We start from the raw sequence: 65,999 nt of genomic DNA on the forward strand, positions 1-65,999 counted from the left end.
ACAGCTTCAGAATACAAGGATGGTTCTTTACAACAGAGATGAGGAGGAACTTCTTTAGCCAGAGAGTGGTGAACTGTGCAATCCATTACTTTGGAAGCCAACTCATTGGGTATATTTAAAGTGGAGGTCAACCGGTACTTAATCTGTAAGGGTGTCAAAGGTTATGAGGAGCAGGCAGGAGAATGAGGTTGAGAAGGATAATAAATCAGTCATAATTAAATGGTGAAGCAGAGTCAAATCCTAACACTAACCTTAACACTTGTTCTGCTCCTCCTGTTTGTCTTAATGACTTAGATGACGTTATATTTATTAATTTTAGAGATGACGCCAAAATAGGTTGTATAATGAACAGTGAATGAGGTTGTGTAAGATTGCAATAGAATCTAGATCAATTGAGAAAATGGGCAAAGTATTGGTAGATAGAATTTTACTCAGAGAAGTGTGAAGTTGGGATATTTGGGGTAATTAAACAAGAACAGTACCTACATTGTCAATAGTAGGGCCCTGAAGAGCGTTGTAGAACATAAAGACCTAGGGATACAATTGTGTATTTACATGGAAATGGGGGCACAGATAGACATGGTGGTGAAGAAGGCACCTGACACAATTGTCTTCATAGTTGAGGGTGCTATGTACATGAGTTGGGATATCATGTACAAGATGTTGGTGAGACTACACTTGGGCTATTCCATGCAGTTCTGATTACCTTGCTATCAGTAGTATGTCATTAATCTTGAAAGGTGAAGAACATATTCACAGGGACGTTACTGGCACTGAAGGGCTTGAGTCTGAAGTTGACATAAACCCGAACGCCGATCGGAGATCCAGAAGCCGAGGCCTGAGTTTGTGAATCTCTGCAGGTCTGCTGGGGAAGTTGGGGCCCAGTGTCTGCAAATCCATCAGTCAGCTGTCCTGGGGTCAGAGGACTCTGCATCTGTGTGGGAGGGAGGGAGGAACAGGGCTTGTTCCTCTGTTGTTGCTTGATATGTTCTGTTTTGTGTCCCGTGTTGTTTTGCCAAACATGGTGAGCATGATACGTCATCGCCAGAATGCGTGGTGACGCTTGTGGGCTGCCGCCAGCACATTCTTGAGTTAGTAGGTTGTTTACGCAACGATGCATTTCACTGTATGTTTTGATGTACACGTGATGAATAAATCTGTGTCTGAATGTGAGTTATGCAGAGCAGCTAGGTAGGCTGGAATTGTTTTTCCCGGAGTGAAGGAGACAAAGGGGTGACCGTATAATCATATCACCCTTTCTGGGCTATTGGCTGCTGACAGCAGCTCACCAGAGACCTCTGTCCTGGGCCAGTCTTTCAAATTATCCCCAGGTGTAGCCCATCATTGAAGGCCCTTCCTCTCCCAGGGATGAGGTCTTTGGAGCTTAGTTGGTGTTTCTGTAGCACTGGGTTTTTAAAGGATGAGGTTGCAAGCCCCATGTCCAACCCGCCTCATTTCACAGCCGAGTTTGATGCCCGTCAATGATGGAGTTGGTGACCATATGGACGTATATAAATTCATGAGGGGCACCGATAAGATGAAGGATCACTGTCTTTTTCCAAGGGTAGGAATATCAGAAATTTAAAGTGAAAATGGAAAGACAACAGGAACCTGAGGAGAAAGATGTTCACACAGTATGGTGTATACATGGAACAAACTAGCAGAGAAAGTGGGAGAGGCAGATACAATCGGAATCTATAAAAGACATTTGGACCAATACGTGGATAGGAAAGTTTAGATGAATAAGGGTAAAATACAGGCAAGTGTAACCAGTTCATGCAGGCAACTTGGTCGCCACAGATGAGTTGGGCTGAAGGGCCTATTTCTGTTCATTATAACTACAAGACCATAAGACATAGGAGCTGAATTAGGCTATTTGGTCCATCAAGCCTGTTCTGCCATTTCACCATTGCTGATGCATTTTCCCTCTCAGCCCCAATCTCCTGCTTTCTCCCCATATCCCTTCATGCCTTGACCAATCAAGAATCAATTAACCTCTGCCTTAAATATACATAAAGACTTGGCCTCCACAGCTGCCTGTGGCATAGAATTCCACAGATTCACCACTCTGTGGCTAAAGAAATTCCTCCTTCATCTCCATTTTAAAAGGATGTTAGTCTATTCTAAGGCGGTGTCCTCTGGTCTTAGACTCTCTCACTATAGGAAACATCCTCTCCACATCCACTCTATCAAGGCCTTTCACCATTTGATAGGTTTCAATGAGGTCACCCCTCATTATTCTGAATTCCAGCGAATACAGGCACAGAGCCATTAAATTCTTCATATGACAAGCCGTTCAAACCTGCAATCATTTTCATGAACCTCCTTTGGACTCCTTCTAGTTTCAGCACATCCTTTCTAAGATAAGGGGCCCAAAACTGGTCGCCATACTCCAAGTGAGGCCTCACCAGTGTTTTATAAAGTTTCAATGCTACATCCAGGCTTTTATATTCTACTCCTCTTGAGATGAATGCTAACATCGCACTTGGTTTCCTCACCTGCAAATTAAACATCAGGGAATCCTGCACAAGGACTCCCTGGTCCGTTTGCACCTCAGTTTTTTGTATTTTCTCTCCATTTAGTAAATAGTCAACTCTTTTTCATTTCTTCTACAAAAGTGCATGAACATACACTTCCTGACACTATGTTCTATCTGCCATTTCTTTGCCCATCCTCCTAATCTGTCTAGGTCCTTCTGTAGCCTCTCTACTTCCTCAAAACTACCTGCCTCCCCAATCTATCTGTATATCATCTGCAAGCTTTGCAAGAAAGCCATCAATTCCATTGTCCAAATCATTGACACATAATGTGAAAAGAATCAGTCCCAACAAAGACCCCTGTGGAACATCATTAGTCACTTGCAGTCAACCAGAAAAGGCTCTCTTTATTGCCACCCTTTGCCTCCTCCCAATCTGCCACTGCTTTATCCCTGCTAGACTCTTTCCTGTAATACCATGGGCTTGTAGCCTGTTAAGCAGCCTCATGTGTGGCACCTTGTCAGAGGCCTTCTGAAAATCCAAGTACACAACATCAACTGATTCTCCTTTATCGATCCTGCTTGTTATTTCTTCAAAGAATTCCAACAGATTTGTCAGGGAAGATTTTCCCTTGAGGAAACCATGCTGTTTACAGCCTATTATATCATGTGCCTCCAAGTATCCCAAAATTACATCCTTAACAATTTCCTTTCTTCTGCTTCGCACCCTTTTTGAAGAGTGGAGTGACACTTACAATTTTCCAGTCTTCCAGGACCATTCCAGAATCTACTGATTCCTGAAAGATCATTACTAATGCCTCCACAATCTCTTCAGCCATCTCTTTCAGAACCCTGGGGTGTACACCATCTGGTGCAGGTGACTTATCTATTTCATACCTTTCAGTTTCCCAAGAACCTTCCTTCTAGTTATGGTAACTTCCGAACTGCTTCTAGGACTTTATTTTTAGAATTTCAATAGTGTTTCCATCTGTTCTAAGGCCTTTGTTGTATACTAGCTGTGCGATAGTCTTTTTAACTATTTGCCAGACTGGAACAGTACTGAGATTGTACTAGATGTGGTACGAGACTTACCCACTGCAATATGATTCCAATTATATTGTTTAATAACCATCAGCAGCTTGGCTGCAGCTGAGTATAAACTTAAGCCATGAAAGGCGTGTGAAAGGCGTAACTTGTTTTTTTTTGTCTTCCTTGTTCTGTATCTGTAATATCTGTATTCATTTTGGCTCTCTTCTCACACCACCTATGCGCCATAGCGTAAAGAAGCTGCTTTATAAAGCTGCAACATGACAGAGCACTACTGCACAGAAGCAGACACTTCGGCCCATCTAATCAATGCCAACCTGATCTCTGTCTAGTCCCATCTATCTGTAACTAGACCATAGACCACCATACCTCACTTATCCATGTACAGTACCTACCCAATCTTCTCTTAACTGTTATAGTTGAACATGCATCTACCACGGTAGCATAGTGGTTAGCACAACGCTTTACAGGACAGGCGACCCGGTTTCAATTCCTGCACTGCCTGTAAGGAGTTGTATGTTGTCCCTTCTGCTTTCTTGGCGGGAGGAGAAGATGGCAGCGCGCGCAGCTCTCTGGTGAAATAATATCGTATCTGTTAAATAGGGGCTGTGGACAATTCTGATTTGATGGAGACAGACGTCAGAAGCAGAGGAACATCTGGAGAAATTTCTGAAATGCCGGTTCGCTGCCTTTGTTACTGTGCGATCGAGAATCTCCAGAGGGAAGGCCCCAAAATCCCCGGCTTTGCCTGCTGCTGGCGACCGGGGCTGAGGTTGAAGCGTTCGGATAGAGATGGTGCTCGGTACTCGGTGTCGGAGAGCTGATCAGAGCTCGAAGTTTTCGGATGACTCAGAGTCGGACTGTGGTCGGGCATGGCAGGGAGAGTTTTCTTCCTTCTCCCGTCTGCATGAGATGTGGGACTTTCGAGAGACTTTGAACTTTTTTACTGTGCCATGGCCTGTTCTTCATCAAGTTATGGTATTGTTGCACTGTTGTAACTATACGTTACAATTATGTAGTTTTTGTTAGTTTTTCAGTCTTGGTCTGTCCTGTGTTTCTGTGATATCACACCGGAGGAATATTGTATCATTTCTTAATGCATGAATTACTAAATGACAATAAAAGAGGACTGCGTGTCTTCATAATCTAATCTAATCTAATCCAATCCAGTTTCCAAAGACATATGGGTTGGTAGGTGAATTGCTCATTGGAAATTGTCCCATGAAATTGTCCTGTGATTAGGCTGGGATTAAATTGGGGGTTTACAGGGTAGCATGGCTCAAAGGGTCGGAAGGGCCTATTCCATATTGTATCTCAAATAAATAAATTTCCCTGGTAGCTCATTCATGCAGCAGTACTCTCTGAGAGAAACAAATACCCATTAAATATTTCACCTTCCACCCTAAACCTATGACTTCTGGTTCCTGACTCACCCAACCTCAGGAGAAAAAGCCTACATATACATTCACCCTATTTATATTCCAATTTGTCTTTTCCAGATCTGAGATGAATGATTCTACAATGAGATTCACTTACCACAGTTTAATTAACTCACTTGCTTGGAAATTTATTGTCAATGTCAAGGTCAAGTTTATTGTCATTTGCACAAGTATACGTGTGCACATGTTCAATAAAAAACTTACTTGCAGCTTCAACACAGGAACATAACTTCAGATAAGTAGCATTCACAAAAGAACTGAAATTAAACATAAATTATATATAATTTTTACAGGAAAGAACACAATCCATTTTAATGCAAAGTGTTCAAAGTGGTTATTGTGTTGCTGAACTGTAGTGACCAGGGGTTAGGCTGGTTGGTTCAGGAACTGAATAGTTGAAAAGCAGTCCAATCACAAACAAGAGAAAATCTGCAGATGCTGGAAGTCCAAGCAACACACACAAAATGCTGGAGGAACTCTGCAGGCCAGGCAGCACCTTTGGAAAAGAGTAAGCAGTCGACCTTTCATATGATGAAGTTGAAAGGAAGTTGCTGCTCTTGAACCAGGTGTTGTGAGTCTCCTGACTTCTGTACCTCCTACCCGATAGTACCCGCAAGAAGATGGAATGGCCCTGATGGTGGAGAGCTTTGATAATGGATGTCACCTTCCTGAGGCAGCACCTCCTGTAGGTAGTACTGATGAAGGGAGAGGGATGGACGTGGTAAACCATGTATATACGTTGTAACTGGGTTACCTGTCTGGACGTGCCTGGACACGCCCCTCTGCTGACTGCTCCTGTGGCTCCTCCCACAGATCCCTGAATAAAGGCGATTGTGACACTTCTCCTCCCTCGGTCCAGAACAGACAGACAGCATGGACATGGATCCGTTTTACTGTTAATAAAAGCCTTTCAGTATTTACTCTACTTCCAGTCTTTTGGAGTAATTGACAGTGCATCAGTACTCGTGATATATTGGGCTGAGCCCACGACTCTTTGCAGCTTCTTAAGTTCCTGCACATTCGCATCACTGTATCAGATCGTGACGGAACCAATCAGCGTTCAGTATACAGTATCTTAACAGAAATCTGTTAGAGTGGTTGTTGACAATCTGAAGCTCCTTAACCTCCTAATAAAGTAAAGACTCTGGTGTGTCTTCCCTGTGGTTGCACCTTTTTGCTGGGCCCAGGATAGGTTATTAGGGCTAATCTGCCGCAGAGTGGTTGCAATATTTTGCATACCAATTTCAAAATTGAATTTAATGATTTCAATCAGAGGTATAATGTCACACACTGTTACAACTGTACACCATCACTGTGGGTTTTAGATTTACCTGAATCAAAAAGAAAATTGCTGGAGGAGCTCGGCATGTCAGGCATCAGAGGGACAGTCTGTTACTCCAGGTACCAGTATCTGCAGTCTCTAGATAGATCTACCTGACAATTTGTGACTTCAAATATGGAAAGTTTAACTAGATGTAAAGACATGTCCTTGCATTCCCACCAGCTCTCCTCGGATCTTACCACCCATCTACAGAGTCGGGGTGATTACCAGCTTTGAAATCTAGGAAGAAGCAGGTGCACATGTAGAAAACTCGTACAGTAACAGGGGGAACTTGCAGACACCACAAATACAGGATTGAACCTGGATCTCTGGCACCGTGGGGCAACAAATCCACTTGCTGTGTCACTGTAAGGCCCAGTTATTAAGAAAATTCTAGAGATCAGCATATTTTAGCGGGAAAATCTACATTAAGATATCCTACCAAATATCACATCAGTTAGTGAGTAAAGTATCCTGTACAGCAGGCTATGGAGGGGGGACATAATTGTTAATAACTCATCTTTAATGTTAAGTATATTCAAGATCTTTAATTCTATACAGCAGACAATGGGGGAAGTATCATCATTGGAATCTCATCTTAACCCTACTTTGCACTTACCCAGTAAATACTAATACAAGGGGGCATAATTTTAAAGAGATTGGAGGAAAGAATTGGGGGGGGGGGATGTCAGAAGCACTCATGGGGCTGTTGATAGAGAGAAATACTTAAAAGGCACTTAAGAGATTCTTTGATAGGTAGATGGATGAAAGAAAAATGGAGGGCTATGTTGGAGGGAAGGGTTAGATTGGTCTTAGAGTAGGCAAAAAGGTGAGAGATGAAGGGTCTATACTGGGCTATACTGTTCGACAATATTTTCTGCTTTCTTCACAACCTTTAATGACCTTGAAATCTTAAGCATTTATCTGAATAAAATAAAGAGTTAAAATTTCATTGCCACCTCTCCCCAACTAACTTACTTCTGTCCATTATGCCACTGGTGTTCAGGGTAGCAATGAAGGTCCTTCATCTGTGTCTGTCCTTGGCCATCTTCTCTATTGTTTCCCAGGTGTGGTTCAGGGTCCTCATTTCTGCCTCTGTAGTACGGCGCCAAGTTGTCTTTGGTTTCCTGCATTTCCGCTGCCCTTCAGGGGTCTAATGAAGTGCTGTCTTGATGATGGAGTTGGTCTCTGTTCTCATCACGTGCCCAATCCATCTCCAGTGTTTCCTCATGATGATTGTGGCCATGTCCTCTTGGTGACACTGAAGGAGTAGAATGTGGTTGGAGATCTCTCTTGGCCAGAAAATACAGAGGATCTTCCGGAGGCTCGTGGTGTGGAATGACGACAGCCTGGCAAGGTCGCTCTCTGTCATGCACCAGCATTCTGACCCGTACAAGAGAGTCAACAGAACACAGCTCTGGTATAGCTTCACCTTGGTGTGGACCCTGCACTTGGTTAATAAACTCTTCTCAGGCTTCAGGCAGGTACAGGTTTCGATTATAACCAATGTTTCATTGACAAAGTTTGCCATCTTCTTTAGGGATGATGCCTGGGCAAGTCTAGTCTGGTGGCATTTATACCCAGGTAGTCTGTTCCTTCCAATTGGTTAGTGCTCATCCAATCAAGTTTCCACTCTCCCACCTTGTTTACAATCAAATTCCAGTTCTTACTTAGAGTGAGGCCCTCGTCTTTGTTAAAATTCTTTTTCTCTGATTTTTTTTCATTGGCTTTCATCACCAGGAGGTCCCAATGGCACAGTAGCTTTGTGCCATTGAAGTCAATCCTATGGCCATTGCAAATGCAATGTTCTGTTACTTCTGATTTCTCCATGTAATCCAAATTGATACACTACCTGTGCTCCTCGATGCAGGTTTCCACTGTGCGTCCCATCTGTCCGATATACACTGCTCCTACATTCACAGGGAATCCTGTCGACACCAACCAAGCTGAGTCCCAGGTCATCTTTGACTCGCATAAGCTGTGATTTGAGCTTCCTTTATGGGTTGGTAGATGGTATTAATCCGGTATTTCTTCAGGATCCTGGCGACCCTTCCAGAAACCATGGAAATACAAGGAACTCAGGCAGCAGCGATGGGTTCATCTTCATTGTTAGGCTTCCTGATTTTTCTGTCAGCCCTTTTAAGGACCTTATTGATTTCCTTCACCTTGTAGACATTCTGTAGGAACATAGTGTGTATCATCTTAGTTCTTCGGGGAGACTCTCCGGGTCTGAAATAGTTTTTGCACGGTAATCAAAGGAGAAAGAACCGTTCTACGTTGGGAGGCGTGATGGCGGCTATTATTGTTGAGGTATAAGTCCATGTGAGTGGGTTTCTGATAGACACCATGCCCTAGGCTACCACTTGGTTTCCATCGTATTAGAATATCCAGGAACAGGAGGCAACCATTCTTCTCCACCTCCATTGTAAATTGAATGTTTGGATGTATGCTGTTCAGATGGTCGTGGAACTGTTGGAGTGCCTGGAGTCCATGAGGCCACACTACAAAGGTGTCATTGACTTATCTGAAGAAGCATTTGAGGCATAAGGCTGATGAACTCAGAGCCCTCAAAGTCCTCCACGTAGAAATTACTAATACCCAGCGATTAGGGTGATCTCATGGCCACTCCGACCATTTCTTCAAAGTCGTTAAGTCGTTCCCCTTATAGGAGAAGTATGTCGATGTAAAGGTGTGTTCAAAAAGGACAAAGGTACCCGTATCAAACCTTGACTGCAGGAGGACCAAGCTGTCCTTAATGAGAACTCTCCTGAATAGGGACACCACATCAAAACTGACCATTATGCCTTCTGGATTCAGCCAGCTGTTGTTTATCATTTTAATGAAGTTGGTCAAATTCTTGATGTGATGCTCACAGTCCCCAGCAAAGGGAGACAGCATGGTCATTAAATGCTGAGCGAGGTAGTAAGTCGGGAAATTTGTTCCACTGATGATAGACCTCGGTGGGAGGGGTGGGGAGGAAACCACCTTGTGTATCTTAAGGAGCCCGGAAAGTCTTGGTGGTGCTGGCACCTGAGACAGAAGAGTCCTGCCTGTTGGCAGTCTGGATTTCTTCAGTAAAGCAGAGGTCATCCTGAGAATTGAACCCGCTATAGAACTCGGTTGGCGGAATCATCCAGAACCTGAAGAAACAAAACTAGAAGAAATGAATTTTAACAAAGACAATGATCTCGCTCTAAGTAAGAACTGGAATTTGAATGTAAACAAGGTAGGAAGAGCCGAAACCTGATTCAATGAGGACTAACCAATCAGGAGGATCAGATTACTGGGTATAAATACCAACGGACTAGACTTGCCCAGGCATCATCCCTGAAGAAGATGGTAGAGTTTGTCATCGAACTGTCAGTTAATCCAGATACCTGTACCCAGACTGAAGACCGAGAGGAGTTTATTCATCATATACACTGGGGAAAACACTAGACCCTTTCTCACTGTACTTGGTTGATTCCCATATGTTGCTCATTGATCTGAAAGGGTGTTCCCCAACTAAATCCTACATTTAAACATGATTAGATCTTCTCAGCATTGTTGGATTAGGAGATAGAATTGTTATTTTCCTTGTACTTCCCTTGTAGATTACTATTCCTATGTTTGTCTGTATTTTTAGATAATCACCTCATATACACTCAGTGGCCAATTATTAGCTACCTCCTGTGCCTAATAAACTGGACACTGAGGGTATGTTCGTGGTCTTATGCTGCTGTAGCCCATCCACTTCAAGGTTCAACGTGTTGTGTATTCAGATCTGCTCTTCTGCACACCACTGCTGTAATGCATGGTTATGTGAGTTACTGTCACCTTCCTGTCAGTAGACAGGAATTACGGAGGCATGAGGCAGGAGCTGGCCAAAGTTGATTGGTGGGGCCACTAGCAGGGATGATAGCAGAATAGCGATGCTGGAGTTTCCAGAAGCAAATCAGAAGGCACAAAATAGATGTAATACATCCCAAAGAAGAAAAAGTATTCTGAAGGGGGAATGAGGCAACAGTGGCTAACAAGGAAAGTCGGAGACAGAAAAAAAGCAAAGATTACTGTGAAGTTAGAGGATTGAGAAGTGTTTAAAAAACAACAGAGGCTAACTAAAAAGCCATAAAGGGGAAAAAGATTAAATATGATGGTAAGCCAGCTAATAATATGAAAAAAGGATACAAAAATTATTTATTTTTCAGATATACTAAGAGTAAAAGAGAAGCAAGAGTGAATATTGAACCACTGGAAAATGATGCTGGAGAGTAAGACCATAAGACCAAAGACATAGGAACAGAATTAGGCCATTCAGCCCATTGAGTCTGCTCTGCTATTCCATCATGGCTGATCCCGGATCCCACTCAACCCCATACGCCTGCCTTCTCGCCATATCCTTTGATGCCCTGATTGATCAGGAAACAATCAACTTCCATCTTAAATATACCCACGGACTTGGCCTCCACTGCAATCTGTGGCAGAGCATTCCACAGATTCACTACTCGCTGGCTAAAAAAATTCCTCCTTACCTCTGTTCTAAAAGGTTGCCCCTCAATTCTGAGGCTGTGTCCTCTCACTCTGGATACCCCCACCATAGGAAACATCCTCTAAACATCCACCCTATCTAGACCTTTCAACATTCGGTAGGTTTCAATGAGATCCCCCCACATTCTTCTAAGTTCCAGTGAGTACCAGCCCAAAGCTGTCAAACACTCCTCATAGGTTAACCCCTTCATTCCCGGAAACATCCTCTTGAACATCCCCTGGACTCTCTCCAATGGCGACACATCCTTTCCGAGATATAGGGCCCAAAACTGTTGGCAATACTCCAAGTGCGGCCTGACTAGTGTCTTATAAAGGCTCAGCATTATCTCCTTGCTTTTATATTCTATTCCCCTTGAAATAAGTGCTAGTTAAGGAAGTAATGAAGAACAAAGAAATAGCCTTTGACAAGGTGTCACACATGAGGCTGTTTAACAAGATGAGAGCCCATGGTATTATAGGAAAGATATTAGCATGGATAGAAAATTTGCTGACTGGCAGGAGGCAAAGAGTGAGAGTAAAGGGGGCCTTTTCTGGTTGGCTGCCAGTGACTCGTCTTTTGCAGGGATCTGCATCGGGAGAATGGGCAAAGAATTGGCAGATGGATTATAGTGTGGGGAGGTGTTAGTTCATGCATTTAGGTCAAGGAATAATGGCATAGACTATTTTCTAAACAAAGAGATAATTCAAATATCAGTGGTGCAAAGGGATTTGAGAGCCCTCGTACAGGATTCCCTGGAAATTAGTTTGCAGGTTAAGTGGTGGGAAGAAAAGCAAATCAATGTTAGTGTTCAGTTCGAGAGGTCTAGAATGAAAAAGCAAGGATGTATTGCTGAGGCATTGGTCAGATCGCACTTGGAGTGTTGTGAGCAGTTTTGAGCCCCTTACCTAACAAAAGATGTGCTGGCATTGGAGGGGGTCCAGATGAGGTTCATGAGAATGATTCAGGAATGAAAGAGTTGATGTATGAGGAGCATTTCATAGCTCTGGACCTGCACTTGCTGGAGTTTAAAAGAATGAGGGAGAAACCTACCAAATATTGAAAGGCATAGATAGAGTGGATGAGGAGAATATCTTTTTGTATACTTTGGACATCCAGGACCAGAGGAAACAGCCTCAGAATAGAGGGGTGTCCATTTAAAACAGAGAAGAGGAAGAATTATCTTTAGCCAGAAAGTGGTAAATTTGTGGAATTCATTGCAACAGCTGGCTGTGGAGGTCAAGGGACTGGATATATTTAAAGTGGAAGTTGATAGTTTCTTGATTATTCAGGGTGTCAAACATTACAGGAAGAAGGCAGGAGAATGGGATAATAAATCAGCCATGTTGGAATGATGGAGCAGACTCGATAGGCTGAATTCTTCTGCTTCTATGTTCTATAATCTTATGGCCTTATGAATGGCTGATTAGATATCTGTATTAATGTACAGGTGTGTCTAATAAAGTGGCCTCTGGGTGTATGTGTAATTGTTCTGTGAATTTCCCAGTAACTGCATTTGTCACGCTACTTGAATCTGGCAGTGTCACGATTTAGTTGTTATCACGGAAATTTTATTTATCTCTAGTGTGAATAGGAGACATCCATGACAGCTTTTTTTCCTTTTTTCCCCCTTTCTTTGGCTGTTATTCATTCTTGTAACACTTACTTAAACGAGCAGAAGAAACAAGTTTTATGCCTCATTCTTGATTTATGAACAAGCTACAGAAGGCAAAAGACACCAGGATGCAACAGCACCCAAAGGACGCAGTTATGAAGTCAACCCGAGTCTGCCAGACGTGTCTCGGGCATGTTACATGCCTCTTGACACTTCATTAACAAAACACATAGGACGCCTGATAAAGGTATGAATCATTAAACTGAAGTAGACCTATGCCCATCATCTGTTAAATGAAACTAAGTTTATTTATTTATTGAGATACAGCACAGAACAGGCCCTTCCAGCCCTTCAAGCTGTGCCGCCTTGATTTACTTCTAGCTTAATCACTGGGACAATTTACAATGACCAATTAATCTACCAAATGGTAGTCTTTGGGCTGTGAGATGAAACCAGAGCACCTAGAGGAAACCCACGTGGTCACAGAGGTTACAAGCAGCGGTGGCTATTGAACCGGGTTGCTTGTACCGTGAAGCGTTGTGCTAACCACTGCACTACCGTGTCGCACCTATTCCCCTGGAGTCATGTAGTAATTTGCCCTTAAGCGTGTTCCCACTGTCACCACCCCAATGTCGACATCCTTAGATCTCCTGATTAGACATCTGGTCTCCCTTGGTAGCTGGATGGCCAGCAACATTCCTTCTCAAATGTAGGTTCAATTCCTTCCTCCCATCACCACCACAAATGTTCCAGTTCTCAATGTCCAGTCAAGTTGAGTCGGGTTGTGTCATGTTTATCGTCATAAGCACAGCTATAGTAAAGTTAAAGTCTTGCTTGCACCAGTATGTTGGTACAAACAACACAGAACATAAATTATACATTAACGTATACATAACAGTGAATACTTTTAAAAAAGACAATGTAAACACAAGACAGCACAAAATAAACACAAAGACACAATCAAAGACAAGTCCTTGGTGTGTAAGCAGAGGTCTGTAGCGTTTTAATGCTGAGGTAAAGTAAGGGTTGTACAGGTTTCTTCTGGAACAGGAGTTCCTAACCTTTTTCTGCCATAGAGCCTTACCATTTACTGAGAGGTCCATGGACCCACGGTTCTAGAACCTATTGGCTGAAGGAAGGTAACTGTTGTACTTATTGTTGCATGTCACACCAACACACCACAACAAATCCCTAATACATGTAAACGTACATGGTGACTCAAGCTGATCCCTGTGGGACTTCAGGCTTCTGTAGCTCCTGTCTGAAGGTAGCAGCAAGAAGAGGTCATGATCTGAATGGCAGGGATCCTTGATGGTAGATGTCGCCCCATTCCCTAGGGCTGTGTCTCTCAATGCTTTCCACCCCAGCGTTCAAGTCGATCAGAAGCAGATCACTTTTAGTGCCACCGACCTCTGTGATGAAATTTCTTGTTTAGTTGCAGCAGTACAGAGCAATACATGAAACTTCTTGTAAGTTACAATAAGAAATAAAATAAATAGTGTAAGAGAGAAATAGTGAGGTAGTATTCATGGGCTCGCGAACTGTACCACAACTTTACCACCAGCCTTATTCCACCCACTCAACAACCACAACCAATCCACTGCCTCCCAGCATTCCACCTGACTTCCTCTAATGATGGGGATGGGGTATTGGAAAGGTCTTTGTACAAGAATTTCTAGACCAGCAGGACTAGCCTTTTCATGACCACGGGACATTTTGGAGCTCAACACGACCAACATGGGCAGCAATTTATTCGTTGGCTCAACCTCCAACTTCAGCAGATACAGTAAAGCTTCTGAGGCACAGACTCCGAGACACACACAAATAAGAGATTGTCTTCAATAAACTGGAGGGTGTGCTTCATTATGGCACCTCCCTCTCTTGCTCAATGCAGCCAGAGGATGGTGCTGGAGTTTTGGGTCTTGGGCAAAGCTTAATTGACATGGTCTGTGGATTGGACTCTGCAGTTTATGTTATGCTCTGTCTCTGGTTACTCTTTTTTATTGCTATTTTGTGCAAATTTGATCGGCCTGCAGTTTTTAGCGGCACAGCGCTAAATTGAACTGAACTAAACTGAACATTCTTAGACTGTTTCAATGACTCTGTGTGGTTTGATGTTTCATATTGTGTTCCTCGCTTGTTTTTTTTGCCATTTACATGATTTGTTCTTTTTTTTTGCACGTTGGGTGTTTGATGCTTTCTTTGAATGGTGTTTCTTTGTTTCATGGCTAAATGTGGAAGACAAATCTCAGAGTTGTATACTACATACAAACTTCGATAATAAATGTATTTTGAATCTTTGAGAAGCTGTTCCTAAACATTGAGGGTGTGTCTTCAGGCTCCTGTACCTCTTCCTTGATGGTAGCAATGAGAAGAGTTCATGTCCTGGGTTATCCACTAAACTTAATTGACTTACAATGCATCTGCATTAAACTACAGGAAATTACCTTCTTGCTTCACTGCTTTATTTTATGAGAGGCAAAATTGTTAACTATTATCTCCCCGATCCTGGAGCATTCTGCTGTATTAAGTCAAGGTGTTTTGTAAAAGTTATCACCCATCACATTTCTCAAAGCAGAAACTGATCACCTCTGGGTGCTGATTAGCATGAGATACACACAATAAACATGTAAAGCCCATAATAAGAGGAAAATAGAGCTGAAACAATACATACACAATCTGGAGGGACTCAGCAGGCCAGGCAGCATTTATGGAAAAGTGTAAAGTCAATGTTTTGCCCTGAGACCCTTCATCAGTCCCTGATATGCTCCTGATGAAGGGTCCTTGCCCAAAACGTGGACTGTTTACTCTTTTCCATAGATGCTGCCTGGCCTGCTGAGTTCCTCCAGCATTTTGTGTGTGTTGCCCATTATCGCCCTCCTTATTTATCAGATTTGAACACCAGTAACCTTTGTATGCCCAGTTATCACCCTTCATTTTTATACCTGGGTCCACATATTTCCCTCCTTATATTATAAGACCATAAGACATAGAAGCAGAATTAGGCCATCGAGTCTGCCCCGCCATTCAATCATGGCTGATACTTTATTTTCTTCTTATATTTCCCTCCTTGTCTGCTTCCATCCATCATCTATTCACTTGTGTTTCCCAACTCCACTCCTACCCCTACCTGGCTCTATGTGTCCCCCATCAGTCTACCAATCATCTACCAGCCCCTGTCTAGCCCCTTCCTTCTCTTTTTATAACACCTATCTTCCCTCTACTATTCTCGGTTCTAATGCAGGATCTGGACTTAAATCGCCAGCTGCTCCCCCAAACCCACAGATGCTGGTTGACTCAGCAATCCTTCTTCTTCTTCGTCTTGAATTGTTTTATGGCTGTTGGCAAACCAGCTTTAACGTGCGTTACCACCACCTGCTAGACTGGAGTGTGGATCGTTTGATAAACAGGAGGAGGGAGAAGACTTGCATTCCCTAAATTCTACAAATGTATATAATAAAACAGAGTCTTTCAGATACTTCATGATATAAGTCTGTATTTCTCTTGAAATCCCACTTAAAATGTCTTCTATACCCACAGCAGTTTTTTTTGTTTATTTTAAGTGCTCCTGTCATCTTCACTCTTTCTCTTTGATACATTTTATCAATACATGTTCAACTGTTTCTGGTTGATTACAGTATTCACACAACCCAGTTGGATGTTTCCCTATTTTATGTAATGTGTAATTAAGACTTGTGTGTCCAACTCTTAAACGACTGATGATCACTTCTATCTTTCAATGTTCACTTGATATTCTTTTGTATCTGACTTGCCTCTGTATTTGGTACAGTTGTCTCCCTGTTTCACTCTCATCCCAATGCTTCTGCCATGTCTCCTCAATACATGTTTTTAGAATGCTTTTGACTTCCGCTTTGCTTAGAGGGATCTGAACCTCTACTATAGATGATTTAAGCGATTGTTTAGCTATACTGTCCACTTTTTCATTACCCTCCATACCACAACGAGCAGGAACCTAAAGAAAGCTTACTTCTACCCCATTTTTGGTTAGCGTATATAACTTGCATAGAATCTCCAATAAAATATCCTGTCTACTTTCTGATTTTCTTGATTTGATAAAGGTTAATGCAGACAAACTGTCTGAACAGGTTACAGCCTTTTTGACATTATTTTCTTCTATCCAAGATAATGCACTCAATATTGCCATTAATTCTGTTGTATACACTGATAAATGGTTTGATATTCTTTTCCTGATACTAGTTTTGCACTGAGGAATGTAGACTGCAATACCTGTGTGGCCAGATCTAGCTTCTTTTGATCCATCCGTAAATATTACGAGTTTGTTTCTAAAATGCAAGTCTATATATTCTTGTACTATCAGTTTGATTCCACAGTTAGACTTCTTTCTTAAAAGTTGTTGCAGGTTTATATCTATTGTATGTATTGTAAAGAGCCATGGAGTAACATCAGATATTGGAACTGTAGCGCTATATTCCATTTCGTGTAGACCATATTTTTGTGCTGCTGCATCCCCGATCCATCCAAAGCTATTATAATTTGAACTATTATGCTCCCAGCAGTCTTTTAATATAGCTTTAGCTGGATACGAGTAGTTATGTCCCATGATGTTAACCCAGTAATGTAGCATAAGCTTTATTCTTCTAAGCCTTAATGGCATTTCCCCCATTTCAACTTGAAGAGCTGATAAGGGTGATGCTCTGAAAGCACTACTCCATATCCTGAGGGCCCGAGCTTGCTCAACATTCAGCATTTTTAAATTACTTTCTGCAGCTGACGTGTTTGCTACACATCCATAATCCAATGTAGCCCTCATTAAAGCCTGATAAACATTTAATAGCGATACTGTATCCTGCTCGCACCCCAATCCTGTCCAGCAAGACCCCTCAATCAGTTGCTTATTTTTTTTACATTTGTTTGTAATTTTCTCGATTTGCTTTTTCCATGTAAGTTTCTCATCAAATAACAAACCAAGGAACCCAATTACCTGCTCTAATTTTTGTTCATATAATTTCACGGAAACTGGTTTGTGATTTCCTGAGAAACATATCACTGGCGAATTACTTATAGACAATTTGAAACCCCATTTATTTGCCCACTCCTCCACTTTATTTATTGCATCTTCCATTTTCCTTTGTATATAAATTAAATTGCTTCCCCTCACCCACAAAGCCCCGTCATCTGCATACACCTGTATAAGGATTTCCCTACACTTGCGCAAATATGTCATTTATCATTATAGTAAATAGTAATGGACTGCAGACACTACCTTGTGGTGATCCGTTTTCAACCAAATATGTCCTGGAGTACTCTGCTTCCACCTTGACTTGAATTGTTCGACCAAAAAGAAAGTCTTGAACCCAGTTATATAATTTCCTTCCACCCCTAATTCTTTCAACTGAATTAACACTCTCTCTTTCCAGAGCATATCAATATGCCTTCTCTGTGTCGAAGAATACCCCCAGGACGACTCAGCAATCCTTTGGTGGGGGGAAAAGTTAATAGAAACTTGATAGCTAACGTTTTCCGCATGTATGGAATGAACTGCCAGAGGAAGACTTGTACATTAGCATCTTTTAAAATACATTTGGACAAATATACCAATAGGAGAGATGTATAGGGATATAGGTCAAACTTAGGCAAATAGGATTAGTTGGATAGGCAATATAAATTCAAGAGATCCTGCAGATGTTGGAAATGTAGAACAATACATACAAAATGTTGGAGGAATTCAACAGGTCAGGCAGCATCTATGAAAATGAATGAACATTTGACGCTTCGGGCTGAATCCCTTCATCAGGACATTTCGGGTCTATGGACCAATTGTAACCAAGGACCTGTTTCCACGCTTATATGATTCTGAGACTCTGTATCAGCTTATTTTTTCTTCAGATTCTAGAATTTGTAGTTTCTTGTCTCCACCACCCCCTATTTGCCTGATATGTCCTAGCCCACTCAGGTCCCACTTTTCCCCTCACAAAGATGGCTGCCGCTCGTCTCATCACTGAGCATGCGTGCCATCCGCAGGGGAAGCCTGTTATTTTCGTCGCCGGGTAACATTGCCTTCTATTTGGAAAACACTCCTGAGATCGGTATCTACAAAAAATACATAAAACCATGCCCATATTATGTATGTAACCATTTTAATGGAGTGGAGCTGGAGTTGCGAGTGGTAGTTGGCCGGATTTGGGTCCTTCCTGAGGGGAGTCGCGGCCTGGAGGGCGCCAGGCGACGGCGTTGCGGTTTTGGCGGAGGTCGGAGCCGGAGCGAAAACTCTCCGTGTCAGGACGGCGAAGTAAGTGAGGGGAATTTGCCACTGACGGGGTTCCGGGCCGTGCTCCCCGTCTCTGGTGGGGTGGGGAGGGGTGAGGTGGAGGAGGGAACTTGTACGCAGGCTATTTTGGGCCCGTGTTGAATGGGCCGCCGGAAGCCCCGGAGTCGGGCCGAGTTGTTGGCCGCAACAGGCAGGCGACGCACTCCAAATCCTCCTCACCTGGCCTTTGGGAGGCCGAAGAAATCCGTTCCAGCACCAGTTGGGCAGGAGGAGACTTACTGAAGGCGGACAACACTTGGAAGTGAATCTCTTCGTTCTCAAGTAATGCATCTGCATTGGAGATGAGCTCTTTCTAAGATGGTCAAAGACATAAATGGCATTTATTAATGAACAATATTGATGAATGCAATGTAAAGCAAATCCATGACTCTTATGCTGGAGATGATATACTCAAGGGATTGGTCTAAATTAAAGGGGAAGATGGAAACGTTTCTATACAGTGGTCGTGTTGACAATTTAGTTTGCAAGACAACCCTGTCTATTTTAAAGGAATTTGTTTGACGTGAAGGGATTCAAGTCAAGATTATACTGAATTTTGTGTTTGTTAAGATTGGGGTGTGGGGGGGGGGTGTGGAGAGGCGACTGGGGTCGAGCTTTGCTGGTGTAGACAGCTGGAAAACTATTGAGTAACTTAAATGACCTGTTTCTCTGTGATAAACACGTATCTACCACCAGTCAGAGAATAATCTTCCTCATCTGAAACATTTGCATACCGAGAGAAAAAAAACATTTTATGAGAAATAATTTAAGTGATGTTGCAGAATTTTATTCTGATTTTGCAATAGATACTGGAGTTTTTTTTTCATGTAACTGTACCTGCACAGTTTTTCCTTATCAGGTTGTTTCAGTGAGGCACATTAACAAGTATATTATTTTCTTGGAAATCTCAACAGTAAATAATTAATCTTTTCATAATTGGGTTTTACTATATAGACTGACTTGAGCTGAATTGCAACAGGTTGAAGCAGTGGTAATTGTCACAGATGGTGGGATAGAATTGACAGTGTAGAAGGAGGTGGCTGACAAAATACTCTGAAAAGGCCAGTGAAGTTTCAAAGTGTTTCTGATGACATTTCCAAGAGATATTGTGCTGTACTACAGAACAGGGAAACAGACTCTATTTCATCAGGTTAATTAGGGTTAAGCAAGGTTTAAAAAAAACCCTGCTAATCTTTGACTTCTGTTGCTAAAGAGCAGGCTCTGCTCCCAGTGCTGCCTGTATAATTCCTCAGCTGTTACTGTCTAATCGTTCATTCTGTTATTCCTTGCAGGGTGTTGTTGGCACGGAAGGATCTGTTTTCTTGTGTAAAAACAGTCTCTGTACTCCCAGGAAAAATGAATTGCCTGATGCAATTTGGATTGTTTCAATATGATGTATGTTGGGAGGTGTACCCGGTGGTGTGGCAGCTGGCGTGACACTTTATAGTTCAATTCCCGTCGTCTGCAAGGAGTTTTCCCATTCTCCCTGTGACCGTGTGAGATTACTCCAGATGCTGTTTGGTTTCCTTCCACATTCCAGAGGTGTTCGGCTTTGCAGGTTAATTGGGCACTTGGATGTATTTGGGTGGCTCAGGCTCGTTGGGCCAGAAAGATCTGTTACCACGCTGTATCTCTAAATAAATAAAGACCAAAAATCAAACTGCTTATTGATGGATAAGAATCCTAAATAGTGAACATTTTAAAAGAATAATTCTGATCTAAAGTCAGGGAATTCTATCCAGGTGTTGTCATTTGCAAGTTTCGTGAATTAGCAGACTGAAATCCACTTGCTTTGCTGTTTCATCAACTTCTGTTCTTGTTGCACAAGCCCAAATCTCTGGCTGTACTGCAGGACACAAGCCAGGGCTTGATCGATGCATTATTGTTATTATGTTTTCTGGGAAGTGGGTTAGGGGAAGAGATTTTTTTTAAATGCATTTGCAGGATGTGGGCATTTCTGGCAAGGCTGGAATTCCTAACCTAGGACTGATTCACTGAGTACTGATGCAGGAGTTCAACCCAAAATGTTGGCATTTCCGTTCCGCCACAGATGCTGCTCGACCCATTGAGTTGTTCCAAAAGTTGTTTTGTGCTCCAGGTTCCAGCATCTGTAATTTCTTGTCTCCATTAGCCAAGCTGTTTTTTTTTAATTCAATAAGAAGCCACTACCTTCAACCAAATTTTGAGGAGCTACATGTTTAATAAGATTTAAATCTACCAATTGCAGTTACATTATGCAGATATTTGTAGTCTGTAGATACTTGGATTACTAACCCGTTAGTGTTACCATAATGCTTCCCTGAACTTGTAGGGATACTTGTTGGAAGCAAATAGCATTGGAACCGCTTCTGGGGGAGGTGGGACCAGTACCGTCCAGACGGTCTACATCTGGGCAGGGCCGGGATCAATGTCCTAGGGAGATTGTTTGCTAGTGCTGTTGGGGAGGTTTTAAACTAATGTGGCAGGGGAATGGGAACCCACACAGAAAGGAAGAGGGAAGTGATGCAGAGACCAAAGCTAGAGTTAGTGAAGAAAAACAGTAAAAGTAGAGTGCATAAAAGTAAAAAGGCAAAAATCGCATAGGTCACTAGATTCTAAAAGGACAATGAGTATAAGGGCACTTTATCTAAATGCCCGTGGTATTAGAAACAAGGTTAGTGAACTTGTGACACAGATCAGTACCAAGGCACGTGATTTAGTGGCAATTACAGACACCTGGTTGCAAGGTGGAGATGTCTGGGAATTAAACATCCAAGGAAAGATGGGCAGGAAGGCAGAGGAGGTGGGGTGGTGCTCTTGATCAGGGGTGAGATCAGGGTGATTGTGAGAGACGATATAAGATCTACGGAGCAGAAAGTTGAGTCCATCTGGGTAGAGATTAAGAATAGTAAAGGGGAAAAAAATCACTGGTGGGTGTTGTCTTTAGGCCACCTAATAAAAAATATTGCAGTGACAGAGGCGATTAATCAAGAAATAGCTGAGGCTTGTAAGAACGGAATGGCAGTTGTCATGGGGGATTTTAACTTCCACATAGATTGGGTGAATCAGGTTGGTCAAGGAAGTCTTGAGGAGGACTTCATAGAATGCATCCGTGATGGCTTTATTGAGCAGCATGTTAGTGAGCCTACAAGGGAAAATACTATCTTAGATATAGTCCTGTTCAATGAGACGGGTAAGATTAACGATCGTGTTGTCAGGGATCCTCTTGGAAAGAGTGATCATAGTATGATTGAATTTTGCATTCAGATGGAGGATGAAATAGTTAGATCTAAAACTAGTGTATTATTCTCGAACAAGGGAGACTACAACGGGATGATGGAGGAGTTGGCTAATGTGGATTGGGAGCACAGGCTATTTGGTAGGACAGTTGAGGAACAGTGGAATACTTTCAAAGAGATTTTTCTCAGTGCTCAACAAAAGTATATTCCAGTCAAAAGTAAGGACTGTAAGTGTCAGGAGAGCCTGCCTTGGATAACTAAGGAAATACAAGATAGTATCAAATTAAAAGCTCGTGTACAAAGTTGCAAAGAGTAGTGGGAGACTGGAGGATTGGGAAAACTTTAAAAAGCAACAGCGAACAACTAAACAAGAAATAAGGAAAGGGAAGATAGAGTATGAAAGTAAATTAGCACAAAATATAAAAACAGATAGCAAAAGTTTTTATAAATATATAAAGCAGAAGAGGGTGGCTAAAGTTAACGTAGGTCCCTTGGAAGACGAGAAGGGGAAATTGATATTGGGTGATAAGGAAATGGCTGAGGCATTGAACGACTATTTTGTGTCGGTCTTCACGGTGGAGGACACGTCTAATATGCCAAAGAAGGATGTTATGGATGAAATGGGGGGTGAGGACCTCGATAAAATCACTGTCACTAAAGAGATAGTGACGAGCGAACTAGAGGGCCTGAAGGTAGATAAGTCCCCCGATCCTGATGGGATGCATCCCAGGGTGCTGAGGGAATTGGTGGAAGTTATAGTAGACGCGTTGGTAATCATTTATCAAAACTCTCTCGACTCTGGGCAGGTCCCGGCGGATTGGAAGACAGCAAATGTCACGCCACTTCTTAAAAAAGGATGTAGGCAAAAGACAGGCAACTATAGGCCAGTTAGTTTAACATTTGTAGTCAGGAGAATTCTTGAAGCTGTCATTAAGGAAGAAATAGCAAAAAATTTAGAAAGGAGTGGTTCCATTAGACAGACGCAGCATGGATTCAGAAAGGGCAGGTCCTGTTTGACAAACTTACTGGAGTTCTTTGAGGACATAATGAATGCAATGGTTAGAGGGGAACAGGTAGATGTCATATACTTGGATTTCCAGAAGGCGTTCGATAAGGTGCTGCACAAGAGACTTGTAGATAAGATACGGATGCATGGAGTCGGAGGAAGTATATTGGCATGGATAGTGGATTGGTTAACCAATAGAAGGCAGAGAGTTGATATAAATGGGTGTTTCTCCGGTTGGCAGTCAGTGGTGAATGGGGTGCCGTAGGGGTCAATGTTGGGCCCGCAGCTGTTTATCGTTTACATTGATGATTTGGAAGAGGGGACTGAGTGCAACATAGCAAAATTTGCTGATGACATTAAACTGAGTGGAAAATCAAATTGTACAGAGGATGTGGAGAGTCTGCAGAGGGATATAGATAGGTTAAGTGAGTGGGCCAAGGTCTGTCAGTTGGAATACAGGTGTCCCCCACTTTTCGAACGTTCGCTTTACGAAACATCACTGTTACGAAAGACCTACATTAGTACCCTATTTTCACTTTCAGAAAGTGTTTTCACTGTTACGAAAAAAAAATTCAGTGTGCGATAAAAGGCACTGGTTCTCGCAGGGTTCTCGAGAACCCTGGGTTCTCGCCGGGTTCTCGCCTGCATTGCTTAAGCACGAGCCTGTGAGCAGCCATTTGCAAGATGAGTTCTATGGTATCGGAAAAGCCTGAAAGAGCTCGTAAGGGTGTTACACTTACGGTAAAACTAGACATAATTAGCGTTGTGATCGTGGTGAACGAAGTAAGGACAACGTGAGTTTGGCTTGTGGAAGATGACGAAGATGATGTTGAAGAGGTTTTGGCATCCCATCACCAAGAACTGACAGATGAAGAGCTGATGCAATTGGAAGAAAAAAGGATAACAATCGAAACCGAATGAGTAATGATAAAGTACGACTTTAATTTTGAAAGGGTACGTCGGTTTAGGGGATATTTGCAGGATGGTTTGAGTCCTTATTAAAGAACTGTTGATAGAAAAATACGCGAGGCTCAGCAGTCAAGCAAGCCTTCCACATCAGCCACAGCAGACGATGAACCTTGACCTTCGACATCGAGGCAGGCAGCCATAGGAGAAGATGAGCTGCCTGCTCTAATGGAAACAGGCGACGAGATGACATCCCAGTGTCCCACCACCCCAACCCCCAGGCCACGGACAGATACCGATTCGCGGAGAATGCAAAGGTGGCTGGGAGGCACACAGCACATCTTTAAGAAAAAAGCCAAAATAAACATGCTAATTAATCAGGTGCCGTCGACACGCAATTGTCGGCCCAGATCAGAGACGACGCAATCGGAAATCGGCACTGATCTGGGCCGACAATTACGGGTGGCACCTAATTAATTAGCATGTTTGTTTCGGCTTTTTTCTTAAAGATGTGTTGTGTACCTCCTGACTACCGCTGGACCCCTGCGTTCTTCACGGCAATGTATCGCTCAGCAGCCTGGAGGGTGGGGGGCCACTGCACCACCCAAACTCCGACGACTCGGTCTAACACACAATCATCAGTGTGCTCGGCGCTGTCCCCATTCCCGTGATACTACACTGTACATACATTATTTCTACTTTCTATAGGCTGTGTATTTTTACGTGTTATTTGGTATGATTTGGCAGCTTAATAGCTTAAAGGTTACTGGAAAGCGCTTGCGCTGTGTTTTTGCCAACAGCGCTTGCGTGAGATTTTCTGCTGACGGTGCTTGCGTGAGATTCGCTCCGGAGAACAGTTCAGTAATGATTGTGGAAAAGTATTTCTACTTTATATAAGCTGTGTATTTGTCATATCATTCCTGCTTTTACTATATGTTACTGTTATTTTAGGTTTTATGTGTTATTTGGCATGATTTGGTAGGTTACTTTTGGGTCTGAGAATGCTCACAAAATTTTCCCATATAAATAAATGGTAATTGCTTCTTCGCTTTAGGACATTTCGGCTTACGAACCGTTTCATAAGAACGCTGTACCTTCGGTTGGCGGGGGAAACCTGTACAACATTGGTAAATTCGAGATCATCCATGTTGAAAGGAATAATAGAAGAGCAGGTTATTATTTAAATGGTGGAAGATTGCAGCATGCTGTTGTGCAGAGGGACTTGGGAGTGCTTGTTCATGAATCACAAAAAGTTAGCTTGCAGGTACAACAGATTATTAAGAAGGCAAACAATGTTGGCCATTGTTAGAGGGATTGAATTCAAGAGCAGGCAGGCCATTCTGCAACTATACAGGGTACTGGTGAGGACGTACCTGGAGTACTGTGTGCAGGTCTGGTCTCCATACTTGAGGAAGAATATACTGACTTTGGAGGCAGTGCAGAGGAGGTTCACCAGGTTGATTCCAGAGATGAAGGGGTGAACCTTTGAGGAGAGATTGAGTCGCCTGGGACTATACTGGGACTATTCAAAGAATGAGAGAGGATCTTATAGAAACATACAAAATTTTGAAAGCGATAGATAAGATAGAAGTAGGAAAGTTGTTTCCATTGGTAGGTGAGACTAGAACTAGGGGACATTGCCTCAAGATTCAGGGGAGAAGATTTAGGACGGAGATGAGGAGAAACTGTTTTCCCCAGAGAGTGGTGAATCTGGAATTCTCTGCCCAGGGAAGCATTTGAGGCTCCTTCACTATGTATATTTGGGAGAGTCCAGAATCAGAGGTCACAGTTTAAGAATAAGGGGTAGACAATTTAGAACAGAGTTGAGGAAAAATTTTTTCATACAGAGGGTTGTGGTTCTGTGGAATGCTGTGCCTCTGAAGGCAGTGGAGGCCAATTCTCTGGATTCTTTCAAAAAAGTTAGATAGAGCTCTTAAAGATAGCGGAGTGAAGGGATATGGGGAGAAGGCAGGAAAAGGATACTGATTGTGGATGATCAGCCATGATCACAGTGAATGGTGGTGCTGGCTCGAAGGGCTGAATGGCCTACTCCTGCACCTATTGTCTATTGTCCATTGTCCATTTAAGATACAGTTAGATAGGTTTTTACATAGTAGGGGAATTAAGGGTTATGGGGAAAAGGCAGGTAGATGGAGCTGAGTTTACGGACAGATCAGCCATGATGTTTTTGAATGGCGGGGTAGGCTCGATGGGCTGGATGGCCTACACCTGCTCCTATTTCTTATGTTCTTATTTGTTCAGGTGCCTAATGGATTTGTCTTTGAAGTGGAATGTTAGCACAAAAGTTAACTACTATTGAAAAACATGAGCGTTTTTCTTCCTGGGTAATTAGACTCGAGATGTAAATATAAGACAGGAACAGAATTAGGCCACTCTGTCGATCGAGTCTGTCCTGCCATTCCATCATGTCTGATATATTATCCCTCTCAACCCTGTTCTCCTGCCTTCTCTCTGTACCTTTGACACCCTGACTATTAATCTCTACTTTAAATATACTCAGTGACTTGGCCTCCACAGCTGTCTCTGGCAATGAATTCGTCAGATTCACCACCCTCTGATTAAAGAAATTCCTCCTCATTTCTAAATAGATGCCCCTCTATTCTGAGGCCATGCCCTCTGGCCCTAGATTCATAGGAAACATCCTCTCCACATCTATTCTGTCTAGGCCTTTCAATATAACCCCCTCATTCTTCTAAAATCCAGTGATTACAGGCCCAGACCCATCAAGCACTCCATATACATTAACCCTTTCATTCCTAGTATTCTCATGCACCTCCTCTGGACTCTTTAGATAAGGGACCCAAAACTGCTCACAATACTCGAAGTGCTGTCGGACCAATACCTTAAAGCCTCAATCACATCTTTGCTCTTGAATAATAGTCCTTTCAAAATGTGTGCTAACATTGCATTTGTATTCCTTACCACTGACTCAGTCTGCAAATTAACCTTTCAGGAACCCTGCATCAGGATTCCTAAGACCCTTCACACCACTGATCTTTGACTGCTCTCCCCGTTTAGAAAATAGTTTACCCCTTTATTCCTTCTATCAAAGTGCATGACCATACACTTCCCTGCATTATATTCCATCTGCCACTTCTTTGCAATTCTTCCTTCTGCTGACTACTTGCCTCCTTAGCACTCACTACCTGCCTCTGCACCTATCTTTGTATCATCTGCAAACTTGGCCAAAAATCCAACAGTTCAGTCATCCAGATCTTTGATATATATATATATAACATGAAAAGTGGTCATCACTAGTCACAGGCAACCAGTCAGAATAGGCCCCCTTAATGCTAACTATTGCTTCCTGCCAGTCAGCCGATCTTCCACCATGCTAGAATCTTTCCTGTAATACCATGGGCTCTTACCTTGTTAAACAGCCTCATGTGCAGCACCTTGTCAAAGTCCTTCTGAATATCTGAGTAAACAACATCCACTGACTCCTTTGTCTATCCTGTTATATCTTCAAAGAATTCCAACTGATTTGTCGGGCAAGATTTCCATCTAAGGGAACCATGCTGACTCTGGTCTATTTTAACATGTGCCTCCAAGTACCCCAAAACTTCATCCTTAATAATGGTCTCCAGTATCTTCCCAACCATTGAAGTTAGGCTAACTGGCCAATAATTTCCTTTCTTCTGTCTCCCCCCACCTTCTTGAAGAGTGGAATGACATTTGTAAATGTCCATTCCTTTGGAACCATTCCAGTATCTGTTGGTTTTTGACAAATCATTAATAATGCCTTCACAATCTCTTCAGCTGCCTCTTTCAGAGCCCTGGGAAGTAATCCAACTGGTCCAGGTCACTTATCTACCTTTGGACCTTCCAGCATCCCCAGCACCACCACCTTCGTAATAGCAACTACACTGACTTCTGCCCCTTGTCACTCAAGAATTTTTGGCATACTGCTAGTGTCTTTCACGCTGAAGACTGACATAAATTACTATTAAGTTCATCCGCCATTTATTTGTCCCCCCCCACCCCCACGACTCAGTGTTGTTTTCCAGTGATCCAATATCTACTCTTGCCTCTCCTTTACTCCTTAGGTATCTAAAATACATTTGGTATCCTCTTTGATATTATTGGCTAGCTTTAATATTTCGTCTTTTCTCATTATGGTTTTTCCTTTGGTTACCTTCTGTTGGTTTTTAAAAGCTTCTTAAACTTATAACTTCCTACTAATTTTTGTTATATGTACTCTCTTTTGCTTTTATGCTTTTTATGCCATCTTTGACATTCTTTGCCAGCCGCAATTACCTCATCCTTCCTCATCTTTTGAGATGTATCTAAGTTGTGACTTCCGGATTGCCATTGCTGTTCTGCTGTCATCCCTGCTAGTGTCCCCTTCCAATCAATTTTGGACAGCTCCTCTCTCATGCATCTGTAATTCCCTTCACTGCAATGTAATACTGATACATTGGACTGTATCTTCTCCCTCACAAACTACAGGGTGAATTCTATCATATCACTGCCTCCCAAGGGTTCCTTTACCTTAAGCTCTCTAATCGAATTTGGTTCATTACACAACACCTATAGCAGAATTGCCTTTCCTTTCCCCTAGTGGGCTCAACCATAAACTGCTCTAAAAAGCCATCTCATAGGCATTGTACAAATTCCCTCTCTTGGGAACCAGCACCAACCTGATTATACCAATCTACCTGCATAGTGTATGTGTATACAGGTTTCCCCCGCCATCCGAAGGTAGATCGTTCCTGTGAAATGGTTCGTAAGCCAGAATGTCGTAAAGCGAAGAAGCAATTATGATATTTATATGGGAAAAATTTGTGAGTGTTCGCAGACCAAAAATAACCTACCAAATCATGCTAAATAACACATACAACCTAAAATAACAGTAATATATAGTAAAAGCAGGAATAATACGATAAATACACACCCTATATAAAGTAGAGATACTTCTCTACAATCATTGTCTGCACTGTTCTCCACAGTGAAAATCTCATGCAAGCGCTGTCGGCAAAAACACTCTCTCCAGTAGCCTTAAAGCTATGAAGCTGCCAAATCATACTAAATAACACATAAAAATACACAGCCTATATAAAGTAGAAATAATGTATGTACAGTGTAGTATCACTTATCGGAATTGGGAAGACAGCGAGCGCATTGATGATGGTGTGTTAGGCTGACTCGTCGGAAGTTGGGGTGGTGCAGTGGCCCCCACCCTCCAGACCGCCAACTGATACCAACCCGCGAAGCATGCAGTGGTGCAGCGGTAGCTGGGACGCACCCAGCACATCTTTAAGAAAAAAACTGAAATAAACAAACTAATTAGTTAGGTGCCGCCCAGCATGTAAATGTCGGCCCAGATCAGAGGCGACGCAATCGGCAATCGCCTCTGATCTGGTCTGACAATTATGTGCCGGGCGGCACCTAATTAATCAGTTTGTTTATTTCGGCTTTTTTTCTTAAAGATGTGCTGGGTGCATCCCGGCTACCGCTGCATTCTTCGTGGATCGGTATCTGTCCGCGGGCTGGGGTGTCATCAGGGCAGGCAGGTCATCTTCTTCTATGTCTGCCTGCCTCGATGTCGAAGGTCGAGGTTTGTCGTCTGCTGTGGCTGATGTGGAAGGCTTGAAAAACGACAGTATGCTTGACTGCTTAGCCTCGCGCATTTTTCTATCATACAGTTCTTTGTAAGCACTCAAACCATCTTGCAGGTATGCCTTAAACCAACGTACCCTTTCAAAATTAAAGTCGTACTTATTGCAGCGAAAATCTCACGCAGTTGCTTCATGTTCACTTCCTGGACGAATTCATTTTCGGTCCGTTTGCTACTGCATTCGGTTTCGATTGTTATCCTTTCCTCTTCCAATTGCATCAGCTCTTCATCTATCAGTTGTTGATCACGGGATGCCAAAACCTTTTCAACATCATCTTCGTCAACTTCCACAAGCCAAACTCACTTTGTCCTTACTTCATTCACCACGATCAAAACGCTTAATTATGTCTAGTTTTACGCTAAGTGTAACACCTTTACGAGTTCTTTTAGGTTTTCCAATAACTTAGAATTCATCTTGCTAACAGTTGCTCACAGGCACGTGTTTAAGCAATGCCAACTAGAATGCAGTTCCGAATCCGGGGGAGGAGCGGCTGCTCGGAGTGCGCGCTGCTTTTTATCGTGCGATGCTTTTTCCACGTGCTGCCTTTTTTCATAACAGTGAAAACACCTGTTAGTGAAGACAGGTAACTAATGTAAGTCTTCCGTAACAGTGAGGTTTCATAAAGCGAACGTTCGAAAAGCGGGGGACACCTGTATAAGTATGTGGAATAAGATTTTGGTGTCTTTTCCCCTTAAGGAGATGTGTAAAATTTTATCAGTTTCGTGATTGAGGTTATATTTCTAGGTTTAGTTATAAAAATCTTGTCCATATCATGGAAATTTAAAAAAAAATAAAATTACCCAACTCATTCTTTGAACTCTCAATACCTTAAGTTTTCTCTTTGGTCTGCAATTGTGAGGGAGATGGATGGTCCTTCAGTAGTTTGTGAGGTGAAGAGGAGATTTAGGATGATGGTGTTCAGCAAGGTTGAAATTCGGAGAAAATGGGTTGCACAGTTATAATTTACGTGTTTCTGAATGCAGCTGGTAGGTGCAGCATTTATTAATATTACACTTTTTAAGCATCAGCTGTAAGATTGGAGTTCAAATTCTGCCACTTTCTGTAAGTTTGTTTTCCCTTGACTGCGTCAGTTTCCTCCATGTGCTCCACTTCCTCCCATATTCCAAAGGTATGCAACTTAGGGTTAGTAAGTTTTGTGGTTGTGCTGTGTTGGGGACACTTGCAGTCTGCCCCCAGCTACATTTTGGACTGTTGGTCGTTGACGCAAAGCAACGCATTGCAATGAATGTATTGATGTTTCTTTGACAAAAAAGCTACTTTCTATTACCCATTGATGAGAAGGTGGTGATGCTGAGTTATTACCTTGAAGCACTGCTTTCTTTCTGCTGAAGGTGCTGCCATGGTGTTACTGCCTGGGGAGCTGCCGAATTTAGATCCAGTGACAATGAAGGAGCAGAGATGTACACTGTGTGGCCACTTTAATTAGGGCTTAATTAGGAAGGGGAAAAAAGATTGAGAGAAAACTGGTAGGGAACATAAAAACGGACTCTAAAAGCTTTTATAGATATGTAAAAAGGAAAAGACTGGTAAAGACAAATGTAGGTCCCTTGCAGACAGAAACAGGTGAATTGATTATGGGGAGCAAGGACATGGCAGACCAATTGAATAATTACTTTGGTTCTGTCTTCACTAAGGAGGACATAAATAATCTTCCAGAAATAGTAGGGGACAGAGGGTCCAGTGAGATGGAGGAACTGAGCGAAATACATGTTAGTAGGGAAGTGGTGTTAGGTAAATTGAAGGGATTGAAGGCAGATAAATCCCCAGGGCCAGATAGTCTGCATCCTAGAGTGCTTAAGGAAGTAGCCCAAGAAATAGTGGATGCATTAGTGATAATTTTTCAAAACTCGTTAGATTCTGGACTAGTTCCTGAGGATTGGAGGGTGGTTAATGTAACTCCACTTTTTAAAAACGGAGGGAGAGAGAAACCGGGGAATTATAGACCGGTTAGCCTAACGTCGGTGGTGGGGAAACTGCTGGAGTCAGTTATCAAGGATGTGATAACAGCACATTTGGAAAGCGGTGAAATCATCGGACAAAGTCAGCACGGATTTGTGAAAGGAAAATCATGTCTGACGAATCTCATAGAATTTTTTGAGGATGTAACTAGTAGAGTGGATAGGGGAGAACCAGTGGATGTGGTATATTTGGATTTTCAAAAGGCTTTTAACAAGGTCTCACACAGGAGATTAGTGTGCAAACTTAAAGCACACGGTATTAGGGGTAAGGTATTGGTGTGGGTGGAGAATTGGTTAGCAGACAGGAAGCAAAGAGTGGGAATAAACGGGACCTTTTCAGAATGGCAGGCGGTGACTAGTGAGGTACCGCAAGGCTCAGTGCTGGGACCCCAGTTGTTTACAATATATATTAATGACTTGGATGAGGGAATTAAATGCAGCATCTCCAAGTTTGCGGATGACACGAAGCTGGGTGGCAGTGTTAGCTGTGAGGAGGATGCTAAGAGGATGCAGAGTGACTTGGATAGGTTGGGTGAGTGGGCACATTCATGGCAGATGCAATTTAATGTGGATAAATGTGAAGTTATCCACTTTGGTGGCAAAAATAGGAAAACAGATTATTATCTGAATGGTGGCCGATTAGGAAAAGGGGAGGTGCAACGAGACCTGGGTGTCATTATACACCAGTCATTGAAAGTGGGCATGCAGGTACAGCAGGCGGTGAAAAAGGCGAATGGTATGCTGGCATTTATAGCGAGAGGATTCGAGTACAGGAGCAGGGAGGTACTACTGCAGTTGTACAAGGCCTTGGTGAGACCACACCTGGAGTATTGTGTGCAGTTTTGGTCCCCTAATCTGAGGAAAGACATCTTTGCCATAGAGGGAGTACAAAGAAGGTTCACCAGATTGATTCCTGGGATGGCAGGACTTTCATATGAAGAAAGACTGGATGAACTGGGCTTGTACTCGTTGGAATTTAGAAGATTGAGGGGGGATCTGATTGAAACATATAAGATCCTAAAGGGATTGGACAGGCTAGATGCAGGAAGATTGTTCCCGATGTTGGGGAAGTCCAGAACGAGGGGCCACAGTTTGAGGATAGAGGGGAAGCCTTTTAGGACCGAGATTAGGAAAAACTTCTTCACACAGAGAGTGGTGAATCTGTGGAATTCTCTGCCACAGGAAACAGTTGAGGCCAGTTCATTGGCTATATTTAAGAGGGAGTTAGATATGGCCCTTGTGGCTATGGGGGTCAGGGGGTATGGAGGGAAGGCTGGGGCGGGGTTCTGAGTTGGATGATCAGCCATGATCATAATAAATGGCGGTGCAGGCTCGAAGGGCCGAATGGCCTACTCCACCTATTTTCTATGTTTCTATGTTTATTAGGTACACCTGTACACCTCACTAATGCAAATACATATCCAGCCAATCATTCGGCAGCAGCTTAGTGTATAAAAATATGCAGTTAGCCTGGTGAATCTGCTTTGGGCTGACTCCAGTACTACATAAGGAGACCACAACTGTGTACAGTGTAAGTGAGGCCTCACCAACACCCTGCATCACTGTAACAAAATCTCCCTACTCTTAAGCTCGAACTGTTCTGCAAAAACAAAAGGTCAAACTGCTCTGTTGCCTTTTTTAAAATATATTTCTTATTGCAGCTTGTAGTAATTTTTATATATTGCACTGTACTGCTACAAAACAAGACATTTAGTCATAGTCGTACTTTATTGATCCCGAGGGAAATTGGTTTTCGTTACAGTTGCACCAACCAAGAATAGAGTATAAATAAAGCAATATAAAACCATAAATAATTAAATGGTAATATGTAAATTATGCCAGGAAATAAGTCCAGGACCAGCCTATTGGCTCAGGGTGTCTGACCCTCCAAGGGAGGAGTTGTAAAGTTTGATGGCCACAGGCAGGAATGACTTCTTGTGACGCTCAGTGTTGCATCTCAGTGGAATGAGTCTCTGTCTGAATGTACTACTGTACAACCAGTACATTATGTAGTGGATGGGAGACATTGTCCAAGATGGCATGCAACTTGGACGGCATCCTCTCAACATGTCAGTAATAATAAATGTGATTCTGATACCACTTAATTGGATCTACCTGCTAAGTTTTTATGATTTGTGCATTAGAACACCTGAATCCTTCTGAACTTTGCTCATTTGGAGTTCCCTTCATTTCGACCACGGTTTCCCAACCTGGCATTCATGGATCCCTTGCTTAGTCTATGGCATAAAAAATGGTTGGGAACCCCTGGTTTAGATAATCTGCCTTTTATTTCCTCTCACTGAGGTGCATGACTTCACATTTTCCCCACATTTGCTAAGTTTTAGCCCAGTCATTCGATCAGTCTATACCACATTGCAGTATGACAAAGTCCTTAGCACAGCATGCCTTTCCACCTATTTACCGACCATTGGCAAACATGGAAATCTTGTACTTTGTTCCTCCCCAGGACACAAATATAAATAGTAAACAGTTGAAAGCCAAGACCACTCCCTTTGGTACCCTGCTGGTTATACCCTTTCAGCCTGAAAATGACCCATTTATTCCAGCTCTCTGCTTTTCACTGTTACAGCCAGTTAGTAAAATTTTAGCTGAGAGAAAGTGCAGATAATTGGAGACAGTACAGTAAAACTGATAATTCTTGTTGTGAAGGAACAGAGTACTGTAAAATTCTGATAATTCTTCACAGTGTAGATGAACAAAGGGATTTGGGATTCAAGTCCATAGATCCCTCGTAGATCAAGTTGTTCGGGTGGCTAAGAAGGCTCTCATTAGGGGATTGAATTCAAGAGCCACGAGCTACTGTTACAGCTCTAAAACTTGTTGATTCACACTTAAGAGTATTGAGGAGGAATTTCTTTAGCCAGTGTGTGGTGAGTCTGTGGAATTCATTGCCACAGGCAGCTGCAGAGGCCAAGTCTTTATGCATATTTAAGGCAGAGTTTAATAGATTCTTGATTGGTCAGGGCATGAAGGGATACAGGGAGAATGTAGGAGATTGGGGCTGAGGGGAAAATTGGATCAGCCATGATGAAAAAGTGGAGCAGATTTAATGGGCCAAATGGCCTAATTCTGCTCCTATATCTTATGGTCTTGTGTTTAGTTCTGGTTGCCTCATTATAGGAACGATGTGGAAGCTTTAGAGAGGTGCAGAGGAGGTTTACCAGGGTGCTGCCTGGATTAGAGAGCATGTTTTAGGAGGAAAAGTTGAATGAGCTAGGGCATTTTTCTTTGGAGTTATGGAGGTTAAGGGGTGGCTTGATAGAGGTCTATAAGGTTATGAGAGATATGGAGTGGATAGGCAGCACCTTTTTTCCAGGCGACAGTGGCCAATACCAGAGGACACTCAAGGTGAGTTGGGGAAAGTTTAGAGATGTCAGAGGAAGGTTTTTTTTTTAACACAGTGGTGGGTGGCTGGAAGGTATTGCTAGGTGTGGTGGTAGAGGCTGATACCATAGGGACATTAAAAAGGCACATGGATGTAAGAAAAATGGAGATTTATTGCTGTGTAAGAGGGAGGGGTAGATTGTGGAGTAGGTTTATATAGGTTGGCATAACATCATGGGCTGAAGAGCCCATACTGTGCCGTACTTTTATATGTTTTAATTCAGGATCAGTTTGTTCAAAAAGCGTGACAATCTAGTACCTGATTAACTCAGATATCCAGATTGTGATCCAATTATTCATAGTGAAAGTAAGGTGTGTGTCCATTGTTGGTGTTGGTGTGCTGGGCACCAAAGGTCAGGAGCGTGAGTAGGCTTGGAGCTGGAACTAGGGTTGTACATTTCCAGCTCCCTTTAAATTCCAAACAAGAGAAAATCTACATGTGCTGGAAATCCAAGCAACACACCACAAAATGCTGGAGGAACTCAACAGGCCAGGCAACATCTATGGAAAAGAGTATAGACGATGTTTAAGGCTGAGACCCTTCAGCAGGACTGCCTTTAGATTCACTGGTTTTCACAAAAAAAAAATTATATTTCAATGTAGGAAAGTGAAATGGAGCATTTTGAATTATATCCCCTAGTCTGGAAAATCTGTGGGCCCACTACCAGCAATTTCACAAGCATGCTGGATTATCAGAACTACATGGAAAGGCTGCACATTCGGGGGTAAATGCCAGTATTATTTATTCAGAGATCCAGTATGGAACAGCCCCTTCCAGCTCAACGAGCCACACTGTCCAACAGCCCACCTATTAACCCTACCACAACCACGGAGCAATTTATACTGACCAATTTAACTACTTAACGGTTGGAGGAAACCAGAGCACCCAGAGGAGACCCACACACACACAGGAAGGACATACAGACTTCTTACAGATAGCGTTGGATCAGAGTTCAATTCCAACGCCCCAAGCTGTAATAGTGTCGTGCTAACCACTGCACTACTGTTATGATGTTACAATCTGTTGTAGATATGCCATATCATTGTAGAAAGAAATGAACAGTGGGTTAATACAGTTTGTTCCTGCAACCCGTTTGCAGGGTTCCTGTTTCTTACCCCCATACAACAGGTATCAGTTCTTGACTTTCAGAGGCAGCACAAACGATTTTTTAATAGCATGTTCTTGCAATTTGGAATGAAGAGCCTGAAAAACTGTGGGGAGCAGAGTTGGTAAGAAAATATTTGAGGACTGGGTGGGTGGTGGAGGGGGTAGGAAATTACAAAACTATGATAGAGAACAATCTGCTCATTACCCAGACTCTCCTCCCATTGCTTACATTTGTCCACCCCACTTTCCATATTTCATTCCATTCTCCACCTTCCTTTCCTGTCAGACTCCATCATCTGCAACCCAGTCTAATATTAGACCAGAAGACAAGGGAGCAGAATTAGGCCATTCCATCATGGCTGACCCCAAACCCCACTCAAATCTCAAAACAACGGCCTTCTTGCCATATCCTTTGATGCCCTGTCCAATCAGGAAACTATCAAATTCCGCTTTAAATACACCCATGGACTTGGCCTCCACCACATTCTGTGGCAGAGCATTCCACAGAATCACTACTCTCTGGTTTAAAAAAAATCCTCTTTGCCTCTGTTCTAAATGGTTGCCCCTCAATTTTGAGGCTATGCCCCCGCTCCAATTCTTCAGCCACACATTTATCTGCCAGCTCATTCTATTCCTGTCCTCATTGTCGCATGGCACAGGCAGCAATCTTGAGATTACTACCCTTGAGGTCCTGCTTCTCGGCTTCTTTCCTAACTCCCTGTATTCTGTTTTCAGGACCTTCTCCCTATTTCTACCTATGTCATTGATATCAATATGTACCATGACTTCTGGCTGCTCACCCTCACTTTTCAGGATATTGTGGAATCGTTCAGAAACATCACAGACTCTGGCACCTAGGAGGCAATCTCCCATTCCTGTTTCTTCTTCGTACCCTCAGAATTGCCTGTCTGTCCCCTAACTATAGAGTCCCATATTACTGCTGCCATCCTCTTCAGTTCCCTACTCTTCTGGGCCACAGGGCCAGACTCAGTGCCAGAGGCACGGTCACTGTTGCTTCCCCCAGGTAGGTCCTTCAAACCTTCCCCCCTCCCCCCCACCCAACTGTACTCAAAATGGAGTACTTATTGTTGAAGGGGACAGCCTTGGGGGTGCTCTCCACTATCTGATATTCTCCCTTCCTTCTCCTGACAGTCACCCCTTTATCTGTCTCCTGTAGCCTCGGGGTGACTACCTCCCTGTAGCTCCTGCCTATTCCATACCTGACACCTAGAACAGAACACTGGCCCTATAGACATACCCCTATTCTCTCAAGAGTTAAGTAAGAAAAAAGAAATAAGGAACGAACTTGCCTACTTACCTTGTACCCTCCACCTGTTCTTGCTGTAGCCCTGTTGAGCCAAAGCCTTACCACTCTGACTTAGACCACTCCGATGACCACTCCTCTAGGCAGTACCCCTCTTTTATGATGTCTGGGTTTTAAATCTCTGTACTGGACTTGCATGGGAGCGTTTCTACTGTGTCTGTGCTTTGTTCAAATCGAAGAAGCAGCAATATTCCCTGAAGCAGCAAGATGGCTTCTGCATCCTAGCAGCACCCCCTACCCCACCCTGCAGATACATGGTATTCACTATCAAGAAGGTCTAGGTTGCACAGATCATAGAACACTACAGGACAAAAATGGGCCCCTTGGCCCATCTAGTCATTGCCAAATTATTCTTCTGCCTAGTTCTATAGATCTGCACTCAGACCATAGCCTTCCATAACTCTCAACATCTATGTATCTATCTAAATTTCTCTTAAAACGTTGAAACCAAACCTGTATCCACCACTTCCACTGGTACTTCATTCCACATCACACCACCCTCTAAAAAGGATGATCACCCTCAGGTTCACCTTAAATATTTCATCTTTCATCCTTAACCTATGATCTTCAGTTCTAGTCTCACCCAACCTCATGGAAAAAGTCTTCTTGCATTTACTCTATCTATACCCCTCATAACTAGGTCTATCTCTATCAAATCACTTGCTATTCTCCTATGCTGCAGGGAATAAACTATCCTAATTTATTCAACCTTTCCCTATAACCCAGGTCCTCAAGTCCAGGCAACATCCTTGTAAATTTTCTCTACGCTTTCAATCTTATTGATATCTTTCCTGTAGATAGGTGACCAGAACAGCATACAACATTCCAAATAATGCCTTATACAATTTCAACAAGGCATCCCAACTCTTGGATGGACCTGTGTGATGCTTTATCCTCTCTCGACTGGACCTGTCCGATACTTTACCCTCTGGATACACTTTCAATTGCCGGTTCTTTACCTTTCTCGCGTCCAGCAAGAATTCAAAGATCGCCTGTCTACAGGCAACAGAGCCTGCTGCCTCCTCAGCCGACAGCCACAGACATTCCCAGACTGTGATCCCTGTTGCCGACCTCAACGGTTCTAACAATACTGAGTAGTTTCAGAACCTGGACTTTACCACCTCAGTGCAGGTTCCAACAACCCTGGGCACTTTTGAGTGCCTATTGTGCAACCTCCAACTCCGACTCCAGCCTGGATCTTGATCGATAGCACCTCCAGGCCAGGACTTTGAGCTGCAGCTGGAACCCCGGTCTCCCCTTCCCCCACCACCACTCTACAATCCGGTGTCTTTTGGGTCCTTGGGTACTCCCATCTTCCTCTCACCCTACCTTCCCTTGAACTCCCCACCCTCCCCTCTCTTCAGACACTACCAACACGCCAGCCCGCCTGCCGATCCCAGCTCTCATCCATGCCAGGTCTTCACAATTCCCTCTGATCTCCCCCTCTCTGAGGCAGAACTTTCTGTCCTCAGTAAGGGCTTCACCGTTGGCCCCCTGCGCCCACACCTTGGTGAGTTCCACACCTGCTGTGACACTGAGCTCTTTTTCCGCTGCCTCTGTTTCCATTCCTACTCCTGTGGCAAGGACTCCAGTCCGAGCTGATGACCCTCTTCTCCCATCTTCAACCCTCCTCGTCTTCCTGAACATCCTGCTCTGGTCTTCTGCGTGTCCTGGGTCTTTTCATTGCTAACTGCTGACAAGACATCAACTTCACAACTCCCCCCTCCAACTCTAACCTCACTCCTTCCAAATGCGCTGCTCTCCACACTCTGCACTAAACCTGCAGATAAGCCGGTTGCTGTAGTAATCTGGCAGACTGAGCTGTACCTTGCTGAGGACAGGTGACAACTCTGAGACACCTTCTCTTACCCCTTGAACAAGACCCCACTAAGGAGCACCAGGCCATTGTCATCCATGCCGTTACTGACTTTGTTAACTCTTGGGATCTCCCATCTACTGCCACCAATGTTCCATTACCTGGGTCATTTCATTTTCACTATGGATGTCCAGTCTCTATACACCTCAATCCCCCATCGGGAAGGCCTCAAAGCTCTCCATTTCTTTCTGGTCCTCACTCTCAATAATTTCTCCTTTGTCTCCTCCCACTTCCTCCAAACTAAAGGAGTAGTCATGGGCGCTCACATGGGTGCCAGCTATGCCTACCTTTTTGTCAGGTATGTGGAATAGTCTGTGTTTCAACCTTACACCATATCACTCCCCGTCTTTTCCTATGCTACATTGATGACTCCATTGGTGCTGCTTCCTGCACCCATGCCGAGCTCGTTGATTTCATCAACTTTGTCTCTTACTTTCACCCTGCCTTCAAATTTACCCGGTCCATTTCTGACATCTTCTTCTCCTTTCTCGATCTCTCTGTCACCATCTCTGGTGACAGTTCATCTACAAATATCTTTTATAAACCCACTGATTCTCATGGCTACCTGGACTGTATCTCTTCCCTCCCTGTCACTTGTAAAAATGCCATCCCCTTCTCTCAGTTCCTCTGTCTTCACCGCATCTGCTCTCAGGATAAGGCTATTCATTCCAGAATTAAGGAGAAGTCCTCGTCCTTCAAAGAAAGGGGCTTTCCTTCCTCCACCATCAACACTGCCCTTACCTATATCTCTTCCATTTCACACACATCTGCCCTCACCCCACCAGGGATAGGGTTCCTCTTGTCCTCACTTACCACCCTACCAGCCTCTGCTTCCGGGGCAAAATTCTCCATAACTTCTGCCAGCTCCAGTGGGATCCCACCAGCAATCAGATCTCCCTCATCTCCTCTCGTATTCTGCTTTCCGCAGGTGTCGCTCCCTACGCAACTCCTTTGTCCATTTCAATTCTCCTTCTCATTCCGGTTGTGTTAGATCTTGGCCTCCTCTGCTGTCGCGATGAGGCTGCGCTCAGGTTGGAGGAACAACACCTTGTATTCTATCTGGTAGCCTCCAACCTGATGTCATGAACATTGATTTCTTGACCTTCCAGTAATTGCCCTACCCCCACTTCTTTATCACCATTCCCCATTCTCATTTCCCTCTCACCTTATCTCCTTACCTGCCCAACACCTCTCTCTGGTGCTCCTCCCCCTTCCTCTTTCTTCCATGGCCTTCTCTCCTGTCCTGTAAGATTCCCCCGTCTCCTGCCCTTTATATCTTTCACCAATCTACTTCCCAGCTCTTTACTTCACCCCTTACCCCCCCCCCGATTTCACCTATAACCTTGTACTTCCTCCTCCCCTCCACCCACTTTCTTACTCTGACTTTTCACCTTTTCATATTGCAGCATGCTTGCGTTATCTGGTTTTTAAACTATCTGATGTTTTGGGCTTGTCCTCAGCCAGTAATCAGTCACACTCACTTTTGAATATGTTCAGGGTACTGGTATTCTTTGGATCTGCAGTTCATGATGAATCACCCAACACCTAATTATATTTTACTCCTTGGTAACTTACAGAATTGGAATCAGATCAGGTTTATTATCACTAATATAAGTCATGAAATTTGTTGTTTTGTGACAGCAGTATAGTGCAATATGTAACAATACTATAAGTTACAGTAAGAATATAAAAAAGTAGTGCAGTGATGCATGTACCCCATTAATCCCCAGTGTAGCAAAGTGATAAAGACTTTATAAAAGGAGCAATCTTAATTATTAAGTGTGAAAGAGTTGTACAGTTCCACAAATGTTGTTTATAAATGCTGTTGAACTCCAATTTACTCAGATTCTCTCCTTTTCTAGTTACTCTGACCAGTGTTAATGATGGCCGCTACAATTGTACATGACACTTCAGAGGCTGTGGAGTTGTTTGCCCCGCAGGGACTGTACCTGAAGCCGATCGCTAAGCTGACCATTAGTGTGTCGCTTCCTCAGCTGAAGCAGCCTGGGAAATCCATATCAAACTGGGAGGTGATGGAGAGACTCAAGTGCATGGTTCATCCTGAGCAGTTTGCCACGCTCCGTGTGTCCAAGAGCACAATGGATTTTGTTCGCTTTGAAGGGGAAGTTGAAAACAAGAACATGGTGAAAAGTTTTCTGTCTAAGCTGGACGCCAAAACTATTAAACTCAGTGGCTTCACGGACACTTTAAAGGTACGAGCAGCTGAGGTAAAAATAGACTTCCCAACCCGTCACGACTGGGACTCCTTCTTCCGTGATGCCAAGGATGTAAATGAGACCTTACCAGGGGAGAGGCCAGATACCATTCATTTGGAAGGATTGCCGTGCAAGTGGTTTGCAGTGAAGAACTCTAGCTCAGAAAAGCCCAGTGACTTTATTCTGCGCAAGGTGTTTGAAACCTTTGGCAAGATTCGCAATGTGGACATCCCAATGTTGGACCCTTACAGGGAGGAAATGACAGGGAAGAATTTCCACACCTTCAGCTTTGGTGGTCATTTGAACTTTGAAGCCTATATCCAGTATCAGGAGTACATAGGGTTTGTAAAAGCTATGGATGCCCTGAGGGGAATGAAACTATTGTACAAAGGTGATGATGCGAAGGCAGTAGCCTGTAGCATAAAGGTGAGTGCTTCATGTGTTCTGTGCATCAAATCTTGGGTAAGAAGAACAGCAAAAGTAGAATAATATAAAATGTGTGAAATTTAATTAGCAATTATTTACTTTTAAATAAGATTATTGTATTAATTGGAAGAGAAGGGTGCCTATTGACATATATAAAATACTTGCTGGTTCTTTGTTGTGAGTCCAACTAAATGAGGTGACCTTAGCTCAGAGGTCTTCTTAAGTATGTAAGTCTTTTTTTCCACACAGAGTGGCGGGTGCTTAGAACGCCCTGCTAGGGGTGGTGGTAGAGGCAGAATCATTATGGGCATTCAGGTAGGCACATGGTTGATAGAAAAATGGAGGGTTGTGGAGGAAGGAGGGGTTACTTTGATTTTTAGAGGAGGTTAAAGTCATGGGATGACTTTGTAATTTGTAATGTTCTGTGTTCTATGCATATCGAGGGTACAGTTAGCATATAGGTAATGAGATAGAACTATATCACCCTCTGGGTGAAGAAGCTTCCCCCATATGTTCATTTCACGTTTCATCGTTAACTCATGACCTCCAGTTCTGGTCTCACCCAACCTGAATGGAAAAAGTGCTTGTAATTTGATGTACGTCTGTCAAATCACCCCTCATTGTCCTACACTTGAAGGAATGAAGTCATAACCTGTTCCCTTTTGTAGAAAATAAGTTTAGGTTGGATGACCACTTTGCATTTATTCCACAGGAGCAACCCTGAAACTCCAGTTGCCAGATATTTTAATTCTCCATCCCACCACTGTTCTATTTGCCCCTGGCCAATTGTACTGTTCTAACACCACCTCTGGACAGAAATTCAAATTCAACAATTTCAAGTAACTTGCTTTCTATGTTTGTATCAGAATCGGGTTTATTATCACTGGCATGTGTCGTGAAGTTTGTTAACCTAGTAGCAGTTCAATGCATTACATAATATAGAAGAAAAAAAATAATAAGTAAGTAAATCAATTACAATATATGTATATTGAATAGATTAAAAATTGTGCAAAAAAACAGAAATAATATATTTAAAAAGTGAGGTAGTGTTCAAGAGTTCAATGTCCATTCAGGAAACGAATGGCAGAGGGGAAGAAGCTGTTCCTGAATCGCTGAGTGTGTGCCTTCAGGCTTCTGTACCTCCTACCTAATGGTAACAGTGAGAAAAGGGCATGCCCTGGATGCTGGAGGTCCTTAATAATGGACACTGCCTTTCTGAGACACCCCTCCTTGAAGATGTCCTGGGTACTTTGTAGGCTAGTACCCGGGATGGAGCCGACTAAATTTACAACTTTCTGCAGCTTCTTTCAGTCCTGTGCCGTAGTCCCCCCATACAAGGCAGTGATGCAGCCTGTCAGAATGCTCTCCATGGTACCTCTGTAGAAGTTTTTGAGTGTATTTGTTGACCTATCAAATCTCTTCAAATTCCTAATAAAGTATAGATGCTCTCTGGCCTTCTTTATAACTGCATCGATATGTTGGGACCAGGTTAGGTCCTCCGAGATCTTGACAGCCAGGAACTTGAAGCTGCTCACTCTCTCCACTTCTGATCCCTCTGAGGATTGGTACGTGTTCCTTCGTCTTACCCTTCCTGAAGTCCACAATCAGCTCTTTTGTTTTACTGACGTTGGGTGCCAGGTTGTTGCTGCGAAACCACTCCACTAGTCCCGTAAGCCCTCTCGTCACCATCTGAGATTCTACCGACAAAGGTTGTATTATCAGCAAATTTATAAATGGTATTTGAGCTATGCCTAGCCAGACAACCATGGGTATAGGGAGAGTAGAGCAGTGGGCTAAGCACACATCCCTGAGGTGTATCAGAACTGGACAGTCCAGTTCTGCTAGATTGTTGAAATTTCAAGTTTATTTTCAAAGAAAGAGTGAAATGTGTTGTTTGCATTAAAAACCAACACACACAAGCACGTGCTTGGGGCAGTCCACAAGTGTTGCCACATATTCTGATGCCAACATAGCATGCCCACAATGCTCTATAATCTTTTATTTTCTCTCCATTCACAGCTATAGTTTTTACAACTCTGAACTGCATTTCACTATTTTTGTCTCGTCTGTTCCATTGTTTTCTCACACTATTGTGCTCTCTCTCTCTCTGCCTCATTAATGCATCAGTAGAATAGCCTCATCGGCAGCTCATTGGCATCACCCTCAGAGATGTTCCCTATGTCCTGTCCATCCTTCCTCCCTCCTTCTTTGCAAATTCAACTTATTTCTCCCTTTCCCAGTTCTGACACAGAGTCTTCATCCTGGAACATTAACTCTGTTTCCACAGATGCTGCCTGACCTGCTGAGCATTCCTAACATTTTAAGTTCTTATGGCAAATTGCTAATATTTCAAAAAGGTTACATGAGTTGGGCTAGCTGTTTTCTTCTCAGCTGAAGTTACAACTCAGTGCCTCTATACTTTAGCAACTGAAGAAATAGAAAGTTGGCTCTGTCTAAAGCAGGAATTCCCAATCTGGCATTTTAAAAAAAGGTGAGGACCCCTGGTCTAAAGCAACTCACACAAAATGCTGGAGGAGCTCACCAACCAGGCAACATCTATGGAGATGAATAAAGAGTGACGTTTCAAGCAGAGACCCTTCACCAGTTCTGGAAAGGAAGGTCTAAAGCAAAATCTTGCGTCAAACCAAGGTGCCTTTGCTCTGCCTGCTATCTACCATTGCATCTTGGGGTACCCGTGGCTTTTCCTGAAATTTTGGGGCATTAATCGCTCTTTCATTTGGGATTCACATGTGAAATGGGCATCAGGCTTTAATAAATGGTGATCCAGGGAGTTGGTGCCTAATATTGATCCTTAAGGTCTTGATGACGGTGAAGGATGCCCTTTGGTGCATTAGGTCAGTACTTTGCATTATTCTCCTCATAGCACTGGGCCACAAACACGGAATGTGCTTGATGAAGATAATGGAAGCCTGTCAGAATAAAGTAGAAGTTTCCCTTCAGGGTTAATACTTGATGATTTGAGAAGAAAAATGGGGTCCAAAAATGTTTTCAGAGGCATTCTTGTATTCTAGGTGACATTTGACACCACAAAGCACCTAAGTGACTCGTCAATCAGGAGGAGACAGATGGAGCGACAGAAGCTGCAGGAGCTGGAGCTACAGCGGGAAGAGCAGAAGCGGCGTGAGAAAGAGGAGGAAGAGCGGCGAAAAGATGAAGAAAGGTACATTGGCTTAACTGAGATGAAATCAACATATGAACAGCAGTATTTCACAGCAGACATGCAGTACAAACATCACTAATGCTGAGTCAAGGAGAGGGTGCAGTTCTCCAATAAGCAGGGGAGAGGTGTTGCTTTTATTTTGAAGGACATCAGCCGTATAGGTGACACATTATTTAATTTATTTTTGTTGCTTCATCAATAATATTTGGAAAATACCTAAAGGTAGAATTAATTTGGCACAGGGTACCACACCTGCTGAGATTGCTTTTGACAAATGACTGAGCTGAGATGTCAGCTGCTGGACTTTCCCATGTCCAACCATCTGTTCTTTTTAACTCGGGTTGAAAGTAATTGATACCATAAGTTCAGCATCACATCTCTCATTTGATCAGTCTTGACAGAAGGTGGAATCAGCTTGGAATGCTTGGATAAGGGAACCAATTTCTCCTTGTCTTAAAAATTAACTTTGAAAAGCACGTCCTCATTTTATCATGGGGGATTGAGGCACATTAAACATATAGGAGGTACCTAATAAAGTGGCCACTGAGTGTATGCTTGTGATCTTCTGCTGCTGTAGCCCATCCACCTCAAGGTTTGACATGTGCATTCAGAGATGCTCTTCTGCACACCACTGTTGTAATTTGTGGTTATTTGAGTTACTCTCACCTCCCTGCCAGCTTGAACTAGTCTGGCCATTCTCATCCGACTTCTCTCATTAACAAGACATTTTTTTCCCACAGAACTGCTGCTCACTGGATGCTTTTTGTTTTTCACACCATTCTCTGTAAGTTCTAGAGACTTGTGCTGGAAATCCCAGGAGATCAGCAGTTTCTGAGATAGTCAAACCACCCTTTCTGGCACCAACAAACATTCCATAGTCAAAGTCATTTAGGTCACATTTCTTTCCTATTCTAATGTTTAGTCTGACCTCTTGACCATGTCCGCATACTTTATGCGTCAAGTTGCTGCCATTTGATTGGGTGGTTTGCATTAAAGAACAGGTGTGCCTAATAAAGTGACCACTGTGTGTAGAAAGTAAGGAAGCAAAAAAAATGTTTATAAACATTTTTTATGTGACTCTGAACTGCGATATCTTTGTCATGTGAAATTGCTTGCTTTGATAGCTTCTTTCAGCCTCATGATGTCCACTACAGAGAAGAAGGGATGCAGTATCATTGAAAGGTAAACTTGAATTGATGTAGCACCTTTCACCATCTCAAGATGCCCTAGAGTGCATCACATCATAGTTTTGAAGGGTGTTTGCTATTTTAAGATAGGAAAAGCAGCAGGCACTTTGTGCACTGCCAGCTCAGAATATAAGGGTCTTGGCCCAAAATGTCAACTGTTTGCTCCTCTCTGTAGATACTACAAAATGCTGGAGGAAGTTGGCAGGTCAGGCAGCATCTATAGAAAGGATGGGTGCAGTCTGACCTGCTGAGTGCCTCCAGCATTTTGTACACGTTACTCTGAATTTCTAGTATCTGCACAATATCTTGTCTTTATCCTCTCTATAGATACTGCCTGACTGACTGAGTTCCTCCAGAATTTTGTGCATGTTGACCAGATTTTGTGCCTTGAAGTCCATTGATTGTGGGGATAAAACATATAAAACATAATATTGTGGAGTCTTTATATCAACTGTTGAGGGCCTTAGTACTGGTCTGTCCAACTGGTCTGCTTCCTAGCAATCTAGTCAAGGTTTCTCTGGGCCTGTACTCACTGGAGTTCAGAAGAACAAGGGTGGGGAGGGAGTATCTCATTGAAACTTATCGAATATTGAAAGGCCCAGATAGAGTGGGCGTGGAGAGGATGTTTCTGACAGAGGGCACAACCTCAGAATAGAAGGACATCCCTTTGAGAACAGAAATGAGAAATTTCTTTAGCCAGAGAGTGGTGAATCTTTGGAATTCATTGCTGCATGCATCTGTGGAGGCTAAGTCATTAGGTGGAGTATCCTAGCCTCTAGAATATGCATTGTGAGGGCAATAGATGAAGGTTGATAGGGTCCTGATTAGTAAGGGCATCAAAGGTTACGGGGAGAAGACAGGAGAATGGGGTTGAGAGGGATAATAAATCAGCCATGATGGGATAGCAGAGCAGACTTGATGGTCTGAATGGCGGAATTCTGCTCCTATATCTTATGGTCTCATTCATTCACAGTTAAGTCAGAATACACTGGTCCGGAAACTACTGCCATGCTAATGTGGTACGTTTGCTGTTTTGTGCAGGCCTGATCCTATTTAAAATGGGCTTATAAGTTTTACTCTCATTGAGCTGTTTCGGTAAGCTTCATTTTCATTGATCTTATCAGGCTAATAGGGATACTGCAATATTATTGAAACACATATAGAATTGACTATGGTGTGTACTGTTCATTTGCTGATTCGAATGATAGCTATAACCTGAGGTAATAATGAAAGGAAATTTATATTGATGGAGATTTCTATTGCTAGTTTTTGTTCAAGACTGTAAGTGTTTTTCCTTCTACTCAGACCCCAAGTTAAGTCAGCCTGCCCTATGTCATACCTTTTGGAATTTTACAGTGCCTGCAGAGTGGAGTGCTAATGGCTTTACTTAATGTGCTTCTGTTTCTTCCAGGAAACAGAGAGAGTTTGAAGAGCAGGAGAGAGAAAAGAAGAGAGAGGAAAAGGTCAGAAAGAGGGAGCAAAAGCAGAAGGAGCGGGAGGAGCGGCGGAATGTGCGTAAGCTGCAGCGGGAGGAGCAGAAGAAGCTGCAGGAGAAAATAGCTCTGGAGGAAAGAAAACTCCTGTTGGCACAGAGGAACCTGCAGTCTATCCGCCTTATTGTAGAGCTTCTCAGCAGAGCCAAGGTGAGTGTCTGAAAATTATAGCTGCATTGTTCGGATTTAACGTCATCAGCTGCTGCTTAATCCTGTTACACTCTGGTAAGACATTAAGATCTTGAGATTGTCCTGCCACCCATAGAAATACCTCAAATTATTGTTTTGAATATAAAATCTATAATGGATATAACTAACCTGCCATCAGAGATGGGGTTTCAGGAGCTTGAAGACACATATTCAATGTTTTAGGAACAGCTTCTTCCCCTCCATCATCAGGTTTTTGAATGAACAATGAACAGTACCTCATGATCTTTGCACTACTTATTTAATCTTTTATATATATTTCTTATAATTTATTGTATTTTTATGTATTGCACTGCCTGCAGCTGCAGTACAACAAATTTCATGCATGTGTCATTGATAATAAAGCCAATTCTGTTTCTAACATTGCTACTCAAAATGACATTGGCTGGAAAGACCTATGGAACGTCTGAATATGTGTGCAAGGTTTTTATTTTAAGTGCATGGCAAATCTGAGTCTTAATCCCATCCACATACCTTGATTACATATCCCTTAATATCCTTGCCTGACAAAGACAAGACTGAATTTAGCCATCTGTCTTACAGAAGAAAGCTTTATAAATTGGAGTGTTTATTACTACAACAGACCAAATTACCTGCTGTAGTGCTGATCGGATTTTAAAGCTTCTTTGTATACTTCTCAGAGTGGTGTTGTCAAGGCAATGAGCTGCCCATATACATAGGAATTGAAGATACTCATAGATTTTTTTTATTATTGAAATGACAATGTCAGTGAAATGATATTGAAAAGCATTTAGAAACATGGTACTTGAGTACTGCTTGATTTTGCATCACTGCAGAGACAGCAGATCACAGCCAAATTGGATGCATCATTGGATGCTAACTGCAAGGATCAGAATCAGCTTTATTTTCACTAACGTATGTTGTGAAATCTGTTGTCTTGCAGTGCAATGCAAGACAAAGAAATTATTGTAAATACAAAAATACATGAATAGTGCAAAAGGCAGATAAAGGAGTGTCCGTGGATTGTTTAGGTATCCGATGGCAGAGAAGAAGAAATTGTTATTAAAACATTGAGTGTGGTTCTTCAGCTCCTGTACCTCGTTCAGGTTTAATTTTAATTGTCATTCAACCCTACATGAATACCCATTTATGCAGCTAAACGAAACAGTTTTATCCCGGGGTTAAGGAGCAAAACACAGTACCAACATTCACACACAGCACAATGCACATATAAGATATCAGTAAAATACAGTCACACAAAAAAAAATATACTCCAAGACCCCCTGAGTCCATAAATGTTACCGCAATCCGTAGTTGAACATAATACAGCTTGTCTTTTGCCGAGCGACTTCAGCTTGGACGTGGCACCACAGCCTCCGGTGGAGTGCAGAAACTGACGCCTCTACCCTGGGGAATTGTAAATAGGTGACCCTGCACTGAGTCCTTGTCCCCCTTACGACCGAAGCCATGCAGCTCTCCTGCTGTCTGCCATTGAATTGGTAAATTGGACTTGCAGTGTTTCAGATTAACAATGTCCAACAGGGTCTTGTGATCACAAGAAAAGTGACTAAGGCAATCACGCTCTGCACCTTTGCTCCGATGTGCCTTCTGATGCAGGAAGCAGTACAAGCAGCTCCTTCACTTTCTCCATCAACGAGCAGCTCGCTGATGGGGTAGACCTGCGGTACTTTATGTTCTTAATGTCCATTTGGGTCATGCGAGAGCAAAGAATATGTTTGAAAAAGACAATAACAGCTTTGTTTGACCCCATAGAAGCCACTGCCATCTTAACAGGTTACCTCCTCTGATAGTGGTATTGAGAAGAGTGCATGTCCCAGATGATGATAAGACTATAAGATATTTGAGTGGAAGTAGGCTATTCAGCCCATTGAATCTGCTGTTCCATTCAATCATGGGCTGATCCAATTATTCCAGTTATCCCCCTCCCCTGCCTTCACCCCATGCCCTTTGATGTTCTGGCTAATCAAGAACCTATCTATCTCTGCCTTAAATGCACCCAATGACTTGGCCTCCACAGCTGCTCGTGGCAACAAATTCCACAGATTTACCACCCTCTGACTAAAGTAATTTCTCCACATCTCAGTTCTAAAAGAATGTCCTTCAGTCCTGAAGTCGTGCCCTCTTGTCCTAGAATCCCCTACCATGGGAAATAACTTTGCCTTGTCTAATCTATTCAGGCCTTTTAACATTCAGAATGTTTCTATGAGATCCCCCTTCATTCTCCTGAACTCCAGGGGATACGGCCCAAGAGCTGCCAGACATTCCTCATGCGGTAACCTTTTCATTCCTGGAATCATTCTTGTGAATCTTCTCTGAATCCTCTCCAATGTCAGTATATCCTTTTTCTAAAATAAGGACCCCAAAACTGCACACAGTACTCCAAGTGTGGTCTCCCGACTGCCCCATAGAGCCTCAACATCACATCCCTGCTCTTATATTCTATACCTCTTGAAATGAATGCCAACATTGCATTCGCCTTCACAACAGACTCAGCCTGGAGGTTAAACTGAAGGGTATCTTGCACAAGGACCCCCAAGTCCCTTTGCATCTCTGCATTTTGAATTCTCTCCCCATCTAAATAATAGTCTGCCTGTTTATTTTTTCCACCAAAGTGCATGACCATACACTTCCCAACATTGAATTTCATTTGCCACTTCTTTGCCCATTCCCCTAAACTACCTCAGTCTCTCTGCAGGCTCTCTGTTTCCTCAACACTACTCACTCCTCCACCTATCTTTGTATCATCGGCAAATTTAGCCACAAATTCATTAATACCGTAGTCCAAATTATTGACATACATTGTAAAAAGTAGCGGTCCCAACACTGACCCTTGTGAAACTGCACTGGTAACTGGCAGCCAGCCTGAATAGGATACCTTTATTCCTACTCTGTTTTCTGCCGACCAGCCAATGCTCCACCCATGCTAGTAACTTCCCTGTAATTTCATGGGCTCTTATCTTGCTAAGCAGCCTCATGTGCGGCACCTTGTCAAAGGCCGTTTGAAAATGTAAGTGCACCATGTTTACTGCATCTCCTTTGTCCACCCTGCTTGTAATTTCCTCAAAGGATTGCAGTAGGTTTGTTGGGCAGGATCTTCCTGTCAGGACACCATGCTGGCTTTGGCCTGTCTTGTCATGTGCCTCCAAGTACTCCGTAATCTCAACCCTAACAATCGATTCCAACTTCCCAACCACTGATGTCAGGCTAACAGGTCTATAGCTTCCTTTCTGCTGCCTCCCACCCTTATTAACTAGAGAAGTAACATTTGCAATTTTCCAGTTATCTGGTACAGTGCCAGAATCTATTGTATCTTGAAAGATCATGGTTAATACCTCCACAGTCTCCAGCTACTTTCTTCAGAACCCAAGGGTGCATTTCATCAGGTCCAGGGGATTTAGCCACCCTCAGACCATTGAAGCTTCCTGAGCACCTTTTCAGTCATAATTTTCACTGCACAAACTTCACTTCCCTGACACTCTTGAATGTTTGGTATACTGCAGACGTCATTTCTCATTACCATATCTTCAGCACCATTTTGTATTGGTCCTATATCTACCCTCAATTCTCATTTACCCTTTATATGCTTAAAAAAGCTTTTAGTATCTTCTTTGATATTAGTCGACAGCTTCCTTTCATAATTCATCTTTTCCTTCCTAATGACCTTCTTGATCCAAGCTGACCTTCTAATGACCTATATTATATGATGATAATATAGATGCTGCCGCCTTTAGGCATCGTCTCATGAAAATGTCTTTGTTGGTATCGGTGGTTGAGCCTGTGAAGGAGCTAGCTGAGTCTCAACCTTCTGCAGCCTCGTGTGCATTGGAACCTCCATTCCAGGCAGTGATGCAACCAATGAAAATGCCCTCCACATTACGTCTGCAAAAATTTGGTAAAGTCTTGGGCATATCAAATCTTGTCAAATTCCTAATGAAGTAGAGCATTTGATGTGACTTCTTCATGATTGTATCAATATACAGTGTTGAGACCATAATGGATCCTCTGAGATGTTGGCACCCAGGAACTTGAAGCTGCTCACTCTGTCCATCATTGACTTCTCAATGAGGACTGGTGTTTATTCTCCTGACTTGCCCTTCTTGAAATCTATAATCAGTCTATAACCAACGGACTCTCACAGCTACCTGGACTACACCTCGTCCCACCCTGTTACATGTAAAAATGCCATCCCCTTCTCTCAATTTCTCTGTCTCTGCCGCATCTGCTCTCAGTATGAGGCTTTTCATTCAAGAACGAACAAGATGTCCTCCTTTTTCAAAGAAAAGGGCTTCCCTTGCTCCACCATCAATGCTGTTCTCAACCGCATCTCTTCCATTTCACACACGTCTGCTCTTACCCCATCCTCCCACCATACTACCAGGGATAGGGTTCCGCTTGTTCTCACCAACCACCCTACCAGCCTCTGTATTCAGCACATGATTCTCCGAAACCACTGCCACCTCCAACTGGATTCCACCACCACATGCATCTTTCCTTCTCCCCTCCCCGCCGCCCCCCGCTTTCCACAGGGATCGCTCCCTAAGTGACTCCTTTGTCCATTCTTCCCTCCCTACTGATCTCCATCCTGGCACTTATCCTTGCAAGCAGAACAAGTGCTTCACCTGCCCCTACATCACCGCCCTCACTGTCATTCAGGGCCCCATGCAGTAATTCCAGGTGAGGCGACACTTCACCTGTGAGTCTGTTGGGGTCATATATTGTGTTCTTTTGAAGCCTCTTGTATATTGTTGAGACCCGACGTAGCTTGGGAGACCGCTTCGCCAAGCAGCTATGCTCCATCCACCAGAACAAGCGGGATCTCCCAGTGGCCACCCATTTTAATTCCACTTCCCGTTCCCATTCCGATATGTCCATCCATGACCTTCTCCACTGTTCGGATAAGGCCACACTTAGGTTGGAGGAACAACACTTTGTATTCCGTTTGGCTAACCTCCAACTTCATGGCATGAATATCAATTTCCCTTTCTTTTTTTTTCCAATATTTTATTTTTATTAAATTTATTGAATTTCATATACATACAGAATTCATAAGGATACTTGCTATCAACCAAAATAAGATAGCAAATAATGCACTATATATAAATCATACTGATACAATCATGGTATCCCATATTCATGATCAGTCAAATAAAATAAATTGAATTATGAAATATAATAATATGGTTAATTATATTATTTAAAGAATCTACACCCACTACCAAGACAAAGCTAGTTGGTAAAAAAAAAACAAAAAAGAGAACTTTACCATAGAGTGTTTTATAATAATAGCCCAGATCTATATTTTAATGACAATAACAATTCAAAGGTTTTCAAAATAGTTCAGAAAGGGTCACCATGACATTTGAAAATCTTGATTAGAATTAGAAATCGAATAGTGAATCTTCTCTAAATTTAAACATGACATAACATCGCATAACCATTGAGCATGTGTTGGGGGGGCAACCTCCTTCCATTTAAACAAGATCGCCCTCCTAGCCATAAGAGAAATAAAAGCCAGTACCCGCAAATGAGAAGGCTCCAAGATTATAGCTGTTTCCTCAACAATACCAAATAAGGATTGGGCTTAAAATTAAATTTAAAAAAATACATCAATTTCTCAAGCTTCCTGTAATGCCTCCACCCCCTCTTCACCATTTCCCATTCCCTTGTCCCTCTCATGTTATCTTCTTGCCTGCCCATTGCATCCCTCTATTGTTTCCCCTACCCCCCTTTTCTTCTTTCTTCCATGGCCTTCTGTCTCTTTCACCAATCAACTTCCTAGCTCCTTGTTTCATCTCTCCCCCTCCAAGCTTCACCTATCACCTGGCATTTCTCTTTCTCCTCCCCCCACCTTTCAAATCTACTCAGCTTTTTTTCTTCAGTCCTGCCGAAGGGCTTCGGCCCAAAACGTCGACTATACTTTTTTCTATAGATGCTGCCTGGCCTGCTGAGTCCCTCCAGCAGATTGTGTGTGTGAGTGTGTCGCTCAGATTTCCAGCACCTGCAGATTTTCTCTTGTCTATAATCAGTTCTTTGGTCATGCTGTTGTTGAGTGTGAGATTGTGGTTGCAACACCACTCAACTAGCCATGCATGCACTCTCTCATGCATGTACACCTCCTCATCACCAATGTTTTACACCTGATGAGTGACTCTCTGAAGAGATTTGGATTATTATTCTGGTCCTCCCTATAATAAAAATTGTGTACTCCTGAGCTTGATGTTCAGCACATCCATTTACTGGCCATCTAGGAAATGATGAACAGAAAAATAGTCATACTTTTAAAACTTGAATGAGGATTTTAATCTTTCAATTATGGGTTGCAAAATTGCTAATTCATGTTGTTTGGAAAGCAAAAATAGTTACAGGTATTGAAAATCAGAAATAAAAGTGCTGGGCAGAAAATACTGAGGGAGCCACAGTAGCGTAGTGGTTCGCGTGACACTATTACAGCTCAGGGCATTTCAGAGTTCAGTTCCGGCACGGTTCTATAAGGAGTATCGGTATGTCCTCCCTGTGGAATGCATGGGCTTTTCTCTGAGTGCTCTGGTTTCCTCCCACAGTCCAAAGATACATTGGGTAGGTTATTTAGTCTTTGTAAATTGTCCCCTGATTAGGTTAAGGTTAGTTGAGTTTGTCAGGGGTTGCTGAGGTGGTGTATCTTGAAGGGCCTACTAAATAAATAAATAATCTTCATCACTGCCAAGTTAAAAGGTGCGGGGAGTTGAGGGGATATGGTGACCTTTCTGTGAAATGGTCTGTATCATAATTTTCCACAATGTAATTGCAAATGCGCCATGAACTATGGGCTGAAAGAGAAATAAATTTTGCTCACTTTCTCTGTGAGTAAACTTTATTCTGTATCTCCAAATTTTGAGTGGTGATTTGTCAATTCTGCAAATTCTCTATTACCTGAACAGCCATAATGCATGGGGTTGCCTGTACTCAGCAAGTCAGGCAGCATATGCACAGAGAAAAATGAGAGCGTAAGACATGGGAACAGAATTAAGTCATTCATCCCATAAAGTCTGCTCCACCATTCCATCATGGTTGATTTATTATCCCATTCAACCCTATACCCTGTAACTTTTGATGCCAAGAACCAAGAACCTGTCAACTTCTGCTTTAAATATACCAGATGAGTTGGCCTCCATAGCCATTGTGGCAATGAATTCTGCAAATTCAGCAACCTTTGGCTAAAGAAATTCCTCATCATTTCTATTCTAAGGGGACGTTCTTGTATTTTGAGTCTGTACCCTCTGATCCTGGACTCCCTTACGACAGGAAACTCCCTCTCCATGTCCACTCTATGTACGTCTTAAAGTATTCAGTAGGTTTCAATGAGATATCCGTTCATTCTTCTAAACTCCAGCGACTACGGGGCTGAGCCATCAAATGCTCCTCATATTTTAAGCCTGATTAATTGCTTCAAATTTGGCTGCAACTCTCCATCGCTGCTGATAACAACACCATGACTCGTATTATCATCAGTTCAAATCATCAGTCATTGACCTGCCACACTTAACTTTGCTTCAGTCTACACAGATACCTTCCAATTGCTCAACGTTACCAGCACTTAAAGTTCTTAGGTAATGGTTTAGTTCACCTGTCACAAGAACTGATAGAGTGAAATCAATCATAAAGTGTAACAGTGTAATTCGCTACAAAGACAGACTTTCCTGGTGGCCACCCATTAAGATCTTAAGATTATGAGGAGAATGTGAGGGATAATAAATCAGCCATAATGAAATGGCCAAGCAGATTCAACAGTCCAAATAGCCTAATTCTGCTCCTATGTCTTAATTCTACTTCACTTTCCCATTCCAACATGTTGGTCCAGGATGAGGCCACTCTCAGTTTGGAGGAGCAACACCTCATTCTATCTGGGTAGCCTCACCTGACAGAAATCGATTTTCATCCTAAATTAGTAATTTCTTCTGCCCTTCCCTTCCCTTCTTTTTCTATTCCCCATTCTAGCTCCCCTCCCTGTGGTGCCCCTTTCTCCTTTCTTCCATAGTCCACTCTCCTCGTCAGATTTCTTCTTCAGTCCTTTACCTTTTCAACCTATCCCCTCTCACCTTTTTTTGCCCTCCCCTACCTACTTACCTTTACCATCACTTGGATTTGTGTATTATGTGTCAGCTTGCACTCTTTCACTCTTCTCTCTTCCCACCCCCCCCCCCAAAACCACCACCTGGTTTCTTCCTTCTTCCTCACCAGCCCTGTTGAAGGGTCCCAGCTCAAATCAGTCCATTTATTCCTTTCCATAGATGTTGCCTGACTTGCTGAGCTCCTCCTGGATTTTGTGTGTGTTGCTCTGCAGAATCTCTTGTTTATAAGTGTTTCTAGGTCAACAACATCTTAAGTAAACCTAGAGTTTTTATTTGGGATTTCCAACATCCACAAAGTTCATACCCTGTCGATGTCTTTTCATTTTCAAATAGACTAGTTTATCTCTCGTTGATTCTGACTGTCGCCTACAGGTTGGTAAACAGCAGGAACTGGAGGCACGTCAAGTGGAAGCTGCCCGCCTCCAGCGAATGGAAGAAAAGCGGCGGCAGCAAGAGGCTGAGCTCAGGCGGGTCGAGGAGGAGAAAGAACGCGTCGTGGAGCTTCAGCAGAAGGAGAAGGAGCTGAGAGAAAAACTACTGGAAAACCTCAAGCGGAAGGAGAGTGAAAATCAGCAGAAGGAGGAGGTGTCAAAGCCCAGCCAGGCAGGCCAAGTAGCTCACAAGAAGTCTATAGTTAGCGTATCCCCTGTGTTGGCAACTGCTATTGCTACACCTGCTCAGGCTGGTACCAGTCGGACTGTAAGCCATGATGCAGTTGTGCATGGCAAGAGTGTGCCGCTTGATGTGGATGTAAATGGGCACACTGATGCGGCTGAAAGGTATGTCAATAATTTGGATCAGGCCCAACCTCAAAGGAATACGAATTCTGCCGAACGTCGAAGTGGTGACAAGTGTGCGCAGAATGAGCAGTGTGCTACCACAGTGGCTAATAGTCAAGGACTTTCCTCACAGGAATGCTGTGGTAAAAAGAGTAGATATCAGAATGGCCCCAGCCACAAAGAGAGAGAGCTGCAAAGCGACCCTATCAGTGCTGAAACCCGCCAGTTGCAAAAGGACCCTAACAAAGGAGGCAACTCCCGCAAGAGCAGCAGCAGTAGCAGTGAGCATAGCAGGAACTGGAGGGACTCGAGCAGTGACAGTAGCTGCCGCCATCGCGAATGGAGCCGGCACCAGTCCCGCTCGAGGAAGGACAGCGGCCGGCATGGCAGGGAGCAGGGCCGCGGTCGTCGTGACTCCAGCCGTGAGCGGAAACGGTATAAGAGCAGGGAGCGGACCAGCGGCCGGTGGGCCGCCAGCCGGGAGAGGAACCTGGGCGGGGAGCAGAGGCGCTGGCGGCCCAGCTCGAGCAGAGAGCGGGCCCGTCACCGGAAAAGCGCGAGCAGAGAGCGCAGCCGGCACCGCAGAGACTCCAGCAGGGAGCGCAGCCGCCACAGGGACTCCATTAAGGGACGCAGCCATCATCGGAGGTAGTCAGGCCAACCACAGATAACAGCAGAGGGCATCAGACTCAACAATTCAGAGGTTCAGGTGAACCATGGACAAACTAATTTACAAATGTAGTGTGGTAAGATTGTTGTGTGAGATAAAACTAAACCATAAAGGCAAGTGCCACTTGGATTGATAGTTTGCATTGAAGAAGCCTTCTTTGTTTTGGTAGGAGGGGCCAAGATTGGAAAAAACATACAATCAAAGGTTCAGCAAATTGTAATCTAACATGGGATAGCACTGTACTTCACAGAAGCTGGCTATGATTACAAGATTGTTTAACATTTCAATCATTTGGTATTTACAATACGAAACTTCCCTGGTAGAAGTTCCAATCTTGTAATGTAAATCTGATGACCTTTCATGTTTTGTTTGCAAATTATTACTGTCATAGAGTGTACATAGTGGCTGTGTTGTGGCAAGCAGCTGGATAAGGCATTTATTCTCTGAGTATAAATTCTCTGGTGAATTTTAATCAGTACTGTATATAAGAATGTTTTGTAATCTCTTGTATACTGCTGTACATGCCGTATTCTAATTATTCCACATCTTAAAACACAGTTCCTTATTGTTAATTAAACACCTAATTTATATAAATAGTGACCAGAAAAATTAATGGCATATTTGTTTTAAAGAGGCACCTAAAATTGTCGTCAGATGTCTCAGTATTTCTCATGGATATTGTAGGTTTTAGAAATGTTACCAATTAAATCTTATTTCCTGCCATCCATTAACGGACATTGTTACTAATTGTAAACGTAGTATGGCCACAATCTGGACAGTACAGTTGCAACTCTGACAATTGGTGTAAGGGACAACATTGTGAAGTAAAATTATGAGAAGCTGCAAGGGAGAGCAATCTTCATCAACTACTTAAAAAGAACCACTTCGGGTCAAAGCCCATTTTAATGACCCATAACAGAACAAGTGAAACAGGATTTTGTACCATCGGGTTTCTGACCCGTTATCTGATTCATTGTACAGCAATTGCTGAGAAGGGAAAGTGGGCTGTTTATGAGTGGCAGTGCTTCAGCATGAATCCATTGTTCATCTGATTCATGTGGAGTCTAGAAAGTGGCATATGATCTCCATTGTATCTTTTCAATGTAAAGAAATTTGAACCAGAGGGCAACGGACTCAACGATTCAGAGGTTTACATGAACCATGGGCAGACGTACAATACTGTGCAAAACTCTTAGGTACATGTATATAGCCAGGGTGCCCAAGACTTGCACAGTACTATATATTATGTTGTTACAGTTACCAAATAACACTTAATACTACAGAGCTAATACAAAGCTAAGTACTCTTATTTGTTTCCCAACCACCTTCCTATTTTAACCAATGTATAGTGCTGTGACAAGTCTTAGGCACCCGAGCTATATACATGTGGCTAAAACTTTAGCATAGTACTATAGTGTGGTAAAATTGCTATGTGTGACAAATCTAAGCCATGAAGGCAAATGCCACTTGGATTAGTAAGTTTGCATTGAAAAAACCATCTTTGGTCTGTTAGGAGCAGCCAGTTCTGGTCTGAACTGTATTAGCATTAGTCAGGTTTGTCGTCTTTATATTCCACCTTCTGAAGTTGAATAGAAATTATTTCTGAATTCCAAATGTGCCTCCCATTGGATTGTCTAATCTTCTGTCTATCATTCTGATGGTGATACTGTAATATCATTCACTCCAGTTTTAAAGTAACGGGACCAACCTGTCAAGCAATCCTCCTCAAAGATTAGCATTCTATGCAAATATGTGACAATGGTTTATCTTTGAGTGGAAATCTTGAATGTTGCCTATGAGACAATCCCATGGTGTAACTCCAGGTACGGTTAGATTCAAAATAGACTGAACAATTCTCAATACCTCAGCTGCTGAGAGCAGATCATCCTTTGCTCCATAATATTTCCAGTTGGATAGACAACATATATGATGTGTAACTGCAGGTAGGTGTTGTGTTGTAAGACTGGTTAGTGGAACTCTAGTGCTATTGACATGGGCATCTTCCAGTCAATAACAAATACTGCTTACCTCTGAGCTTTTGGAACTGTAAGAAGAATTGAATGGAAGCTGGAATGTCATCAGTTTTCTCACTTGCATCTTCCTATTGTATCTCAATCCATGATAGCAAGGGCCATACCCTGAAAGTGACTTTCTGCAGCATCTTCTCTTTCTCCATTGAGGTTTGTAACCGTGAACACTAGGGTGGGCAGGAGGGACAACTTGGGTGGGAAAAGTACATCTTGTTTCCCCGCCATCTCCTCTCCTATCAGCAATTGCATTGGTCTTGTTGGAAGATTTCCTTAATGACACGAGTGTGTTTGCTTTGATTGTTCTACTGTTTCTCTTTTATTTTGCTGTAGTGAGTGGAAAACAAAGATTGAAAACTGCAGCAAAACATAGGTCAAAACTCGTTCTGAATCACACTTGCCATTGGTGTGTCCTGAAACAATAAAAAAAACTTAGAAATTCCTAATTTTGCTCTATCAAATTGTCAATGGTATTAAACGCAGAAAGATCAATATTAGGACTAGAGCTTAAGAAGCTATAAATAGTTCTCTGGGTAGAAATAAAGATAAAAAGATAGGGTGTCCAAAAGATGTTTTGTTTGGTTCCTGAACAACAATAACACAGTGAAAACTTTACCTATGATTGTATCTAAGATTACACTTTAAAACTGAAAGTTAGTAATTTGATAGCAGAATGAAGAGCATTGTGCTCCGAGACTTTTATTTTAAAAAGAAAAAGCCCAAACCTTTGTTTTTATCTTGAATGTTGAGCTTGTCAAATGCTGTAATGCATCATTTTGTTTTCAGTGGTGTGCATTTCCTGTTCTGTATAAAATTCCTCAGAGTTGTGTAATAAATGCTGTTTCTGTTTCCATTTGTCTCTTTCCTATCATTTGCTAAATCTTCAACGTTTGCTTTTATTCCCACCAAATTTCTAAAAAAAATTTTTCCCTATTTATTTTATCCAATCAACTGTCAATCATTTGCATCGTTTAGTAAAAAGTTTTTTGAAATACCTTTCTCATTTGTCTTTTTTAAATTAAAATTAAGATGTAACTTTATCAAAGCTTTACACAATATTAAATGTTCACACCATGAACTGATTAAGATCTATATATAACTGAAATTGAAGCTGTATATTATCTGTTAATAATATATTAAATGTTTTGTGTATGGCCTGCATTTCTCCTGTGCAATTTTGTCCTCCAAATCTCTGTACAGTAAAGACGGGTTTAAGTTTCTGGGTAAAAATGTTAGAATAGAAACCTGCCAATGGGAGCAAAGAAATGGATTTACGGGAATATAGAAGGAAGTGGTGATCCAATTGTTACAACAAATTTACTAACATTTATCTTGAATTTTTCTTCTATGAATCGTGCCAATTGAAAGGTTCAAATGCATCAAATCTGAAATACATATTTTTCTATTTTAAATATATCAAGGGATTAGCTGATTTTAAAGACTAAAATTGAGATGAAATTCTTTCTGTACCTCTCCATTCTGAGTGTGTTACATTTGCTGCCCCCTCCCCCCCCCCCCAATTGCTGACCTTGCCTTCAGGTGTGTAGGACTCTAGATCTTGGATTTCTTTAAACACCCCCACCTGCCTACGCCTGTTTAAGACACACTTTTGACAAAGTGCTTGGTCACCTGTCTTAATCCCGACTTAATATCTGAATGTCTCACATTTACCAATGTGCTAACTTAAATACAATTTGTGAAGTAAGTCTTTTCTGATAGACTTGAGGACAATATACACCAGAAGTGCTTACAAGTCAAGCAGCATCTATGGAAAAGTGTTATGAGAAGAGTAGAATGGGTAGGTGTGTGAGAGCACAAAACTGTAAAGAGGTTTTGTAATGGATAGGGAAATAGGTAGATAGGAAACTGTGGTATCAATTGTAAAGTTGTAAATAACATGTATATCTATACAGATACGAATAGCATAATCGAATCACTGAATCTTAAATTAGAGGAGTATTAATAAAATCATGTATAATGGAAACATTTTTATTCCCTAACATAGTATTCAGCCCCCCCTCCACCCCACAACCCTTTGTTCACACAAATGAGTATTACAACCAAGGATTTTGATCAACTTAACTGTGAATTTTTAATTGTGTACCACATGCTCCTTTTTTCACAGTAGAGTCCAAAAAACAAGGAAAAGTAAAGCCTGAAAAACTGAAATGTCAGCAGTTCAAAAGTATTCACCCCCCCCCCCCTTTGCTGAGTACTTAGCTGTGGGAGGTGGTTCAACTATTACAGCCAGCAGTCTTTTTTGGATAAGTCTGCATTAGCTTTGCACAACATGATGAAGCAAGATTTGCCAATTCCTCCCTACAAAATTGCTCAAACTGTGACAGGTTTTTTGGGGAGCGGCAGTACATAACAATCTTGAGGTCAAGGTCATAACTGACTGGGCCACTCAAGGACATCAGCCTTGGTTGCTCTGGCAATGTGCTTTTGGTTATTGTCCTGCTGAAAGACTTGACTTCCCTCATCAGTTTAAGCCTTCTGGCAAAAGCTGGCAGCTTTTTATCCAGGATCTCTCTGCATTTAGCAGCTTTCATCTTCTCATCAATCTTGACCAGATTTCCAGTTCCTGCTGCTGAAAAGCAGCCCTGTAGCATGTTGCTACCTCCACCATACCTTTATAGTAGGGATGATGTTACCTGGCTGGTGCACAGTATTAGATTTACACCACAGGTACCACATGATGTTGAGGTCAATAAGTTCCACTTTAGTTACATCCAATCACAAAACCTTCCACATCTTTACAATATCTTCTAGGTGACACTTTGCAATGTCCAGATGGGCAAAGATATGCTGTTTGTGTTTTTTTTTAAACCAGGTCTTGCTCCTCTTCCATAAATACGTTTTTTTGTGCAAGGCCATGGAGATTGTGGGTCCAGTTGCAGCCATTGACATTGTCAGCTCACTGGGAGAGTGTCATAGTAGCCTCTCATAAAAGTGCCATTCTTTGGCGACTAAGTTTAGAGGGGTGGCCTGACCTAGGCAGTGTGGCTGAGATTTCATATTTTATCTGCTTTTTCACAATGGATTGCACTGAGCTCCAAGATAATGTTCAGTGGCTTTGAGATAGTCCTGTACCCTTCCCCAGATTTGAGCTTCTCTATTACCATTTCTCTGGCTTGTCTTGAATTCTCTTTTGTCTTCATTTTGATTTGGTCTGTTGAAAATTTACTATAATGTTGGACCTTACCGAGAGGGAGGTTATTTATTCTTTTAAATTAATTGAAATGAGTCCTCCTCCAATTTTCTACATCAACAAATTGAGCAAGTTGGTAAGGTAATATACAGTATTGTATCTGAGGAAAATTAGTAAAGTAATTACAAAGGGGATGAATACTTTCTCAGAAGCAAAATTTTGGTTGGAAATTTTTAATAAATTGTTGACATGTTTTGGAATGTTTTGATTTGATATGATGCACAATGTTTTACATATTAGCTCAAAAATCTTACTTCAATATATTTTAAATTTAGACAAATAGACATTAAGTAGTTGTAGGAGCTGAATACTTTTTCCCAAGACACTGTAATTAAATAATTTCCAATTTATTGTGTGAAGAATGAGATCCTTCCCAATGGATATTTCTCCTATTCCAGCCTACTGCTGTGCTGAAGGCAGACGTGGTATCTAAGGGAATAGAAAAATCTGATCTACTATTTAAAATTAAATTGCAGGAGTGAGGCAAAAGAGGACAAACTCAACCTCATACAAAGTTAAATTTAACTGTTGTCTGTAAATTTTTCACACATGGAATAATCAAATCACAAAATAAGCTGTTAAATGAAAATGGAGTTGCAAAATTTAGAATCTTTCTTTGGGGATGTCAATGCTATAATTCAGTAGGTGAAGGTGGGTGTGGGGGAGAGCTGTAGATACTGATTCAACAAAGGGAATGAGTTGTCAGAGAAAGTGCTTGAGGCAGTTATATAAACAACTTTTAAGACCATAAGACAGGAGAATGAGGGGAGATTTGATAGAGGTATACAAAATTATGAAGGGTATAGATAAGGTCTATGCGATCAGGCTCCCCCCCCCCCCCCCCACCCCCACCCCCACTGAGGTTGGGTGAGACTAGAACTAGAGGTCATAGGTTAAGAGTGAAAGCTGAAATGTTTAAGGGGAACTTATCACTCAGAGGGTGGTGAGAGTGTGGAATGAGCTGCCAGTGCAAGTAATGAATGTGGGTTTGATTTTAACGCTTAGGAGAAATTTGGATAGGTACATGTGGGTGTGATATAGAGGGCTATGATCCAGGTGCAGGTCAATAGGACTAGGCAATATAGATTGGCACAGACTAGATTGGCCAAAAGACCTATTACTGTTCTGTAGTGTACTATGAGTGTATCTTGGTGGAATGAATGTCTTGGGCTGAAAGGCCCGTTTCTGTGCTGGATGACAGACTTAATGAATTAATTTGAGCTAAAGTAACATAAAACAAGCATGAGCCCCTATACAGTACATTTCTTTCCACACTGTATCTCTAACAGAATGACCCAGTTTAAGTATGTACAGTATTTGATTACCTAGTTAACTTTTCTATTGCACCTGATCTTTTGTGCATAACGCTTCAAATTTCCTTGTATCACCACTTTGCTTGCCATGTGCATTTTGATTTGGGAGTTCACTAGTAACTAATCACTAAAGACTCGTGCAAGGGTGTGAGTTTTGAACAATGATTGATAGACTGGTTATAAGATAAAATAGATTAGTTATAAAATAAAATTGAATTGACTTTATTACTTACACCCTTCACATACATGAGTAAAATATTTACGTTACATCTCTGAATGTGCGATTTATAGTAATTTGTAATAAATAGTATGTAAAAAAAAACACACTCCAGTAAGAATTCTTGAACCAAAGGCAGCCTATGTAGAATTCTCTGGAAGAAACAGCAGCATAGGTAATGATGGAGACAAAAGGGGTTGCAAGTCGAGATGATTAATTTTAATTATTGAGGAAGTGAACTATATGTCTGCACCGTCACTTTGGCATCAACTTCCACATTAAAGTTTGAAGTAAATGTATTATCAAAGTGCATTTATGTCACCATATACTATCTCGAGATTTATTTTCTTGTGGACATTCACAGTAGATACAAAGAAATACGTTAGAATCAATGGAAAAACTACAAAGACAGGCAATCAATGTACAATAGAAGATTAAACCTGCAAATACAAAATAATAATATTAAGAAATGAGTTGGATAATCCTTGAAAGCGAGTCCCTGGGTTGTGGAGCTAGTTCAGTATCGAGGTGAGTAAAGTTATCCACACTGGTTTGGGAATCTGGTGCTTGAAGGGTGGTAACTTTCCGAACTCGCTGGTGTGGGACACAAGGCTCCTGTACCCTTACCGATGGCAGCAGCAAGAAGACAGCATAGCCTTGGATGGTGGTTGCGGGAAGGGAGAATCTTTGATGATGGATGCTGCTCTACTGTGGCATTGCTCCTCGTAGATGTGCTCAGTGGCTTTTCCTGTGATGGACTTGGGCTGTATCCACTACTTTTTGTAGGCTTTTCTAGTCATGGGCATTGTTGTTTCAACTTAATTACTACTGACCCATCACCTTCCTCCCAACCCCATCCCTGTCTTTGTAACCCCTACACTTCACTATGTCACCACACTCTTGACTGGCTTCCCCAAGACGGCACAGGAGTTGTTTTCAAATTATCACGTCACTACCAATCCAAAAGACCATCTCACTTTTAATCAATCACTAACTCTATCCCTGCAGGTCATAAGTTTTGAAGTGTGTGTCCAGTTGCTTCTTTAACTTGAAGGATTCTGCCTCCACCGCACTTTTATACTGCGATCCCATCACCTGAGTGAAAACGAAACTTATTTCCCCTCTAATTTGTCTAATAATTATATTAAATGTGTCTTGTCCTCCCTCTGTGATCCTGAGATCATCCAGAACTCTGCATTTCATTCTGACATCATATTTACTCTTTGTCTCCTTCTTAAATAAAGCATCAACCTTGGTTTCAAATCCCTTTATGATTGCTGCTACGTATTATTTATAATCCTCTCCAGGTCGGTAACCCTCTGACCTATTCCTAATCCTCAAAACTGGCTGTGTTCAGCTGAGTGCGTATTCCTACATCACTGTGAAAGTAATTTATTGATTTATTTATTAATTTATTTGTAATTGTTATATGGTTATTGACTGGAAAATTAATTGGTTTGCAAGAGCAGAAGTATCATTAACTCAAGAGATTTTGCAAATGCTGTATGTCCAGAGCAACACACAAAATGCTGGAGGAACTCAGCAAGCCAAGCAGCATGCACCGAGGGGAATAAACAGTCGACATTTTTGGTTCGAGTGGCAGGTTTCACAGTAGAGAATCCACTTAAAGAGAAACAAATCTGCAGTAAAACTTCAATAATCTGGTATCTTGTTGTTTGGAAATTCTGATATTTCTGGCTCTCTGGGCGCTGATCTCTGTCCTTCATTTAACTCACCAGTGTACTGGTCTCCGGGCTTCCTTTGCCACATTGGACCCCTGGTTTCTGCACTCCTAAACTCACCAGGTCTCCAGTTTAAATGCTTCCTTTA

At 42.4% G+C, this 65,999-nt stretch overlaps 1 protein-coding gene across 1 annotated transcript; it reads left to right on the plus strand.

Moving 5' to 3' along the window:
* The first annotated feature begins 18,411 nt into the window (after positions 1-18,411).
* On the plus strand, positions 18,412-60,579 carry akap17a (A kinase (PRKA) anchor protein 17A). Its single transcript, XM_063054591.1, has 5 exons — positions 18,412-18,673; positions 41,015-41,794; positions 44,827-44,975; positions 47,574-47,805; positions 56,325-60,579. Exons 2-5 carry the CDS (start codon positions 41,033-41,035, stop codon positions 57,381-57,383), a joined length of 2,202 nt encoding a protein of 733 aa, XP_062910661.1. The 5' UTR covers positions 18,412-18,673; positions 41,015-41,032; the 3' UTR covers positions 57,384-60,579.
* The last annotated feature ends 5,420 nt before the right edge of the window (positions 60,580-65,999 follow it).

Source organism: Mobula hypostoma, chromosome 7, assembly GCF_963921235.1.
Source record: "Mobula hypostoma chromosome 7, sMobHyp1.1, whole genome shotgun sequence".
In the NCBI taxonomy this organism is placed as follows: Eukaryota; Metazoa; Chordata; class Chondrichthyes; order Myliobatiformes; family Myliobatidae; genus Mobula; species Mobula hypostoma.

Coding starts and splice junctions, on each gene's coding strand:
- akap17a (XM_063054591.1), top strand. CDS start 41,033: ATGATGGCCGCTACAATTGTACATGACACTTCAGAGGCTGTGGAGTTG. Junction 41,795..44,826: donor CAGTAGCCTGTAGCATAAAG/GTGAGTGCTTCA, acceptor CTTGTATTCTAG/GTGACATTTGACACCACAAA. Junction 44,976..47,573: donor CGGCGAAAAGATGAAGAAAG/GTACATTGGCTT, acceptor TGTTTCTTCCAG/GAAACAGAGAGAGTTTGAAG.